This window comes from Prosopis cineraria, unplaced genomic scaffold (genome assembly GCF_029017545.1).
Source record: "Prosopis cineraria cultivar Desert tree isolate PC_DT_omini unplaced genomic scaffold, ASM2901754v1 PC7, whole genome shotgun sequence".
Lineage (NCBI taxonomy): Eukaryota > Viridiplantae > Streptophyta > Magnoliopsida > Fabales > Fabaceae > Prosopis > Prosopis cineraria.
The window spans coordinates 16,294,218-16,366,306 of NW_026555338.1; the positions used below are offsets into that span (position 1 = coordinate 16,294,218).

The 72,089-nt window shown below is 31.4% G+C and overlaps 3 protein-coding genes and 1 pseudogene across 3 annotated transcripts; 2 read left to right on the forward strand and 2 right to left on the reverse strand.

Moving 5' to 3' along the window:
* The first annotated feature begins 13,821 nt into the window (after nt 1-13,821).
* LOC129316511 (mannan endo-1,4-beta-mannosidase 5-like) lies at nt 13,822-19,009 on the forward strand. Its single transcript, XM_054960934.1, has 6 exons — nt 13,822-14,217; nt 15,071-15,265; nt 15,973-16,095; nt 16,570-16,772; nt 17,411-17,761; nt 18,982-19,009. Exons 1-6 carry the CDS (start codon nt 13,822-13,824, stop codon nt 19,007-19,009), a joined length of 1,296 nt encoding a protein of 431 aa, XP_054816909.1.
* An 8,571-nt stretch (nt 19,010-27,580) lies between these two features.
* On the forward strand, nt 27,581-32,567 carry LOC129316850 (alpha-farnesene synthase-like; annotated as a pseudogene).
* A 391-nt stretch (nt 32,568-32,958) lies between these two features.
* Nucleotides 32,959-43,386, reverse strand: LOC129315534 (mannan endo-1,4-beta-mannosidase 5-like). The gene is made up of 6 exons (XM_054959299.1): nt 43,302-43,386; nt 35,730-35,971; nt 34,789-34,983; nt 34,475-34,597; nt 33,887-34,089; nt 32,959-33,363 (listed from the first exon to the last, which is right to left on the reverse strand). Exons 1-6 carry the CDS (start codon nt 43,318-43,320, stop codon nt 32,985-32,987), a joined length of 1,161 nt encoding a protein of 386 aa, XP_054815274.1. The 5' UTR covers nt 43,321-43,386; the 3' UTR covers nt 32,959-32,984.
* Nucleotides 42,960-56,544, reverse strand: LOC129315533 (SCY1-like protein 2 A). Its single transcript, XM_054959298.1, has 14 exons — nt 55,861-56,544; nt 53,312-53,416; nt 51,849-51,959; nt 50,845-51,027; nt 49,872-49,998; nt 48,446-48,507; nt 48,227-48,313; nt 47,738-47,824; nt 46,676-46,789; nt 46,378-46,506; nt 46,009-46,071; nt 44,786-44,947; nt 44,561-44,679; nt 42,960-44,425 (listed from the first exon to the last, which is right to left on the reverse strand). Exons 1-14 carry the CDS (start codon nt 56,350-56,352, stop codon nt 43,477-43,479), a joined length of 2,790 nt encoding a protein of 929 aa, XP_054815273.1. The 5' UTR covers nt 56,353-56,544; the 3' UTR covers nt 42,960-43,476.
* Between the last annotated feature and the right edge of the window lie 15,545 nt (nt 56,545-72,089).

Sequence of the window (72,089 nt, forward strand, 5' to 3'; positions counted from 1 at the left end):
TCTCATGAGTAAGGGAACATAAGGGGTCAAAGTGAAGAGTATCTGCTGTGAAGAGGTATTGCAAGCTCATCTTTACATCTTGAATAGCATGGAAGAAGTCCAATCTTACTTAGATACTTAAGAAAATGTTCAAGGACAAAAACCTAAAAAAATGATATGCAGCTAGCTAATAAGCATAACATGATATTTTGCAAATGGTTTAAGGAAAAGGAAAAGTTGAGCAAAAGTTGATTGAAGAAGATCATAAAAAAATAGAGGAAGTAGCAAAATCAAACCCCAATGTTGTCATTCAGCCCTTAACATGGCCAACTAGTCAAAGAAAATGGAAGGCTAGGAGGATCAAGAAAGGTGAGTTTATCACTGCAGAGGCTATTGCAGTTGTTGAAAAGATTATAAGTAGGTAAATAAATTTAAATTTATAACTAATTGTTTTTTAGGATTAAGTAATAATTTAGTTCAAATATTGTAGGATTCATTCGAGGAGCAAGTTTCTCAAGGTTCCTTCCCTCTAAGTAGAAAGATGGATATTGTAATTGGAAAGCCAGAACATCTCAGTTGAGTTAGAGGCATCAGTAAAGGAGTTAGTCTCAAGCAGTACTTTAGACCAACTCCACAAAGCTTTCATAGAGGTATGTCTAGAGATGAGATCCATCAGTTGGAGGTTTGATAAGAGGTCAAGGAGGAGTTTCATGAATCATTTCAGGAAGACATGACGGCCCAACTTCATGAAGAGATAAAATCTATGATTACTGGCATGACAATTCTAGGAGTTGATCATACACCTTAGGTTTGTATTTAATTTAATAGTTATATACATTTATGTTTATTTTAATTTAACATAGATTTGCATTTCATCCAGATGTCCCTTATTATACCAAGCACAAAAGGTAGCAATAATTCATCAGGGACAATAGCATTAGCACTAATTAATCCTGATCCTCTCGTACCAGATGATAATGAAGGAACTTCTTGTTATCTTTATCTGGACGTTCCAAAAAAAGTGTATTGTTGCTAAAGGTCAAGTATACAGGTTTGGGTCACAATTCATCATCAGAAGATTAAAGCAGACCAAATTATGGTGACAATTACACATGTTCAAAAGGGTAAGAATAATGTACATGTGCCATTTCCCACTTCTGAGATTACAACAATAGGCCAAGCAAAAGGTTCTTTTATTTTATCGCTAAACATTTTGTGTCAAAAATTGATGCAATATCCCTAGAGGTAAATAGCAAGTTAATATTATCTTATTTTCTTTCAGTTAATTAATTACCTATATAACTCATTCATTTTATGTTTTAATAGGAACCTAAAAATGCTATTAAATCTTCTTACCTGGCACAACTGTATGAAATTTACAAAGATATGACGGAAGGCATTATTGTTAAAATGCCATTAGGGGTCATAGCTATGGAAATGGGATATGATTTTGGATTCAACAAGAGAGATCTTGTAATGATCCAAAATTTTAAATTAAATATTTTAAATTGATATTTTTAATTCAAATTAGTTTTATAAAAAGTGGAGAGTGGTAGTTTAGTGAAATCTACTTTAGTAACTTTTTGAAGGTCCAGAGTTTGATTTTCATTGAGCAAAAGCTTGAATTTATTTTGTTTTAAATTATAAAAAATTTTGGGCTCATTCTTGTAATTTTTCCTTGTGTCATATCTTGTAGCTTTCCCAATTTTCCTTTTTGGTCAGAATTTATATTCTTCCTACACGAAACAGAGCATTTCGTTTTACCTCAATTTCTTTCCTTTCTTCACCAACATGAGCTCCCCTGATTCTTTACTTTTGGTTTGCGTTTCTGCTCTTCACCATCGACTTGCTTCCTAGATCTTTGCCATCGGCTTCCTCTGTTCGCGTCGCTATTTCGCAGCTAGAAGTGGGAGACACAGAGACACAGAGAGAGAGAGAGAGAGAGAGAGAGAGAGAACAAAGAAACTCATTTCAGTTACAATGAAATTGTTGGAGAAGGAAGGAAGATTGGAACTAAGTAAGAGCTTGGAAAGGTTTGATGGCTGTTATATCTTACGAAATCAGTTAAAGAAAAACAGAGAGGTTTGAGAAAACTCTAATAGGTAGTGTTGGCATTTCAAAATATATAATTGTTGAATTTGAACTGAGGTGTGTTGGTGTAACGATTGGATGTTATTTTATTTTGATGCCAAGTTGTATTTAATGTAATGTATTCTTGACAAGTTTGGAAGTGTTTGAAAAGGATTATTGATAAAGGGCTAAGGAGATGTTTGCTTATATATCATCTTGAGTGCCCATAAGGTATTTGTTAAAATGCCTAAAAGAGAAATCGTAACAATGAGAAGTTTAATGTTTTGTTAAGAGGAGTTGTAGGGATAGACTATGATTTGTTAAATAGTTTAATTGACTCAAGTATACTTAAAGTTTAAATGATTATGGTACTATTTTGAATATTAGTTGAATATCTATCAAGTGTTTGGGAAATTACTTGACAAGTAAAGTTGAAGAATGTAGTGACAAATTAATACAGTAAAGATAATTTTGCTAATTGTTGGAAATTGATAGTTAAATACTTATTTACATTAAGAAAAGAGTGACAAAAATAATTTTAGGATTGTGATTTATTTGTTAGGGAGTTAATGGCATTATTGGAATTAAAGTGAGAAGTTGAAGTAAATCAAGCTTTAGAACTCTTGGAGAATTTCTCATGTGAATGGGTAATGTCCCAAATAATTTCTTGCAAAATATTTATAAAATTTTTATATTTATTCCTGTATAAGTTGTATAAATCATCATGTCAATTTTAATTTTAGGATTCATACAATTTTTTTTATTTACCTAACTTTTGTATTAAATGTCATTATGAAATCTACTTTATATTCATTAAGAATTATGCTATTGTTAAAGAATATTTGGATCCAATACATTATTAACAGAATATTTATTCTAAACATTTTTGTTGTTTAAATTTTTATAAGTTATACTACTATTATTAAAAACGGTGATTCATGTATGGAGGAAATTGGTAAGAAATTTTAATAGTTGAATATTATATTTTGAAAAGAATGGTTTTCAATGGATATTTTAACCCCATACACGCTTGATTTTAATTAGGGGGATTGACTTAGAACATTAGATGCTAATGACAGTTTCGTTAGCCCTTGGCGAGCCATGGTACACTTAGCTAGTAAGGTATTTGTAAGAGGTGCTAGCCCCGTGTGTAGGCCAACGCACGTGAAATAGAGGCATGGATATTTGTGAGCATCGTACTCACGTTTGTTTCATGGGTTTTGTGCCAGTGCTTGTTTTATGGCTTCTAGCCACATTGATTATTTCATGGATTTAAGCTATGCTTGTTGGTTATTTACCTTCATGGATTGTGTGTCCACGCTTGTTAATCATTCTGACAAAGTCTCACTAAAAATGAACTTTTAGAAATTTATGATTTTTAAATTTATTCAATTAAACAAACTGTTGTTTGATCATATATGATTTTATATGGTAAATTCTCTCCTAGATTAGTTTTAAAAAAATTATTGTTTTATATTAGTTATTCACAAACATTTTTTTATTATATCATTATTTGAATTCCTTTTATATTTCTATGAGTTGTATTCTTGATAACCTATAAAACTCAAAATTATTGGTTTATTTCATGATTATATTATCAAGTGACTTTGTCATTTATTGTTAGTAAAATATGAGTTTTAATATTTCATTGATTTGTTATAAACTAAATTTTATTAATTATTACTTTTACATGTTTTATCTATGATTTTCATTGGAATGCTACTCACCATAAAATTTCTTTGGTCTCAAATAATATAGTTGATCCTGCACCTCCTGCTAATCATTGAGAGGCTTTATTACTTTTTGGACAGTGGAAGCCTGCTTCAATCGTTTATTTTAATGTAAATAGTCATTATATTATACAATGATAGTTAGTGCTCCACGTATACCATAGTTAGATTCTGGTCCTATTTTTACTATCATGTAATCTGCTAGTGTGGAGTTAAACTCCTCTTTTGGATTTACTGACAGGTTTATTGACTATAGAAATTTTGGGATATTCTAATTACAGGAGAGACTGCCAAAATTTTTACTAAATATTTAAGACTTTATAAACTTTATAATTATATATATATTATACAATTTATTCATCAGTATACATTTCTATCACTATTGTAGTTTAATATTTGGATAATTTAGGGTTATGGAATATGAGTTTATCTCATATTTCTTTTCGGTCACACCATTAGTATTAGGGTATGACAAATCTCAAGGAGTTCCTAGATTTAAAGGAGCTGGATATATCATGAGCTAAATTGGGAATCTTGTAACTTTTTTATATACTTTCTTCATTTTTTTTCCATTTCATTTTTGGCACTGCTAACATTTTCATATCATTTCAATGATAGGTACCTCTACAATATTTGTTGTGCAATGGGAAAACAAAACACATTTGGATTTTTGTGCTCGAAAGCTGTGTAGAAAGCTCACAATATAGTATAAAGAATGATGACATATGTGATGAATCATATGTTAGATACGAAATTGCCATGTTATCTAGCACCAATTATTGATGGGCAAGTATTTGTTATTCATGTATGTGTGTGTATGTATGTATATTTATGTTATTTAATACCTATTTAAATTTTTATATGATACAGTTATCATTAGTCACTTTGTGTTCTTTGCTCGAATCAAAATGAAGTATACTGGTTTTGTTCTTTGCGGAAAAATCCAAGTAAAGAGCTCATATGGATTTTCAACAAGTAAGTTTTAGTTTGTATAAAATTTTATTTCATGAGATATTTATACTTTTGTAATGTGTTTTCATTTACAAATAATAATAGTGCACTTGAGACATATTATATGCTTACTCTTGAGGAACACAAGCCAAAATCATTGATGGAATGGATTTACCTAAATGTAAGTATATATGAACTTTTAAATTTCATATTTAATTATCCCTCATATTTAATTTTTAAATCTTCATTTATTTTAGTGCCATAGGCAGCCAGGAAGCACAGAATGCGGATACTATATTATCTGTTACATGTATGAGATATTCAAATTAGGACTACAGAAAGATTACAAGAGGTTTTTTATTTTTTTATTTTAGTTTAAATTCTGGTATTTAATTCTATAAAGTATTATTCTAATAAATTTTATTATTTAGATTTTTGAAAATATGGAGCCTTATAATGGAGAAGAGATTGACGACATTCAAGATGTATTGGCTCAACAACTTCTTCAAGAGTACTTTTCAAAGTGAAGAGAGGTTGAACAAAATTTTATAGTATTTTAATAGTTGAAAAATTATATATATAGATTAACATATTAGTTTTATGGAGAACTTATTACTTTAATTCATTTTATAAATATATAGTATAGTTGAATATTCATTGTGAATCTATTAGTAGGCTATTTGTATTTTTGTATAAATTATAAAATTTGCAGTTTTAAAATTATGAATGTCAAGAAAAACAAAATAAAATTTTAAAAAAACTTTTAACAATGGTTATATAGAAAATCGATGTTAAAAAAACTCTTAACATTGATTTTCATTAATTAACCGATGTGGGGCTTTCCACGTCGGTTAAATAACTAATGTGCCACATCGGTTAAATAACTAATGTGGAAAGTGGACTTTTCACATTGGTTAAATAACTGATGTGGAAAGTGGACTTTCCACTACCATCTTTTTAACTACCCTTTCATAATTGACATAAAAAGTCCAAACAACCATTGTAAAAAGTCCATCCTAAAAAAGAATCCACCTGAGACAGTACATGATCTATGCCCCATTAATCTTTGTAATATTATTTTTAAGACTACTACTAAGGTTACTACGAATAGAATGAAAACTTTCCTCCCAAAGATTATTGGTCCTAACCAATGCAGCTTTATTCCAAGAAGGCATATTTTAGATAATATCATTGTTGCCAAGAAGTTATCCATTCTATGCAGGGGAAGAAAGGATTTATGGTGATAAAGATAGATTTCAAGAAGGTCTATGATCCTCTAAAGTTGAATTTTTTAGTTGATTGTCTACAAGGTCTTTGATTACCTCCTAATATGACTGATGTTATATACTAGTATGTGACTTCTACTTTAATATAGTTCCTTTGGAATAGAGACAAGTCTAAATCCTTTATGCCTTCTAGAGGAGTTTGCTAAGGAGATCCTATATCTTTATATTTGTTTGTCATATGCATTGAAAGGCTTACACACCTACTTCAGTAGAAAATGAAGGATGATAAATGGAGACCCATTTGCCTGGGGAAAGCTAGCCCACCAATTTCTCACTTATTTTTTCTTATGACATTATGCTTTTTATAGAAGCTTCACTTGAACATGCAAAAATTATCAAAGACTGCTTGTCAACTTTTTGTAATAGCTCAAAAATCAAAGTCAACGCCACCAAAACTAGGATATATTTCTTCAAAAATGTTTATAATGTTTGTTAGAAGGAGTTGAGCTCAGTTTTAGGTTATTCCAAAGCTACAGACTTAGATCGATACTTGGGTGTGAAATTACACTAAAAGCCGATTGATAAAAACACATATGCTAACATTGTGGATAAAGTTAAGTCTAGGTTATCCTCTTGGAAAGCAACATCCCTTTCTCCTGTAGGCCAAATGATGCTGGTCTTTGTTGTTATTACTGCTATCCTAGGGTATACTATGCAAACTGCTTTACTACCTCCTTAAACATGCAAAGCTCTTGATGGGGCCAGTTAAAGCTTTATTTGGGGTTCAACTGAGGAGAGGAAAAAAATGCATCTTGTATCTTGGAATGCTATTGGGAAGAGTAAGAAACAGGGAGGTTTGGTTGTTAAGCATGCTAAGGTTCAAAATTGGGCACTCCTTATGAAGATTGGTTGGAAACTAATGACTCAAAAGTTGACCTTTAGGTTAGAGTTGCATGAGAAAAATATAAGTGTGGAAATGACTTTCTCCCTAAAATTAAGAAGTCAAGATCAGGTTCTAATACCTAGCCTGGAATCAAAGCTATGTGGGATAAGGTTCGTGATGGGACTAAAATTGTTAATAATAGTCAATAGGTCTAATGGAAATAGGAAAAGAATGGCGAGTTCTCAACTAAATCTCCTTGCTCTCGTCTTTACAAAGAACAGGAAAGATGTGAAAGAAACTAGGCTCTTATTTGGAAGCTGAATATACCTTAGAGATATAAGAATCAAATTACAAAAGCTCAACCAAGACATTTCTTCACACTAACTTGCCTACCAAGCATGAACACAAAGATGTTCAAGTGTGGATTAGCGTATAGTGCTATGTCTTCATTTTTGATTCTCTAATTCAAGTAAGGTCTAATTATAGTTCAAGTTTAAATAAGATTCTCCAAGTCCTATATGCATAAAAGATGATCAAACACATGTGAGACACTTACACTTTAAGCTGAAACAATGTGAATCAAAGTGCATGCAAATATATGTAAAACACGTATGGACATTTTTTTGTCCTTGCGTGGATAAAACTTTTTAACATTTAAAAGATTTATGAGCTTATAACTTTCTACATGATGCATTCTTACTTTAATTCATATTTAGGCTCTAAATTTGGTTTTCACAGTTTTATCTAAGAGAAGAATAAAACAAATATAATCTATGAAGACTTCTCTTTCTTCTCTTGATTCTCCATTTTCTTGAGGGTGAAATGGTTAATATATCTTTGATTTTCTTCTTCCTCATGCTCACTTCCATTTCTTGATATTTTGTCACTTGATTCATGATATTTAATCTACACAAATAACAAATACCTTTCTCTTAGTTTTGTTATCATCAAAACACTTGGTTCAACACTAGTGTAATTACCAATATACCATTTTACTATGTTGACTTGCACATGTGGCATGCCGATTTTGGCAACTTCAAGTCAAAACTATTTCTCTCTCCTCCAATATCATAGTCAATATCTTCCAAAATTAACCATAGGGGTTAAATTGCCATTAGTCTAATTGCTTAGAGGTTAAAACATACCGAAAATGAGTTTAGGATTCAAATCACTGTTGAATCTATAGAGCCATTTAACCCATTATTTTTTCATGCTATCCAAATTAGAGACTTTAAATACATAGATTTTAAATGTGATATTTTAAGTACAAGATTTTAAATTTTAAATTTAAATTCAAATCCATAAATCCAAACCCTTACCTAAGTGATTACATAAGTGGACTTAACTAAGCTCAGGCTAATGTTATTAAGTAGGGTTGGGAGGTATATATATTCCCATCCAACAAGTATAACAAGTTAAATATTTAGTGAACGATTACTTGATCACACGCTATTCAACTGAGGTTTAGCATAGGTTTCTCATTCCAAGGCTCTTCTCAAACACCAAAATAGGTCCTAATTAATTAGAATGTTTTAGGACAATATCAAGTACACGATTGAATTGAATCAACAACATGACATTAAAGCGAGTAAAAGTGGAAACCATCATGCACATAATTCATAATCAAGTTAGAATATTAATTCAAAGTGAAGGTTAATTTACCTATAAGGGAAAGACTCATGTACTTAGCTTTATATATTTAATATATTTTTATCCAATCAAATTGAGATAAGTGAATTTTCATGTGTTAATAATATCAATAATATATGGAATGAATACTCTATAAATGATTAACATGTCTTAATTTAATTAGAAATAAGCATCTTAAGTATATAAGGCTAAGTATATAAGTTTTGGCCTAGCTATAAATAGGAATTGAAGCCAAGCAGCCATAAAAACAAAGGATATATATACATATATAAAAAAAAAAGGAAGAGAAAGGAAATAGAAAACTTAAAATTGGTGCTGATTTTTCATTCATGCTGCTGATCTTCTACATCTCAAAGCGCCAATTTGTTTATGTGAGCCTCCAAGCAATCCTCAAGACCCAAAATGAGCAAAATAAGCAAAACCCTTGAATTACCTGAAATAAACCCTAAGAAATTGCATTTTTGTGAAGCCACGGATTTTTTGTCCCAAAACCCACTACGTGGGTCCTTCATTCATATTAATGTATTCTTCACTGACGTTCCCTGAGAAACTAATATGACACTTAATGAAAATTTAAAAAAAAACTACAAAAAATACAGTACAAATCAAAATAAAAAAAACTTTACAAGATATGATAAAAAAATTAGAAAATAAACCTAAATAATTGAAAATGGACAAAACTTACATGGATGATCTTCTTAGCTTGAAAAATGACATAATTATCAATAAAAATAGGGATTAATCACCAATCTTACAATTATTTTCAAATGATCCTCAAGGATTCACAATTGTGCTGTGTTGCCAATGGCCTAAGGTATTTCATCATTTACTCTATTTTTGTTATCATATTGTTCCTTGTCATTTCACAAATGCTTGGTCTTTCAATGTCAGTTTTTTCTCCATTGGTTTTTTTTTTCCTTCATAATTCTCCCTATAAAATATGTAATTAAAATTATTTTTCTTATTAACATTCTAATCTATGCACGAATAACTCTTATCATCATCATCATCATCACAACTTATTCTCAATAAAATATAATAACAAATTTCTTCAGGATCACATCGAGTCTTTAGAAAAATTTTATTCACTTGTGTTGTGAAAGAGCATTTTTAAAAACAATTGAAAGATTGAGATTAAGATTTGACGTCATTGCAACACCAACACGCAGCAATACACGCAACGTTTCCTACTGGTTGTTATTCAACGTACTTTTAAAGTGTAATATGTGTGTGTGTGTGTCTATATATATATATATATATTCTTGTTCCTATCACATGGGGAAGCCACCACAATTCAGTTTTATGGTGATGTAATATTGATCTCCCAGTTCTTCGGCTTTGTTCTCGTCATATCGATCATTATCCATTTCAGTTATGAAAGAATGTGCTTTTGATCATAAGGTTAAATCAAATTGGTCTTTTCTGGTTTGATTTCTCATTTAAAATTTTTTTTTTCAATACAAATTAAATTGATTTCTTTATTAGCTTGTCTAGGTATAGGACAAAATTCATCAGATCACATAAGTTCTCATATTTTTAAAACCTCATTTCAAAGTATTATACATGATTAAAATGAGATAATCAATATTTATATCCATATATCAATGTAAAACATAAAATCTGCAATGAATTGCATTGTTTGCAAATTCTTAATAGTATGACTTATTTCTCAAAATTTTAATGGTTAAATGACATTTTTGCCTAGTAAGTATTTGCTCAAGAGTGTCTGGTATGCAAAACTATTTTAAGGTGTAATGTCCTCTTTCAACATTTAAAAATGATGTAATTTTTTTCTTACCATTAAATATATTAAATTTGATTATTAGTTGACTAAAAATTATAAAAAAATATCTCAAAAATACATTATCACTATTAATTTTTTACAAGGTAATGATGTTATAATTTTTGGGGTCATTTTTTGCAGGGAAAATCGCTCCAAGGTCCCTCATAGATATTCTAATTACTAAGAGGTCCCCTGAAATGTTCAAAATAGCCCCAATCCAAAATATATTATTTTAAATAAATTTAGTATTAAATTATCAAAATATCCTTATTTTACCTTATTAAAAAAAACTATCCATCGCCAGTTGCCAAACAATCCCAATCACCACCGGGTTAGCCCTCGGAGCGCCTGCTAGTTGCCGGGGTTGGCAATGAAATAATTTTAGGAAAGGTGGTCTTGGGCGGATGAGAACCCAAGCGGCCAAGACCACATGGTTCCCAAAAATTCCATGCTCCACTAGGCTAGCTATTGAAGCCTTTTGATATATATATATATATATATATGAAAAAAATTATAGATATATATATATATTATAAATGGAAAAATTATAGAGATATATATATATATATATATATTAGCCTAGCCATATACATTTTATTAACCATATGGACTTGGGTTTTGATCCCCCCAGACCACCCTTCCCAAGATTATTTCATTGTTCATCATCGGAGTTCCAGTTGTTGGCAAGCCTCTGTTGGCTAGCTTGCCAGGGACGGGGACTGTTTGGAGCTCTAACGGCTAGTGGTGGATTTTTTTTTAAAAAAAATAAAGGTAAAACAAGGGTATTTTAGTAATTTAACATAAAATATATTTAAAATAATAGATGTTGGACTTGACGTATTTTGTGTATTTTATGGGACTACTTAATAATTGGAATCCCTATGAGGGACCTTGGCGTGATTGTCCCTCTAATTTTTAGATCTATTTCTATAATTCTTTGAAACAGATAATAGTCATAGTTAACAATTTGTTAATGGTTTGAAAAATGCTACACTCTTTAATCCTTGAAGAAAAATATTGCACTATAAAAAAATTTAGAATACTAGACTCCCCGACATGATTAATTAAAGGGCCATTTATCCCAAATTTTAAACAATACAAGAAGGACCCACCTATCATTGTTGAAATAAAATAATTCTCCTGATAAAAGACGCCTACGTCATTAGAAAACTGTCCAATTGCATTACAAGCAGCCATATTTTGCCCATCATTATATTCCATCACTGAAACCTTCTTTTTCTCTTTCAAATCGTCATCCTCTTGGGAGCTTCAGGTTCAGCCCTCGACCACTGTATGATCTCACCAGCAAACACATTCTATATTCCGGCCTTTTCAATATTATAACAATTCTATTTTTTTTTAATTCAACGTCACAATAAAACCATGCAAGAAAACAAGACTAAGTTAGGTCAGTAGTCAATAGGTCTCTACAATCCATAGGTAGATCATTGAGAATATTGACATCAAATCTTCATAATTAAATTGCCTAGAAGGCAAGCTTGAAGGCACATTTGTTAGTTTTTCTGAAAGCATGGTTAAAAGTGACAATTCAATTTTTGGGATTAATTGTCTGTCCGATGAATAAGAGTAAACATTATTGATTTTGGAGACTTTCTAGCAAAGAATGGGGCCTTCGAAGATGCCTAGGAGTTATAGGATCATAGCAGTGGTACTGGGATGAAAACTTCGGTATTTTTATAACAATGATCATTTGATATAATGTTTAATTATTTAAAGATAAAGTTCATGGAAATTATGTTTAATTTAACCTTGGTATATATAATGATATTCAAATTTAGTTTTAATTTACATTCTAACAATGTAATTTTTCATACATATCAATTTTGCCATGACATTGGTTTTCCACAAATTGATTGGTTTGAATGTGAATATTAAGGAAAAGAACGAAGCTAAAAGAATTTTTTATAAATAATCTCACCAAAATTAGTTTTACCTAGATAATTCAGAATAGCTATTTATAGTATAATTTTTAAAAATTTAGTTGCATTAATGCATATCTCTTATCAAGTGGTTGGCTTAGGTACAGTTATTTTTTTAAATTTATATCTATTTATTTCCATTCACAAATATTTTTATTAATATTTGAAAACGATTATAATTATCAACATTAAATTTTCCTTTAGTTCATTAAAATATTTGGGCTGCAATACGTAATTTCATTTTTTTTTATGATTTCGTTCTAAATCCATTGCTCTATTGGAATTTTTCGTTTAATTCCCATGTGGAGATGAATTAAAACATTTCGTTACCACATCCTTTAAAAAAAAAAAGAAAGAAAGAAAGAAAGAAATCGCTGCCACATATGATCTTTATGTTGATTAAGGGGCGAAAAAACTGTGTGCAGGATACAAAGACAATTATAAATAATTCATAATATTGCACTATCTTATTTTATAGGGAAAATAATAATAAAATTCTCTTGAATTATATAAATGACAATTAAATTTCTTAAAATGCCATAGTTTCACTGAAGTCTTGAGGGACTTCTGTGTCGATAAATTTTAAATTAAAAATTTCATTTCACCCTCGTTGGCAAGTTGTGATTCTTATTTAATTTTTGTAATTCTTTAAATAAAAATTATTATTTTTTAAATAAAAGTTGTGATTGAAATTTGTTATTTTGAAAACTCATTTTTCAATAACAAAAATGTTTAACTTTTGTGATTTACGTAACAAAAGTTGTTATTCTTTAAGCAAAAGTTGTGAGTGAGTAAGGGTAAAATAATTTTTTTCACTTTAAAATTTACTGATACAAAAGTCCATAAAAACTTTAGTGAAATTATAGCATTTTAAAAAATTAGATTGTCATTTATATAATTCAAAGAGATTTTATTATTATTTTTCCTCTTTTATATATGTGCCCACAATAGATAATTAGATATCTTTGTGCATATAAAATAGAGGGCATGTATGTTAATTTTTTTTTTAATTATACTTTACATATTAAAAAGTTGTAAGATTTTTTTTCAAACTAAATAAACTCGGACATAAATTCATGCTAAATACCATAGCTGCGCGCATATGAATGTGTGTGTGTGTATCATATCTTTAAAAGCTCATTTCAAAATAGCATGCATATATGGTTAGAATAGATAATCGATATAACGGTCGTGACTTATTTCTCGAACTCTGTAATGCATGACAACAGGACTTTCAACTAACATGTTTGAAATCAAATAATTTTCGTTGGCCGGAAAAAAAAAATATACTTTTCATGAGAAAAGAAGCCAAATTTAAAAAAAAAAGCAAAAATAAAATAAAACTTCCCTCATGACCGTTAGGCCATTTCATCACTAAAATTTTGTTTCTTCTTTCCAAAGATCATCCTCTCAGTTGCATCAGCCACATCTTTTAACTTATTCATATAACGCTATGATCTCGCCAACAAACACAACATAGTTTGTTTCAATACAATATTATAACAATTCTTTTCTTCTATAAATCCCCACTAAAGCCACACCAATTTTCTTCATTCCCATTCACTTGATTCTTTTTTCTGGCATTAATTAACATTATTCATAGAAAACAATGAAGTTCACTAGGAACTTCGTTGCTATCATTGTTCTTGTTCTTGTTCTTGTTCTTTCAGAAGCGTTTTGCGAAGCTAGGGTTCTGCAATCAGCTCCCTCTCCCTCTCCCTCACCTTCACCTTCTCCTTCTCCTTCTTCATCACCATCTGGTGGGTTTGTTCAAGCCAACGGTACAGAGTTTGTGCTGAATGGTTCTACATTTTTCTTCAATGGCTTCAATTCTTATTGGATGATGAATGTCGCTGTTGATCCAAATCAAAGATACAAAATCTCAAATGTCTTTAGAAAGGCTTCTTCTATCGGTCTCTCAGTGTGTCGAACTTGGGCGTTTAGTGATGGTGGTTATCAACCTCTTCAAATATCACCTGGTGTATACAACGAGAACGTCTTCCAGGTCTGATATTATTTGCTTTTGATTTACAGGCCAAAATGGGTATTTGATCTTTTAATTTTATATAAAATTTTGGTTTGGACCCTTAATTTTATAAAATATAATTTCTGTCACCATCCAAAACCTGAATTGTGATCAGCACATAGGTTAAGTAAGTTTACCTCTAGTTAGCCTACGGAGCCTAAAAATACTACCCATTTCACACCAATTGACTAAAACAGATACATTTTTTCCTTATCTTTTTAGAGGAGGCTGCTGGTAGTAGTACCTGTGGTTTGCTATACTAAAACTTTTTTTTCTTTGCTTTCTAAATAATTTTTTTTGTGTACCAATTATTATTATTTAAAAAATTAAATTTTATATATCATTATTTGAAAATATTTTTTCAATATTTAAATGTTCAATATCAGCATTTTTGTTAATGGAACTAACAATACAAGAGTTAGATAAAGTATTTTTCTTCAATCGTTTTACCTTAACATTATTAATCTCAAATGTTAATATTTTTAACAATCATTGTTATTTAAAAAAATTATTGAACTTAATATCTCAACATTTGATAATTTTTTTAAATATTTAAAAGTTCAATGTTGATATATTTTGTTAATAAAACTAACAATGTTAGAGTTAGAAAAATAAAAAGACACCTTATAAAATTAATGACTCAAAATGAAACCTTGTATAAAGTTGAATGATCAAAAGTGCACTTTTACACCCAATGTATATATTCATGTTCAAATAAGATAATTCAAGTTTAATTTATCCATATCATTAAAAACACTAGAAATAGTATCTTTTTATATTGATTCTCATTTAATACTTAATTCCTAATTTGTTGGCTATGAATGAATGGCAGGCACTAGATTATGTGGTAGCAGAAGCAAGAAAGTACAACGTGATGTTGATTTTAAGTTTAGTGAATAATTATCATGATTTTGGAGGAAGACCTCAATATGTTCAATGGGCTAATAGTTCTGGGGTTCTTGTTACTAATGATGACGATTTTTATACCAATCCAGTCATCAAGGATTATTACAAAAATCATGTCACGGTACGTTTATAGCCAATAATGATTAATAACATATAATCACATGTTATTGAAGTTAGATTAAATTATTGCATAAATTAAACGATAAAGTTTTATTATATGTTGATAGAAAATATACGTCCTGCATTATCCATATGCCATTTATTATTTTATTAGCATAGCATGATATGATATATATATATATATATCCATTTTTTTGGGCAAAAAATGAAAACCCCTTAAACTTTTGGGTTTTGAATTCCTTCCTCTTCTTGGTGAGAAGATGGTTCATTATGAGTTCATTTTATATAGCTATCTAACATTCTCTTTGAACTGTCTAAAATTAAAATATATATATATATATATATATACTTTGAAAAAATTTGGATCATTCTGTGAATATGAATGATCAAAATTTCACTAAAAATTACTTGTATTATATTTCTGCCATAACATGAGAGAATCCAAATTATAAATTTTGGGCTATATATACAGATAATTATCACATATAGGTAAATTATCTCATATCATCTCCTATTAGTGAAATGTAGCAAACAAATTAGCAGCAAGAGTTTTATTAAATTGCATAAATTTCAGCTTTAATTTGAAGACTCATTCAAGAGAACAATTAGATTATTTGCAAATAACTTGCTCCTCCAAGAGACTTTAAGCCTTATTATTTATATGTTAAATGTTAATGTGGATTCAATATTATTATTTCATTGGCACAGAAAGTGCTAACGAGGATGAACACAATCAGTAAAATAGCTTACAAGGATGATCCCACCATTATGGCTTGGGAACTTATCAATGAACCACGATGCAATGTTGATTATTCTGGAAATACAACCAATGTGAGTTATTAGCTTAATTAATTTCCTCAAATTATATTATAATTTCCCGTTATGCTTATTATTGTGCTTATAATAAACAATAGGATTAAAGGATAACTTGTACTTAAATTATAGGTCTAAGAATGTCTGGAATCCTAAACTTATTTTAGGAGAAATGTTTCCTTTTAACATTTTAAAATAGTGCAATACTGCTTCTACTATTAACAAATATTAACTTTGACTATTAGTTGACAAAAAAAATTATAGAAAAGGACCTTAGTCATATTAGTTTTCATATCATGTCCTTTGCTATAATTATCTTGGTTCTTTTTTTGTAATATTTAATGAGAAAACATTGCACAAAAAATGAGTTTAAGGTTTCAAATGCTTTTGCACCTATAATTTAGGGACAAATGGGTCATTTAACCCTAAACAATATAATATAATGATGAATTAATTGTCTTGTAATTGCAATTGTCTTCTAATTGCAATTAGGGTTGGGTTCAAGAGATGGCTAGTTTTGTGAAATCAATTGACAATAATCACATGTTGGAGGTTGGAATGGAAGGCTTTTATGGAGACGCAATACCAGACAGGAAGCAATACAATCCTGGCTATCAAGTTGGAACAGATTTCATCAAAACCAATCTCATTAACCAGATTGACTTTGCCACAATCCATGCATACCCTGATAATTGGTAATTCTAAATAGTTTTAGCAATCTCAATTAGTTCAATAGTAATTAAAATTCTATCTCTATCTCTCTCACACACACACATGTAATCATTAATTGCAACAATTAAAATTCCGAGAGTTTTTATTTTATTATTATTTGTTGTTTAGAAAACTATATATTTGTTTTTTCATGGATGGTTCATAAAATACAGATGCGTGCACAAAACCATATTTAAAGCCAAAATATAATCCAAAAAACCTTCAAAGATAATTTTTTTAATTAGAACTTGAATTTATTAGAGAATATACTTCCAAAGGTTTTAAATATTATTTAATTAATTGAAATGCAGATATTTAATTCACAATTCAAATGTTTCTCAGCGTTGTCAATCAGTGCAATACAAAGCTGTATATACATTGATTCATTATTTAAATCTTTCATTGCGCGCGCGCGCAAAATCCTTACTTGAAGCCAAAACATAATCCACCTCCTTCTTCGATGACACTTTTTAAAAAAAAAATTGAAAATAGAACTTATTTGAAGATATGTATACTTCTCAAGCTGTTTTATATAATATTTATTAGAATTTGTTTTATATAATATTTATTAGAATTTGTAAGAGTTAGACTTGATAACAGAATTTTGAAACCCTAATGACAGGTTATCAGGTCAAAACGATACAGATCAAATGGCATTCATGCAAAGATACATAACGAGTCATTGGAACGACTCAACAACAATCTTGAAGAAGCCATTGGTGATGACAGAATTCGGAAAGTCTAAGAAAGATCCAGGCTACAACATCAGTGTTCGAGATTCATTCATGAACAATGTTTACTCAAGAATCTATGATTTGGCCAGAAATAATGGAACTTTTGCTGGAGGGTTGGTTTGGCAACTTGTGGATGAAGACATGGATTCATATTATGATGGGTATGAGATTGTTTTATCCCAAAACAATTCCACTAGCAGTGTGATAAGTCAACAATGCTCTAAAATGATTGCGCTTGATAGCATTCATTATTGATTTATAAATTCGTACGTACTAGATAGTGAAAGTGAATCGTCTTTAGTGAAGTCGTAGAGAGATATAAACTGTTCCCTGCCAGAAACCACAGCATTCGAATAATTTTGAGTTTGATGGAAGATATAATATTTGTGAGACTTCCATCACAAATATAATTGGTTCCCCTTGATTTAGCAATATGTTGTAATATCTTGGTCTTCTGTGAGAAAGGATATGTAATGGCAGGTATTTTTTACAAAATTAAAATCACATAGAAATATAATTAAATTTATTTTTGGTATTTGGCCCTATTTAAAAGTATATATCCTTTAGTTTTGCAAGCGTTTTTTGAGTTTAGAAGCATACACTAACTTTAATGAGCTCTTGAGACCCAAACTAAGCTCAACTTTTATTGTTACAAAAAAAAAAGTATATATCATTTTATTTTCTCTTTTCATTTTGATTGCTCACAGTTTAATTCATTATTAAAGAAAAGGCCTCACTTGAAAGTTACTTTTAGCTTTTATTTGCTGATTTTTAACCATCAAGTAAAATGATGTCATATATTGAAGGCTCCCTTATTTGATAGTTATTGTGAGAAAACCTTCAATTAAGAGTTTCCATTTTTGTCCTTTGAGTTTTGAAAGACAATACTTGATAGTTATTTTAAAATAACAATCAAATATGTTTGCATAAATAAATATGGTTAAAAAAAGGCCCAAATCTGGTAAAAATATACCATAACTATTTGACAGTTATTATGGAATAATTGTCTAGAAGACATATTTGACTGTTATTTTAAAATAATCATCAAATATTCAAATACTTGATGGTTTCTTTTTAAAATAATCATTAAGTAATTATCTTTTTTTATAAAAGTAATTATCTTTTTTTTTTTAAGATAGCAGCTGCTTTTAAAGAAGCCCCCCACGCATTTGGTTAAAAAAAAAAAAACAGTCTAATACAGCCCATAATACATCACAGCAAGAGGAATAGACTAAATTTCAAATTATTCCTAAACATGTTTGCAAAACACATACAGTATCTAAATAATCCAAAATCTTAGCTAATTTGTAAATAAAATTCCTAAACTAAGTGGCTAACACCTCAAAATTGGCCAAAGTTATGTACTAATTAAATTTCTAAATTAATAGGCCTTGACGCTGTCCACTACTAGAACAACGTCATGGACAACTCTTCAAAGACTTCTTTTATACGACCAGTCACATACTGTACACAATAAACATCTTTGAAGTATTGTATGCAAAAACAACAACAATGAAATCAAGTTATTAGTTAACCAAAGTTGGTCATAATTTATTATTTAATTAATCTAATTAAGGTTTAGATGCTTTGTCAAGGATTCTCTTAGGGGCATAAGTGATGGTGTCCTTCATAAATTTCATGACGCAATAGCTGCTCCTTACTTTGATATGGCTTTAGTGGACGCTATAAAAAACCAAAAATCAATGAAATAATATAATAATTCACAGTTCCTTTATTTAAAATTTAGCCAATTAAATGAATACATTTACTTCATTCCATATGAATTATAGTGTCTTGTGTCTTCAACGGGCTTGGGAGGGGAGACCACATATGGTACATTACCACAGCTCTAACAAGAAGTATATTAAGTATGAAAGGGTAAAGGAATTTATTATTCACATGAAAGCATTTAAAATACACTGAAGTCTCATGAATTCATCAAATAGCTGCCAGATCTCTGGGGACTTAAGGGTGAATAAGTTTAAAAATGAAATTACTAATTTGTCCTCTACCATTAAAAAGGAAATTTTGCTTGAACGCATATCTCACGAAACCCATGATCAGAGATATTGAAGATTGATGTATATCCATGATTGTTGATCACGGTAGGGTAATGTTCACTTCCTCATATCTATGATTACTGCCCTTGTCTTCATCTAAGCGAGGTGAGAGTGTTCATCCGTGACTGCAATATTTTGTCAACAGAAAACAATATAGTGACTATTGAGCGAGTAAATGATTTCTTATACATTAATGATTTTATTATTGTTTAAGGGTAGGATAATGCTTTCTGGGTATACCTGCAGTCATTTGATTTGCATAGCTAATAGGTATGGATTTATCTGGTGCAATATTGATACGTTGAAAAATATCTGATATGAATAACTCTACATGTTGTCAATAGTGTATTTTTGTGTTGTCAATATGCCATGGATAGTTGTCGATATATTATATTGTGCAGGATGACTTGTAAGAATGCTTATACTATTAGAAAATATGTATTATGTTATTTTTTTTCATATAGGGGACATTTTATATATTATTCTCAAGCATTTGATACAAAATTGTTTTGTTGAAAAATTTTCGTTATATCTTATAAGACTGATTTGTAGTGTAGGATGACCTCTATAAGAAGAAGATAGAATTCCTGTGGTGGCTATTGAGTAATTTTAATAATGTGAAGAAGCACGAAGCCATGCCCTTGTTAGATAGATACTAAGAAAGGAAGAAGAGAAAATAGAAGATTATTGATAGAACTTTAGGATATAACTTTATTGATAATCATGTCCTTTTATATAGTTAGCCCATTTCGTGTAGTCAACTTAAACAATGTTATTATGAATGATGATTACAAGTTTGTAAATGTGGCAAATAATTTGTTTTATTAATTAAATGTTGACAAGTGGCCACTTGTGATTGACAAATGGTTTTCACTTCATCAATAAGCTATGTATTCGCTATTAACTAGTGTTGATATATTAGGTTTTGTTATTCCCTTTAAAAGTCAACAAACTACAAGAACCTGTTGATTACTTGCCGTTGGCAATTGATAAGTGGTTATCACTATATTGATAAGCTATGCATTTACCATTGACAATTGCTGATACATTAGTTGCTATTATTCCCTTTAAAAATTAACAAGTTACAAGGACATATTAATTATTTACTATTAGTAATTGAGAAGTGGTGATTACTATATTAACAAGCTACGCATTCACCATCAACAAGTGCTGATACATTAAGTCCTATTATTCCTTTTAACAATCAACCAGTTAGAAGAACCTGTTGACCACTTGCCATTGGCTATTGACTGCAAGTTATCACTATATTGACAAGCTATGCATTTGCCATTGACAAGTGTTAATATATTAGGTTTTGTTATTCTCTTTAAAAATCAACTATTTACAAGAACCTGTTGACTACTTGCCATTGGCAATTGACTACAAGTTATCATTATATTGACAAGCTATGCATTTTTCATTGATAAGTACTGATATATTAGGTGCAATAATTCCCTTTAAAAATCAACCAGTTACAAGAACCTGTTAACTACTTGCCGTTGGCCATTGACTACAAGTTACCATGATATTGACAAGCCATGCATTTTTCATTGACAAGTGATGATACATTAGGTGCAATAATTCCCTTTAAAAATCAACCAATTACAAGAACCAATTGACTGCTTGTCATTGGCCATTGATTACAAGTTATCACTTCATTGACAAGCTATGCATTCTTCATTAACAAGTGCTAAAACATTAGATGTAATAAATAAAAAATAAATTCTAGATACATAAATAAAAAAGTACACTTGTCTCTGATATCTTCTAGCATGGATTAGGATTTTTGCAAATCTTGGAGGTATGACCAGTCTCATGGCATCTTGCATAATGATAAACCCTTTTGTTTTGGATTTGAGATTCTCTTCTTTTATGCTTTGGCCTACCTGAAAGCCTTATAGTCATTGGTAGTTTCAAGCAAGTTTGGGCTAATAAATTTATCATCGTCAATGCTTATGGACATGGATAGTCATATGTGGCTACCGGCCTTATGTTGCTGGCATATATCTTCTGTTGAGCAGTAAGCTTGTAACATTTATCCACAAAATTGTACACATCGCCATAAACTAGCTTAATTGCTGCACATGCATGTACATGAGGTATTCCACTCATTTTTCATACTAAACAAGAGCAAGCATGTGCTACTTATTTGATGATATCATTTTTTTCAACTATTCATACGTTGTATGTTCCTTTATTGTTCTTGTTCTAACACTCCCCCTAACATATTGCATACTTCCTTGGACATAATTTTGAAAATGTCCCCTATATGAAAAAAATATAAGATATGTTCTCCAAAATAACTTTTCATTTTACAGGGCAACCTATACCACACATAGTATATTGACAACCACACACAGTATAATGACAACACATTCATCCACTATTAATAAGATGCAGTGTTGTTTCATAACAGAGATTTTTTAACAAAATAAGCTTGCATCACATGCTTGAGAATAATATATAAAATATCCCCTACATGGAAAAAAAATATAACATAATACATGTTTTCAATAGTATAAGCATTCTTATAAGTCATCCTGCATAATACAGTGTATCGACAACTATTCATAGCATATTGACAACATAAGAATACACTATTGACAACATGTAGAGTTATTCGTATCAGATATTTTTCAATGTATCAATGTTACACCAGATAAATCCATATCCATTAGCTATACAAATCAAATGATCGCAGGTATATCCAGAAAGTATTATACTACCCTTAAACAATAATGAAACCATTAATGCATAAGAAATCATTTACTCACTCAACAATTACTGTATTGTTTTCTGTCGATGAAATATTGTAGTCACGAATGAACACTCCCACCTCGCTTAGATGAAGACAAGGGCGGTAATCATAGATATAAGGAAGTGAAAATTACCCTACCATAATCAACAATCATGGATATGCATCAATCTTCAGAATCGCTAATCATGGGTTTCGTGAGATATGTATTCAAGCAAAATTTCCTTTTTAATGGTAAAGGACAAATTAATAATTTTACTTTCAAACTTATTCACCCTTAAGTTCCTAGAGATCTGGCAGCTATTTGATGAATTCATGGGACTTCAGCATATTTTGAATGCTTCCATGGGACCTTAGAATGATTTTTCCTTATTTAAAAGGAACCACTTAACACCTACAGTCTATTTCGACCAATGGACGTTAGTTGAAAACTATGGGCCCACATTCATTTACATCTTCTCTCTCCTCTCTCTCTAAAACTCAATTTCTCTCCTTATTTCTCTTAGTTCTCTACCATGGAAGATGACAATGGACTATGCAACATAGGGCTATGTCTTGGATTGGGGATGGGAGTGTATAAGTCAAAGAAGAGGAAGAATCAGATCGAAGAGAGTAATCAAGAAGTAGATAAGGATTTTTGTTTGTTTGCATATGGTAAGTCTTGCAGGCATTTCCCAAGTTCTTGTTTTGTTTTCATCTGATGGCTTGATTAGTCGGTGATTTGGTAGAATTCAAAATGTAGCAAGTTTGATTCTTCCAATAGTTTTCAATATCTTTAGGGTTTAATCAGACCATCCAGTGTTATAAATTTTGTAGGGCTGTGTAGGTTAGTATTGAATCTTTCACACCATATCCTTAATTGGTTTTATACATTGCTGAATTGGGTGTCACTCTAAACTCACCTTTTTACTTGTGTATTCTACTAGTGCCTCTATAAGCTCCTTCTCTCTCTCCTCTACCCTGCACACTAGGACTATGCAAAAGTCCTGTGGTTCGGTCCAACCCAGTTTGACTCATAACAACCTAGTCTGATCTGATCCTAAAAAATGCTAGTTCTAGAGGACCAAAAAGACTAGACTATTTTTTAGAGTAAGACCAGATTAGAGACCAAGCATCTATACTAAGTGGTCTGATCTGATCCTATATATTTATTTAATATGACTCAAATTAATTTATGAATTATTACTTACATGATGAGATAGCCAGATAGATCCCTCAAGTCACTCCCATTGCTGTGCTCAAGTAACTCTCATTCTGGCAAAGACACAAATGAAGCCCTAGTCCCTAACCTCCATCACCCTTGACCTCTAATTCACAATCAAGCACGTCACACTATCAAGCATGCCAGGTATGTTCATTTCTAATTCTTGCTTCCTAATTGTTTTGGTGAGAAAATTTTAGTTTAGTCTTTAGTGTCTCTTTTTTGATTCTGGTTTTTGATTCTCATCACTTTTTAATTCACTGTATTTCCTAATTGTTTTTTATTCTTGTTTCTACATTTAGTTTTTAACTCAGCAATTGGCAAAGCAACAAATCATCCAGAAGGTTTTGATTTGTTTAGATACATCCCCATCTTCCACATGGAGTGCTTATTATTGTTGTTGTTATAGACTAGGATTAATTAGTCGAACTTGGACATGCCTGCCTTTACTCGATTGGTTTTTGAATTTATTCTTGGAATGGGGAGAATTCGTAACCACTGTTTCTTAAAATCAGGCATTTAACTTTTAAAACTTTGACCACAAATATGTGAATTAACGTAATTAATCCATTGTAAGAAAGATTGGGTTCTTCCTATGTGTGAAGCTTTAAAGTATTAAAGTGTTCTTCAATAAGATCAACTTGAAAGGGTGACTATGGATTTCTACACTGGAATGTTGGTTAAATGTTGTTGTTGTTGAAGTTATGCTTGTAATGAAGATTGGTTGAATGTTGTTGAAGTTATGAGTTTGTATCATTAAGATTGTGTGTGTGTGTGTGTATGAAGTTATGAGTTATGATCCCTTTTTGATAGTTCATAATTTATTTTCAAACCAACTCATAATATAGGCTACCACATGTTCCTTAAAAAATAATTGATAATTAAATTTGCACCTTTGTCCTTTTGAAAAAACTAAAGGGTGAACATGCCCCATGTGTCAGAACATACATATTAATTAAAACAACTTTCATTTAAAAAAAACATGTTTTTTATTTCTTCTGGAATGATTACTTATATAAATTGTGTGTGAAAATTTGTAAATAATAATAATAATATTTATAAATATATTTGTGAGCTGTCTAGGAAGTTTAATTATTACATGAAATATTCAGCTCCCGTGTTGTATGAAAACTAGTCATCTAAAAACCAATTGGGTGATATGATCCAGACCCCCCAGGACACCAAAGAAGAAAGTGAACTAAAAGCCACATCATGTCAAAACGCCATCACAGGGATGGAGGAGAAGAATGGTGATTCCTCCAAGAAGATCAGTTCCAAGCATGCATATTATTATATGAAAATAATAATAATAATAATATACAAATCTTCACACACAATTTACAAGTCATCTATAATTGTTTGTAAAACTAAAAATAATTTATAAATTTTGGATGAATATTTATAAATAATAATAATATTTAAATTATTAGATATTAAAATATTTAATATTTTAATAATATTATTTATTAAATTTTATTTTAACAAGACTTTAGGGTATCCAACATTCCAAAAAAAAGAGTTAAAGGGTAAATTATTAGGGTCCTACCTGTCACTACACGTGGGCTCCAAGCATATGTCACGCCAAAAGAAAATAACAAAGTTAAAAGGTGATGAATGAAAGGGGTATTTTGCTCCCTAGAAAAATTGTTCTGGAAAAAATTTCCTTACTTATCAATATAAGATGCTCACTGCTCATTGAAAAAAAAAGTTCAATGTTAAAACCTTAACCCTCAATCTTATGATTTAGATTTTAGACATTTACAAAGTTTTGAGACTAACATATCATACTAATAAACCAAAAACAGAAAAAGAAAAACATTAAGTTAAAACTAAAGGATGAACATGCCACTATAAACACGATCAGCAAACATATTTAAAACAACTTTCACATTCAGCAAACATGTTTTTGTTTCTTCTGGAATGATTGCCATTATAAACACTGGCCTGTAAGCTTTGCCTTAAACTCAAGAGGGCCATCACCAAGAAAGAACATAAGAGAGAGAAATCAGTTACAAGAACAAATTAGTCGATATGGATTATTAGTATATGAAGCAGCAATCAGAAGCAGCAAAGCAAGACAAAGCACCGCGTGAGGTTGTCCATGGATCAGTGTTGCATCACAACGCCATGGAGAACAGAAGATCTGCAAATTACAAACCTAACATTTGGAAATATGGCTTCCTTCAATCCCTAACCAGCCAACATGATGTGAGATTACTTTCATAATTATTTTTGTTATTTCAATTTTACTTTGAACACACTATGTATGTTGCTTATATAAAGGGAAAACATAACTATTGATTTCCATGGTTTTAACATGTCTTGATTTAAGCCCCTGTAGCTTTTTCTCATTACTTAATGTTCCTATAGTTTATCCCATGTGCAAATTAATTTCTCTATTTTTAATATGCCCAAAAGAATGATGAGATGAGCTAGCGAAGTTAATATGCTGACATGTGACTAACATAATTAATCTTTGTGTTGAAGTAGAATTATGCTTCAACAGATTAACATGAAACAAAATGGGATGGACAATGCTTTTAATTTGCTAAATTATAATTTCACCTCAACACAGAATTTTTTCAAAATAAAAGTGGCATCTTCCCTTTTACCCAGAAAAAAATGTTAATCTTTGTGTTGAAGTAGAATTATGCTTCAACAGATTAACATGAAACAAAATGGGATGGACAATGCTTTTAATTTGCTAAATTATAATTTCACCTCAACACAGAATTTTTTCAAAATAAAAGTGGCATCTTCCCTTTTACCCAGAAAAAAATGTTAAAAGTATAAGAACGCTAATAATTATGTTTTCCCTTGTATAAATGATAGAGGTGGTTAAACCTTCTTGATTGAATCACATTAATTGTGGTGTAAATGTACACAGAATGAAGATTTTGGGATGAGGTTGGAGAAGATGATTAAAAAAGCAAAGTGTCTTTTTGTGGAAGAGATTGATCCATTGCTCAAATTGGAGTTGATATCTACCATTCAAAATCTTGGTCTGGCAAATCATTTTCAGGAAGAAATAAAGGAGGCTATAGAAACCCTAATCTCTGTTAAGAATAATAATACTCGGGTTCATGAACATGTTTATTTCAATGCACAATGCTTCGGGATTCTAATCAAGGCAGAACGGACATAAAGTTTCACCTGGTAAATCTCTTTTCAGAGTAATATATACCATTCTGCGGATCCCACAAAGATCGGTCGTGCTTAATAAATATTCTACTTAACCTTAGTTAAAGGTTCACATGAAATGATTTAGGAGGCGGATAGGTACAACATATAATACTGAACTTATATATTCTATTACAAAAATAGAAAAATCACATTCAAATTAAACAACAATACTACCATTAAAATAGAATATTAAATATTTTTGCCAAAATATAAAAAAACTACTACTTTTTTACATGATTTTGGTAAAACCTTTTTTGGCTCAAATTAATAAAAATTTATGGCAATTCCAATCAAACTTTTAAATCAATCATAATCCAGCCCCCCACACACGCTCAAAGACACAGATATAAGTACACATCTAATTAATTAGTTAATTAAATTATGAGGAAATAATGGAAACTGTCCCAACTCTTGAATATGTAACAACTTAATTGAAAATGCAAAACCTAATTTATAATTTATATAATCCCAACTAAAATAATCTGCGATGTGCGTGGTGGAAACACAGATGAACTTGGTACGGCATTCTTATTAGCAAAGGAGAATGAGGGGAAGAAGTATTCAACTTCTAGTCATATCAAAGGCTTAATTGAGCTTCTTGAGGCCTCACATTTGGGTTTGGAATGTGAAAATATCTTAGAAGAGGTCAGAACATTTGCTATCAATTCTCTCAAGGATGCTTCCACCAAGCTACACCATTCAAACCAAGTGGTCCATCTTATAATTTAGACATTTGCAAACTGTTGAGACTAACATATATCATAGTAATAAACCAACAACAGAAAAAGAAAAACACTTTAAAAACTAAAGGCTGAGCATGCCCCATACTTCTGAACAAACATATTTAAACAACTTCAACGTGATCAGCAAACCTGTTTTTTTGTATCCTCTGGAATGATTGCCTATATAAACACTGGCCAGTAGCCTTTGCCTCAAACTCAAAATGGTGATCAACCAAGAAAGAACACGAGAGAGAGAAATCAGTTACAAGAACAAAACGACATGGATTTTAGTATGAAGCACCAATCAGAAGCAGCAAAGCAAGACAAAGTACTGTGTGAGACTGGCCATGGATCTGTGTTTTATCACAACGCAATGGAGAACAGAAGATCTGCAAATTACAAACCCAACATTTGGAAATATGACTTTCTTCAATCCCTCACCGGCCAATATGATGTGAGATTACTTCTATAAATATTTTTATTATTTCAATTTTTTTTACTTCAATTCTATAAATATTTGTTTATTTCAATTTTTTTTTACTTCAATTTTACTTTGAATATAGTATGTTGCCTATATAAAAAGGTTAAACACAACTACTGGTTAGACCTATACGAAAACACAGAACTAATAGTTATGTTTTTCCCTTATGTAAATGATAGAGGCGGCTAGACCTTCTTGATTGAATCACAATAATTTATACCCACTCACTTAATTTATTGCTGTGTAAATGTACACAGAATGAAGAATTTGGCATGAGGTTAGAGACGAAGACTAAAGAAGCAAAAAGTCTGCTTGTGGAAGAGATTGCACCATTGCCCAAGTTGGAGTTGATATCTACCATTCAAAGTCTTGGTCTGGCCAATCATTTCCAGGAAGAAATAAAGTAGGCTATAGAAACCCTAATCTCGGTTAAGAATAATAACAATATCAGGGTTCATGAACATGTTTATTTCAAAGCACAATGCTTCAGGATTCTAAGGCAGAACGGATATGAAGTTGCACCTGGTAAGTCTCTTTGCACACTGTCTGTGGATCCCACAAAGATTGGTCATGCTTTATAAATATTCTACTCAATTAAAGATTCACATGAAATGATTTAAGGGGGTACGTACGACATAATACCAAACTTATATATTCTATTGCAAAAATAGGAAAAAAAACACACTCAAATTAAAGAACAATGCTAGTATTAAAATAGCATATTAAATATTTTTTTCAAAATCTAAACTACTACTTTTTTACATGATTTTAGTAAAACAGTTTTTGGTTCAAATTAAAAAAAAATTGTGGCAATTCCAATCAATCATAATCTAGCCCCGCACAAACACACACATACAAATACACAGGTACAAGTTCACGTTTGATTAGTCAATTAAATTATGTGTAACAGCTTAATTGAAAATGCAAAAACTAATTTTTAATTTATATAACCCCTATCAAAATAACCTGTGATGTGTGTGGTGAAAACACAGATGAACTCGGTACAATATTTTTATCTGGAAAGGAGAATGAGGTGAAGAAATCATCATTTTCAAGGCATATCAAAGGCTTAATTGAGCTTCTTGAGGCCTCACATTTGGGTTTGGAAAGAGAAAATATCTTAGAAGAGGTCAGAACATTTGCTGTCAATTCTCTCAAGGATGCTTCCACTAAGCTACACGATTCAAACCAAGTGGTCCATCATGCCTTGGAGCTTCCTTCTCATTGGAGAGTTCAGTGGTTTCAAGTAAAATGATGCATCAAAGAATTTGAGAAAAACCATATGAATCATGTCTTGCTTGAACTAGCAAAATTAAACTTCAACATTATCCAGGCCAATCTTCAGAAGGAAATGAAGGAATTATCAAGGTAGCTGGCTAGTCTTGATTATAAATAGTTAATTAATTAACTCATATCTCTATTTTCTGATTGTTTGATTTTATGATGCTTTAATTTATAGGTGGTGGAAGAATCTTGGCTTATAAAAAGAGTTGAGGTTTGCAAGGAATAGATTGGTTGAGAGCTTCATGTGTGCAGCATGCGTGTCTTCCGAACCAAAGTTCAAATATTTGAGAAAATGGCTCACCAAAGTCATCAATTTTGTGTTGGTCATCGATGATATCTATGATGTGTATGCCTCATTTGAAGAATTGAAGCAGTTCATACTCGCAGTTGATAGGTTTGTTTTTGTTTAATTATCAAATATTACTATGTTTTCATTATTTAAGGAGTTAAAAAAAAAGGACCTTTTCGTACAATTAACAAGTCTATATCTAGTTGCAAAAAAAAAAATCACATGCAGATAATTAATCCAAAATAAGTGTACTGTATTTTTGAGAATCATACAAGTGAAAAAAAAAAAAAGAAGAGGCCATTAAACAGTTATTTGGCTAATGATGAGTGGTCATCTAGTTGCTAGAAGGTGTACGCATGTCAGATGTGACGTCAAGTGGGCAAATGCTAATTGTCTTACCAAAATCCCAAAAACAAAAACATAGGCTTTCATGAAACAAAAACAAAGGTTATTATCAAATATTATCATGTTTTCATTCTTTAAGGAGTTAAAAAAAAAAAGAACCTTTTGGCACACTCAACAAGTCTATATCTAGTTGGAAAAAAAAAATCACATGCAGATAATTAATCTAAAAAAAGTGTACTCTTTTTATTAAAAAATATAAAATATTTTTTAAAGAGTTAAATATTTAAAAATATAAGACATTTTTAAATTTTTTGAGGTGTAATTATTATTTTTTTTAAAAGATACCTCTAGTAATAATAATTTTATATTTATTATAAAGTGTTTAATAGAGATAAATATAAAAAATTAAGATTAATTTAAAAATAAATAATTATTTTATTAAAAATAAAATTTAATTAAAAATATTTCATATTTTTTAATAAATAAAATATTATATTAGTGAGAATCATACAAGTGGGAAAAAAAAAAAAAAAAAGGGCCAGTAAACAGTTGTTTAGCTAATAATGAGTGGTCATCTGATTGCCAGAAGGGGCGCGCACGTCAGATGTGACGTGTGGGCATATGCTCATTGTCGAACCAAAATCCCAAAAAAAATCAATTTACAGTTTTTAACCGGCCTTGGCAACCTAAAATTTGCGTTACAGGTTTCTTTCGTATATATATTAATTATTGTCGTGTTTTTATTATTTATTAATCGAAAAGTCTCGACAAAAAATTATTTAAATTTATTCCCCATGACACCTTCTAAAGCAAATTTTTGGTCTAAAGTGTATTTACGAAAGAATATCTTGTAATATTTAAACAATTTTTTTAATTTTATTCTTTTTTGATTAATATAAGATAAATTATGTGTTGTTTATGAGAAAATATTTAAGACATAATTCCTCCATTCAAAAATATAATACATTTTTGAAGAATTAGATGTTTAAAAATGTAAGACATTTTTAATCTTTCGAGGTGTAATTATCGCTTTTTTTAAAAAGTGTCATTATTGATAATCACTTTATATTTATTACAGCATATTTAATAGATGTAAATATAAAAAGATGAGGTTAGTTAGAAAGTAAGTAACTACTTTATTAGGGATTAAATTTGATTAAAAATGCTTTATATTTTTTAACATAAGGAGTATCTTATCTTTTTAATGATATTAAGAAAAAATTGAATTTTTTAAAAATGTATGAAATCTAGTTAAAAAAACAAAATCACAAGCACATAAACCACTAGCAGTGATAAAAAAGTATGGCCATTGAACGGTTATCCATATGTAAACATTAATAAGAAGCAGTGAGTGGTCGGTGTCAAGGTTATCTGAACCATTGGAACCAGATTACATGAGAACCACTCAAAATATTAAAAAAAAAAAATAAAAAAGAAAAAGTGGTCAATATAACAACTGAAGAAGAGCATGATTAAAACGAATGAGAGAAAATACACACTTTATTGTATGACGTCTCACATTTAGGGTGTCGTCGGTTCATGGGTCTTGATTTAATCTAAGCTATCTTTTGCACAATTCATCCGTGGCTTTGTACTAAAAAAAAAATGAATGAGTTGAGAGTTGTCTGATAGTCAAAGTCAAGTCAAACATTTTTGTTTTTAAAATTATATTTTTTTCACGTGCTTGTCATTTTATTTTCAGGTGGGATGCTAAAGAACTTGAAAATCTACCAGACTACATGGGGATTTGCTTCCAAGCACTCAATGATGTGACCACGGAAACTGCTCATGAAATTGCTGCACGAAACAGCGTTGACAAAGTCTTACCTTACATCAAGCAAGCAGTAACAACTCTAACCTTTTTGTCTTCTTAATTTTAAACTTTCTGAACCGAACTTTAAACTGATCAATTGAGAGAAATCATATAATTTCCGTTTATTTTCTTTTCTCTTATCTAATTTTGAATGACAAATTCATGGTTCTGTTTTGTTTTTTAATTTTTTTGTAGTGGAAAGACTTTTGCAAATCTTCATACGTGGAAGCAAAGTGGTACAAAGAGAGTTACATACCATATTTGGAAGAATATCTCAACAACGCTTGGATTTCATCTTCAGGACCAATGATTCTATTGCATGCATATTTTGCTACTTTGTATCAACCAACACATCATATCAACAATTTTCTGCTCAGAAATCACGACTTGATCTTCAATGTTTCTCTCATAATTCGTCTCTGCAATGATCTCGGAACTACAGTGGTAAGGTTTAATTTGCTTCTTCAAAGATTTTATCAATATGTGTTCTTATGAAATTAGACATTTTTTTATGACAGGCCGAAAGAGAGAGAGGTGATGCAGAGAGAGGTGATGCAGCGTCATCAATATTGTGTTATATGAATCAAATGGATGTGTCAGAGGAAGCAGCAAGAAAGCACATTGAAGCAATGATAAAGAGAACATGGAAGATAAATGAACAGTGCTTCAGTACTCTAGATGCTTCACAACAAGCATTTGTATACCAAGCCATGAGTGCTGCTTGTGTGGCACATACTCTTTACCAGAATGGTGATGGTTTTGGAATTCAAGATGGAGACATTAAGAGGCAAATATTGTCATTAGTTGTTGAACCCTTTCTTGAAGTATGACTTTGTTAATTACTTGGACCTAATTATTAGCAATATAATGGTCACCAGCGGTAGCTTGATGTGTCTCTAGCACAATATTTTATGTGGGCGTGTACTTTTCCTTTGTATAATCACCTTTTTATATAATAAAGTGAATACTTGTTACTGTATGTATGATCATGATTTTGCTAAATGTGTGATTGATCCTAATTAAGTACAGCAAATTTTTAAATATTTAGTGAACATAATCTTTGATATAAGTAAGCCTTGGAATGATCTTATCATTATCATTAACGAAATGAAACAATGTTTTATTCAATAGTTTCATCACAACACATGTATTGAAGACCAGCAATACAATTTGACAGACCATTTCCATTCCAAATGCTTCATCTGTTTATGAGAAAGCTTGGAATGATCTTATTAAATTTATCAATAAAACCAAACAATTAATACTTTATTCAATAATTCACTATGACGCAATCAAACCAACGCTAGTAACTTAAGAGAATTCCTTTTGTTATTCTTGGGAGAGGTTCAAGGAGTGCTCGAGAGCTGTCATTTTATCAGACTGCTGACTTATAATGCTGCGTGTAGAAGCATCTTTAGACAAAACAATCCCATAGCCATCATCATATGAGTCCATGCCTTCATCTAGAAGTTGCCAAACCAAGCCTCCACCAAAAGTTCCTCCCTTTTGTGCCAAATTGTAAATGCTTGAATACACAGAATTCATGAATGAGTCTCTAGCAGTGATACGATATCCTGGGTCCTTTCTTGACTTGCCAAATTCACCAAACACTATTGGCTTCTTCAAGATTGTTGCTGAGTCATCCCAATGACTAGTCATCCATCTCTGCATAAATTCCATTTGTGCATCATTACTTTGCCCTGCAAGCCTGTTCAGATATGGTTCCATATATATTAATCCTTCAATCATTCTTCATAACATGAAACCAACTTTTTTTAAAGGGTTATCAAATGGCAAATTTACCCCTAAATTATAAGTTTAAAAGTGTCTAAGGCCTTGAATTCATTTTTAGTGCAATGTTACTTTCCCTTCAATTTTTGAAAATAGTATAATATTGCTTTTACCGGTAACAAATATGAACTTTAATTTAACTGTTCATTGCCACAAAATCACAGAAAATGTCCTCAGAACTTTAAAAAAAAAAGGATCAAGAAAATTTTTTTTATCCCTTTCTATAATTTTCTAATCAACTAACAATCATGATTAACTTTATTAATATGGGCAACAATGCACTATATTTTAAAATGGAAGGAAACATCGCATTAAAAGTGAGATTAGAGTCTTAGATGCTCCTAGACTTATTACCCTTTAACCCTTTTTTAAAATAAGAAACTTGATTTCTAATTAATGGTGGTTGTGTATATGGATCAACACAAGTTTAATTAAATTACCAACTATCAGGATAAGCATGAATGGTGGTAAAGTCAATTTCATTGATTTGATTGTTAGTAATGAAGTCAGTTCCAACTTGGTAACCAGGATTGTATTGTTTCCTTTCTGCAATTGAGTCTCCATAGAAACCCTCCATCCCTACCCCCAACAAGTGACTGCTGTCAATGGATTTCACAAACGGAGCCATCTCCCGAACCCACGTCTATTCAAAAAAGAACATTGATGATTATTAGTGTATAAATAAGTCCAAAAACAATAAATTTATGACAGTTAGGTACTCAACAAATTTTTCTGAAAAATCAGCAATAAATTTTTGATTCAGATATAGTCATAAGTTCAGAAGTTCTTACTGCAAACCAAACATTTAAATTTTAAATATAACTCTCAATTTGCAATTACGATTCTTGTTTGCAACTATTTGAATCAATATTTGTAAATTATTTTTTTAGAAAATTTTTTTTGGGGACTTAATTTTCATAAATTCCAAGTTTTGGAATTTTATTGTCATTCTTACTATAAATAAGTTACACACATATATTAATTATTTAATTTCCAAAATTAAGCAAAACACTTGAATTTTAACTCACAGTGATGGTGTTGCCGGAGTAATCAACTTGACAGCGTGGCTCATTCATCAATTCCCAAGCCATGATGGCTGCTTCATCCTTGTAAGCTATTCCAGTGATTGTGTTGATCCTCGTTAACACACTCTGATAAAATTATCATCAGTAGTTAATAGTTAGCAATTTGGCATAACATTTATATATACAATTCTCATTGTATGAATGCAAAACTACTGGCAAAATATATTAAAAAAACAAGTCTGACTTTGAAATGTTGATAATTGACAGAATTTTACAAACGAGTAGAAGTTAATTAAGAAGATTTTTAAAGTACGTACTTTGACATGATTTTTGTAGTAATCCTTAATAATAGGGTTAGTGTAAAAATCATCATCATTGTTGACAGGAGCTCCAGCATCTCTAGCCCATTGCACATATTGAGGTCTTCCTCCATAGTCATTGTAATTGTTGACCAAGCTTAGTATCAATTTCACTCCATATTTTTTCGCTTCTCCAACCACAAAATCAAGTGTCTGTCACCAATATCCAAATAAGAAAAAAGGCAAAAATGTATGTGTGTATATATATATATATATAACTTTTGGTCTTTGAATTTTTCCTTAATTATCAATCCAATCCCTGAATTTTTGCTCGTATAATAACTCACCGGTCCCTATAGTTTCTTAACTTGGATCAATTTAATCCTTATATATAGTTTCTTGACTTAGAACTAGGTCCCCATATTCCTTAACTCAATAAACCACAACAATTGAATTGGGCGGAATCAAAGTTCAGAAACAAAATCAAAAATTGAAAATATTTAAGAACTAAAAGTCATATCGTTTTTAAAAAAAAAATTATAAACCATAACATTTTTTATTATATACTCCCTTCAATCCTTATTATAAGACACATTTTAGAAGAATTCTCTAGTCTTTAATATAAGACAGTTGATAGGGTATTAATTACATTTTTCTAACGTTACCCCTACTTAAAGTCATTAATTATAAAAGAAAATATGAAGCAAATTAATCAAAAAAATTTCATTTTAATAGGAGTAAAATTGAAAGTTCATTTTATTTTCACACAAAGTTAATAACCTAACCATCTCTCATTGATTCCCATAAAGTAGTTAGAAATGCCTTATCTATAATAGGGACTTTATAAAGTATATGACAAGACATATATATATATATATATATAGATATATATATATATATATATGCTTATGAATGATTTTAACATACATAAATTTCTTGCATAATGAATGTAATAAAACCTTGAAGATGTTCTCATTGTATACACCAGGCGATATTTGAAGAGCTTGATATCCACCATCACTAAATGCCCATGTACGACATACAACAAGACCTGAAGCTGAAGCCTCACGAAATACATTTGAAACTTTGTATCTTTCGTTTGGATCAGAAGCCACACTCAGCATCCAATAAGAGTTGAAGCCATTGAACAAGAATGGGGACCCATTCAGCTCAAACTTTGAGCCATTTGTTTCCACAAATCCTGGTGTCATTTTCAAAAGGAATAATAATGAATCAGTGATATATAGTAAGTACGTTTGAAAGAATATTAATTAATGGATGAATTTTGGATATGATGAATTGTGAGAGTGATTGCTAGGTATTTATAGGGGACAAAATGAGTTGGATATGATCTTGTAGAGTCCAAAGATATTGTTATTATAATAGGTAGGAAAGTACCTTTGATTTCTTTAATTAACTTCACAAAGGGTTTTATCTTGATTTCTTAATTTTATAAATAGTATCATTTTAGTTTTTTAACCCTGACAAAATTAATTTCATTAACTAAAAAATGTCAACATTGAACTTTTAAATGTTGATATATTAAGCTTAATTTTCTTAAAATATGAATAATGATTAACACAAAAAATAATCATTATTTGAGACTAATGACATTAGAGTTACAGGACTGAAAAAAAAAATACTTCATAAAATTAAAAAAATAAATTTAAATTTTATATAAAATTAATTAGAAGATTAAAAATATATTTTTTCCGTTATATAATATAATATTGTTCGGACAAAAAAGAGTAGCAGACATCGTTTGAGGAATATGTCATTGAGGATTCAAAAGATGGTATGGGTGTTAGATATGATGATGCAAGAGAAGCATTTTTAGAAGCACATACATACATACATACATACATACATACATACATACATACATAATGTGGGTGCATGCAGTTAGTTGAAAACGTACGTCACAAGGTTCTTCAATTGGTTCTGTCTAGTTTGATTGGCTTAGAAAATTGGTTCAAAAAATCTGTTGGATATAACGGTTTTTAAAATTTTGATTTTTTTTTTTAACAAATATTGCTTGATATCTTAACGCAAGGCGACTCGTTTTAGCAAGTCTTTTTTCATTATTTTATTTTAGTTTCTATATTCTTCATATGATATCAGATTTTTAGTTATAAACTAAGCAGTCCCTTTCAACTGACTTGCATGCACTGCATGGACAATACAAGGACACCATACCTTCTTGATAACTACTATAATCTTTTTTTAATGGAAAAATATAATTATAAATATAATCACTCATAAAATTTTGAACAAAAAAGTGTAAAACTCTCTTGAGAAGAAAATTGTAAAACACTCCACATATAATTTTGTGCAAAAAGTAGTTATAAAAATATCTCCTCACAAATATAACTACAACTCGGTGTTGGATTGCACAATTGATGGATTGGGCCAAGTAAGTGGAAGTCCAAGTTAGGTTAAATAATTATTTGGGAGAATGACAATTAAGAATCTTATAAAAATATTAATGTTAAATTAAGATTTTTTTTAACTTTGACATTCCCAAATTTAAGTACTCATTCTACTAATTTCAGTACTAAAGTTCCTAATTTAGCATTAGTGTTTTTACAAGATTCTTACTTGTGATTCTCCCTTATTTTTATGATGGTTACCAAAATATTTGGACGAAGTAGTTATTTTGTTTTTAAATAAACAAAATAACCACCCAATATCAATGTGTGATATTGGGTGATTTGATATGATTTGAATTTGGTAACTGTATTTAGTTTAGTTATTGAATACTTATAACATCTGAACTATTAAAATTCATATCATTATTTTTGAATTCATACTTCACTTGAATTTTGACAAATGATTGAGTTAATTTGAACATCTTTCTCTCTCAAAAGAAATGGTGTATCTACTGTGAAGATATATCTAAAATTTGAAAGTGTGACCCAGATTCTGTGTGAAAGGAAACTCGAGAGAAATTATATCGTCAGTGAAGGTATATTTTCTAGTCTTCATAAACTTGCATTTGGTAAACTCGTCATCAGGCTAGTTAGATTTTAAAAACATTGCGTAAAATTAAAGTCTATTTATATAAAACTTTTGGTAAATTTGGAGTTGATATGAATAAACTAAACATGCCAGAGATGTAAATCCTCAATGAAAATGGCCGTGGATTTTCAAGATGTCATTTACCATAATTCTCTCATATTGCTAGAGTTAGTGCCTGTTTGGATTGTCTAGAAAATCAATTATGAAACAAAAAGAAAAAAGAAAAACAGATATCTTGATTTCCTCTGTATTTGTTTTTTATGCATGACATAGCTTGTGAAAAAAGGCAATTCATCACGTCGAAAAAGGATTCTTGGATTTGTAACCCCAATATTTTTGGAAAATTATTCCAAAATCTCATGAAAGCATTTAAAAAAACCTAAAATTTCATAAAATTATCAAATAGCTGTCAAGCCCCACGGATTTAAGGGTAAATAAGTTTTGAACACAAATTTACCCCTACGTTTGGAAAAAAGAATACAATGACAAATTTGCCCCAGGAATTTAAGGGGGCATACATGACATTGATGATAGTTATGAGTTGTAATCTAAGTTCATTGAGTTGAATTATTATTGTAAAGAGAATACTTATTATATTTATATTATTTATTACTTATGATAATATTTGCCGTTATGAAACTAATAGAAATATAAAAAGCTCCATCTCAGAAAGATTTTTTTTTTTTTTAAGAAAGAAATATAAGCAATGCTTCCCATCCACGAATATATGATTTTTGATTTATATTTCTTCAACTGTTAACATCACATAAAGAGAAAAACTTGTAAGATGAGAAATCCTTGGAGACTATTTCTTGATTTGTCTATGTCACCATATAGCTAATTCTTTGTTTCGTTGCAATTTCATTGGATGACTCTTAAGAATTTATAACAGAACATACCAAGCTTCATGAGATCTATGGGGTTAAAGACAGAAGAAATCCCAAAAGGTCATATCTGAGAAGTTATGTTTCTCATGATCTTTCTCTTTTTTATTTTATTTTTGGAAGATATAAAATTGTTTCCAACACAGATTGCCAAACAAGTTCTATGTTTCTTATGATCTTTCTCTTTTCCTACCTCCTTGTCCTCTGACCTTATTTTTTTTTTCTGTTTTTTTTTTCTTGACTTCATCACATCTTCACCTTTGAATATTAGGAGATTTAAAGGAAACTTTACATCCAAGTCCCACATAAGTAAATACTAAAAAGTTTCATAAAATTTATAAAATATTCTCAAGTCTCAAATCATGCACATTTACAACTTAACTAAAGGTATTTACAACTGGACAATGGCCATTCATAACTTGTATTTGTAATTCTTTAACCTTAACATTGTTAATTTTAAATGATTATTTTTTATATCAATTATTATTATTTTAAAAAAATTAAACTTAATATGCCAACATTTAAAAATGTTTTATCAATATTAAAAGTTCAACGTAAAAATTTACTGAGATAAAACTAACAGTGTTAAAGTTAAATGATTAAAAGAATACTTTATAATGTTAAGGGACAAAAACAAAATGTTGTGTTAAATTAAAGAACTAAATATATATTTTAGCCTTTTATTTATTTGTATTTTATTATAATAGTTTTATAAAAAAAAATTAAATATCAATTCTCTCTAATTTCTCGATGGCGCCGCCACAACGCGAAAGGTAGACCAAGCGCCTTTTTTTCACACCATTTGTGGTTGCCGTTTGAGTTGTGGTGGGGGCTGTCCCTTATGCGCACCGTTCTGTTTTGGTTTTTTTTTTAATTTATTTACTAAGCACAAATATTTTTGGCTTGGGGAAGAATTTTTTTTCAGAACATTAAATTATAAAATAACATTAATATTTTTTGTTTTTATGCTCTTCTAACATTTTATTAAGTATAGTTCAAAACAATATTGAATAACACACTTGATACTTTACTAATGAAATAAGACATTAACCATTATAATTTCATAAACACATGTAATCAGTTTGGTCAGAGCCAAATAAATTTGCACACAAAAGGCCTAAAAAATACTAATCTATGACAAAAGTATTAAGGCATCTTCAAGAACAACTAATTTTGTATTTCAAGAGATATTTGAAAATATTGAAAATGGATTTTTTTTTTTTGTGTTATACCTTACACAAAATTAATTACAATTATGCTACTCACATTTATCATTTGTTCAATTGGTTGCAAATTAATGCAATTCAACTAAAGACCGCGCTTAATTAAAAAAAAATACTAAATAACACATTAACGTTTTTGATTTCAAATACATATAATATGTAACAACAATGATGCTCTACAATATAGTTTATCCTACAAGAAAATAACTTTGAAGACATACGTATGCTAATCTAATTATATGATATCTCGCCCATGTATCAGGACATTAGTTAGCTGTTAAATTTTTAATCCAAGATTAGGAATGAGACAAGGGGAAAAAGAGGAGAGAAAAAAAAAATAAAAAAGGGATAAGGAGAAGATCCAGATTCTAAGTCACAAGCAAAGAATATGAATATGTCATAATATAAAAACTTGATTCCAACATGTTTAACAATTTACAATATTATATGCTATATCTTCTAATTCCGTCATATGATCTCACCAACGAACAAACTTTAACTTCCTCAATATTATAACTTTTTTTTTTTTCATTTCACAATTTATCTTAGAAAAGTAAAAAAAAAAAGGAAAAAAAATAATAGGAACGAAAAACTTTTCTTCTCTTGGAAGGAGAGGAAATATACCAGTAATTTCACAATGACGACAATCCTCTTATTCCCGATTAAACCATCCCCAAAGCCACCAAGCCCAATCTTAAACACTAGATAGATTTTCGAGCTATAAAATTAGTTTAATCTTCATTTACCAAAAATAATAATAATAATAATAATTAATTTTCTCAATATGTAATTACTTTAGGATTAATATAGAAAAAAACTTGTATACTTAATCTTATAAACTTAAAGTGTTTATTTCATCTTTTTATAAAGTATTTATTATATAATAATCTATTGTTACTAAAATTATTAATATATTAAAATTTATTTATCTTAATGTAATTAAATAAAAATATATTAAATATATAAAGCTACTCATCTATTAAAATATAATCCCTGACAAAATAAAGAGAGAAAAAAGAATGATCGCAACTATTAGTATGAGATTACTTCAAGGAAAAGTATATTATAACATTTAAATCACAACGAAATTATAAAATTGATACATTGATTTTAGTACATAATGCACCCATAAAATTAAAACACTAATTTTATTGGGTTATATGTATTTGAATACATGATAATTTAAACTTGAATCAAATTCTATAATTTGAATACATAAAAGTTTATGAAATTAAATTATGAATTTGCACTTGATTCAAATTTAAATCCATATTTTCTTATAATTTTTTTTTAATTTTAAATTCCCTCCAAGCCATTATCAACCTCTCAATTTTCTCCTCTTATATTTTATTACCATCTCTCATCAATTGAAATCAAAATCTATAATTTAAATATATAAAAGTATATGAATTTAAATTATGAATTTAGACTTGATTCAAATTTAAATCCATATTTTATTAAAATTTTTTTACAATTTCCCTCCAAGCCACAATGATCAACCTCTTCAATTTTCTTCTCTTATATTTTATCATCATATCTTATCAATTAAAAAATAAAGATAAACTCATTATTCCTAATAATTTATTTTCACTTTGAGATTCAAATTCAAATCTACCTATACAAATACTATATATATATATATATACACACATATATCTCCCTTATAGAGCCAACAAACACTAATCCCATTGTTTAACATAAATCAAGACTACTTATCTCCATAATAACCCCTTTCTCAATAGTTTGTATCTTCCTCCAATCTTTGTACGAGAAGCTTTCTCAAAGGATATCACGAGAATATTACTTGCTCCAGCCTTTAGTACAAGCCATCCACAAACTACCCTAATAGTCACGATTGAATTTTGATGTTTCTCCTCTTTGTGCCCCCATATCCTATATTTACTACTCATATATATCGTAAACCCTTATTTCTTAATGTTGTTATTGATTTTTTACCAGAGACCCAAAAAAAAAAAAAAGGTCATTGGCGGGAGTTAACCCGTATCCCTTGGCATGAGTTCAAATCTTACCACGCTTCTGAAAGACTAATTAATTACCAATCTATAAGCACCCTTTAAAAAATTCTTGGAAACTAAGTCACCTAACCTCTCTTCTTAAAAAATCACATCTCTTCTATCAACAAAAACAAAGCACCACAATAATGTGTTTTGTCATGTTATAAAAGCTGAGATATTTTCCGTTTCGAATCAAATATAATCTATTTTTGTTTATTAGACCATAGTTTTATAAGGGGAAAATTTGATTCGCCCTAATTGAACGAATAACTCATGCTAATACTATATTCAATCAAAACTGAAATTAACTAATTTGAACTAATTACATATATATATATATATATATATGAGAAATGATGAATGCAGATTCCCCGATTATTGCTGAATTGAGATTTCCTGCATGACAACTCCTCTCCCCTCCCCCCAACCAAAAAAAAAAAAAAGTCAAATGCTACCAAAACCTAATTCTTCTTACAGAATACCAACACCTAGAAACTCAACCTAAAGAATACTCTAGCTGATCTGTAGAGAAACAACATCTGCAAATATTCTATAAACATTTTACAGTGAAAATTAGGATATTTTTAATATGGGGAAATCGATCCTTACTTTATCATAAAAATACATCTAAAAGTAAGGGTCAAACAAATGAGAAATTCTTGCATGAAACCAGAATGTAATCTTATCCATACTCTATCCAATAAAATTACACCAATTCAACAAAAAAATCTTATATATGTCATTATTTTTAATTACTTCACTTTCAGAATAGAATATCTCTTTAATTTTTTTAACCTTCTCCCTCAGCCATCATCAATGATGGAATCAATTTCTATTTACAATCATCTAACATGACATTTTTTTCATCGGACAGCATACAAATAATGTGGTATACGGGGTCCATGCAAGAATTTCTCCAAATAAATAGCCCCCCTCTCCCATGTCTCATCAACCTAGCCTGGTTATTTTCTTTCCAAACTTCACAGAATTCAACATCAAATCCTTGCCACGAGATTTTATTCCAGATATTAAAAAAAATTAAACAAATAAAAATCCCCAAAGTCAAGTATTATACATGACAGTGAGTATATTGTAGAGAGCTGAAAATGAATCCCAAATGCCAAAATTGCGAAAACAGATTCATTTTGACAGTTCACAAGACATATGGACATTCGTGCTATGGTTACATTCTGGCAGGTGGAACTATATTGACTGCCTCTATTATTTCAACCCAGGCCACGTTAACTGGACTTTTCTGAATAATACAAAAATGATATTATCTACCAAGGGGAAAAAATGAAAAAATAATTCAAACTGTTGCTAGATCACTATAGATTATAATCCAAAAACAGAGAGAAGGAAAGAAAAGAAACGAAAGGAAAAACTCAAACCTTTACAGAACGAGGCCATATCCTTTGCCTTGCATGATCTTTTGCAACGCCTCACTTCAGAATTAACATGTTCCAATCCAAGCGCTCCAGCATTGAGAAGCGATCACATGAAATACAATACAATCTCAACCGTAATTCATTGCCCCGACGCTACTAATTCAGTCAAAGAAGTGATCTACCCCAATAAATCCATAAGGGGCGGCTCCTCAGACCTGGCATGAGTGGACCTGATGCTTGAACCAGCTCCCCTCCCTCTTCCTCTTCCTCGACCTCTACCCACTGAGGTTGACGGCGGTGGTGCAAGCTTAGGCGCAATCGGGTCATTCTGATCAGAAGCAAAGATGGATCCAAGATCTGTTGATTTGTTCTCTGTGCGTGGAACATTGGGTGCCGGAAATCCCTGACTCTGCTTTAAGAATGCAAGAGAATTCTGAGAATTTACACCACTGTGAAGACTACCAGTGGTCAAACTAGAATTCCCGAGGCTCAAGCGGCCGATTGAATCTGCTGAACTTGGGGGATTAAAAGGCCAACTATTGTTGGTTTGATTATTCATAGCATTTGAAGTGTTTGACATTAAACTAGGTCCGTTTTTGTTCAGTGGCGGTCCAAAAGTACCATTGCTGGAAATTCCAGATCCACCTAATGAGCCACTAGAACGTGGAGGCCAATTAGTGAAAGGATCAATGTCATCAAGACCAGACATAGATGATGTTCCTGTTGACCTCACATGACTTTCAGAATCACCAAAATATTGGTTACCAGCCGGAGAAGCATGAGGCGGCCACTCTAAATCCACTGTGGGGCAAGACATGGTTGGCTGCTGATTAGATACAGCAGATGAGGATGAGTTATGCTGAGAGGATGTTATTTGAACCATTGGAATTCCCGGCACCAATGGACTTGACTTGGCAATAGAGCTTTGGGCAGAAGTGGTAGTTCCTTTCGTAGTGCTACCCCAATCTTCATCCCAAGAAGAGCTGCTCTTGGTGGTGGAAGAAGCAACAGTGCTGTTTGTTTTAGTGGTGACTTCATTGTGAAGACCATTAACTGAAGGAAATGGTTTAGTAACCTCTGGGATTCCAGATTCTGTCACGACCACTCCTCGCTTCTCCTCTATCATCCTGTACCAAAAGCAAAACTTAAAGAAATGAAGTTCAGAGAATCTCTTAATTTGTAAATGAACCCTAACAAATGGGAACCAAATAGACTGAGAAACAGGTGGTCTGTTTAAATAAATAAAATAAAATAAAATAAACCTAAGCATATCCTTGACAAAGAGCATATATTTGGCAAACTGTTGAACATTCAGTTGTTGAGTTATCAGGAGTGGCATAATCAATGGAAGAACATGCTCCGCAACAAACTCTACTCCATACTGGAACAAGAAAATATCAAACAAAACTTAGCTAAAATCTTTGGATAAAGCTGTCAATAAATTATAAAACTTCTTCAGTTGACAGGCTCATCATTGAAACCATTACCCGCTTATAAATAGCATTTGCAACCCCAAGAGTACACATAAGGGTAGGAGGAGAATGGTCAACAGCAGTACAGCGCTGAATAGTCTGCATGACGTCTAGGACAGCAGGTTTATCAAGTCGGCTAACCATGTCTCCTAAGCACAGCAAGGCATTGACTCTAACCTGTCAAGCCCATAAATAAATCATTAATAAATTTAAGGTTTGAATACATAAGTTAAACAACCAGCAAAACACCTATATAATGTCAGCTACGGGCAAGCCTGTAGGGGCTCATTGACTCAACAAACTCTTTTCTTTTTTGTTTTTTTTTTCGGAGGGGGTTGTTGGCCAAGGCAGGGAGAATTCTGAAGGTCTTAGATATTATATGCCAAAAAAATAAAAAAGAGGAGGGCAACTTAATACAAACATGAGGATTCAAATGTAATTCTTTGACATGAATGTACAACAGACCATAGAAAAAACAAACATCCAAGTTTACATAAATAAATTACATTCTGAGAGATTCGAGTTGAGGAAGATAAAGCCGGGGGGAAGTATTATACAAAGATCACCATAAACGTTCAAATCAGTAAGCAGATAACATAAAAACTTGAAAACCATAAAGTTCAGTGAATCTTGCAGTGAGACTAAGGATTAACGCAACATCTGTTTTGTACAGATGCAGAACCAAACTGCAAGTTTCAGCATATTAAAAAACCTAAATAAATAAGAATCAAAATGTTCATCAGCATGGATCATTTTGATGATACAAACTGCTTACTAAGTATGTAAGAACTAAGTAGCCTAAACAATTAAGATGGTAAAAGTACTTGGGTCACTTTATAAATGGCATGGATTCAACTGCTCTGAATGCTTAGTCCATGAGAGCACAACGTCAATGCCAGTTTTCCTTCAATTTTTTAGGGCTCACTTCAACTCCAATGAGAAGGTTCAAAGGGAAACGACATTTTCCAATCCAAAATAAAGTGCAATTCTTAGCAATAGATATTACATTACGCTGTGTCTCAAGTCTCAAAATCTGAAATGTCAAATGGTATAATCAGAAGCTTGGCCAGCAAGGAAAAGAGTCAACAAAGGTTTAAGAATTTACATAAAAGGACATGCTAATAACTGCCATGTGGCATTCTATGATAGCACTCAGGAATGAATCCAAAACGAACTCAGATTGAGGAATGCAAATTAGAATTATAAAAGGATAAAAGTCAGGACAAAATAGCACATACCGCAGCAATTGTTGTTTTAAGCGCCAAGCCATGCACACGGGGCAAAACCACTTGTTTGACCAGCTGAACGAATGAAAATATAATAATGATTACTACTTTGATCCTGAAATACCATTATATCATAAATGTGATAATAAAATTTATAGGAAGGTACACTAGAAGTTATGAACAGTAAAGCTCATTCCTTAAACTTCATGCCATGTATAGGAAAATGTCTAATTCAAATCAAAATAACCAAAAAAGCATCAATTATCTTCAAAAACTGATATAGCCATCACCTGGGAGTACGAAATTAAAACATCTGCCAAATCCAAAAACATCTCAATCCTTCTAATTATCTATAACTTCCATTCAGGATATAGCCATCACCTGGGAGTCAAGTTGCTTAGCAAGGGATATAGATTTCTTCAGAACCTCTTCTTGGACACGAGCATCATTGTCATCGAAAGCCCGAACAACCATAGGCAGAACATGTGAAACTAGATGCTCCTGGCTAGTCTAAATGAAGAAAAATGACCTTATTACTATTGGTTTATAAATATCATTGATAACTTCAACAATAATCCCAAACAATAAAAGAGAAATTGTAAAGCTTCAAGACAACTTGACCCTTGATGTAAGAAATTTTTAATCATCAAATAAATGAACTGAATAATAATTAAATTACCTTGTTTATTAAAAGTTCTGCATGCTTCACAAGTAGCAACAGTGTCTCACCTGCAGCGGCACTCAGGACAGGAACGAGTGCTGGAAGAGTTGTGATCTCAAAATCACTTTTATCCTGGAAAACATAATAACAAATAAATTCATTATTGTCCCGAATAAAATTTGCATTTAGCCATACTCTTATTATCAAACAAACCAAAACAAAAGTTTCATCATTCCGGCTATAGCACTAACTCTTAATGACAATCCGTTATATAGAGACCACAATTTTCATTTCTTTAAAGCATTATAATGAGTAAAACAAGGTATACTGATCATCATCTTTTCTTTTCTTTTTTTTTTCTTTCTTTTTTTTTTTTTTTTTGAGGTGGGGAACACAAGGAAGCATTAATCTTGATAGGATCAGATTCCAGAAGATAGGCTAACAATATAAAAGTGAGGCACAATAAATATAAGGCTTCTAATACAGAAAATAAAAGACATAATTTCGCGCGTGTGTGTGTGTGTGTGTGAATATAAAAAGGAAAATACAAATAAAGTTCTCCAAGTAATAGACAGTTTTCCACTTGCACAGCACATCTGGCAGAAAAGTATTCGTGCATGGATGGAAGGGTTTCAAACTTGGAAGGAAATCAAAATCGAAGTCACAAGTTATGAGAGATTTTTCAGATTAAAGGGTTAAAGGAAGAGGGCCAGTTGCCATTTGAACAGAATCTATAAGTCAGACAACACCATTTCTTCTTAGCAAATATAAAGACCACATGTCATTGGAACTGAATCAATAACTCATACAACACCATTTTTTCTTAGAAAATAAAAAGACCAAACTTGCATCAAATGTTGATGCCAATCTCATCATAAAAATTTAAATGAAAAAAGACATTCTAATATGAAGGCAACAAAGAAATTATCAGGATAAATGATCTCTCTCTAGCTAACCTCATTAAATCAAACAGCATGCAGAGGTTTCAATGCAAAAAGAGGAGATAACAAGCATTTTAGGAATTCGATCATAGTGAAGGAGGCGTGGATATGAAAGAACGGGAGGAAGAGTTATCAGCACCTGAGACTCTGCAATGGTAAGAACCATAGGAAGAATCATTGGTTGCATTACAACATTCCTAAGTTCAGCACAGAGCGGTGGAAGGACCTGAAAGACAAGTTATGTCTGTAAATTATGTACAACATGGAAAATAAAGAATAATCCCAAATTCATTAGATTTCAAAGTATACAAGCAACATCAGCAAGACACATAATATTAAATAGGAACAAGAGAACCAACTCTGCGATAATGCAAAAGAAAAGGAATGAAAAATAAGAGTAATTTAATATGAAAAATTATTTTGACATGCACAAAAGATAGCATAACCTTATTTTTCCACTCAATATAAAATCCATGATCATAAAAAGTGATTAGACATGCTTTATTTGAATTCCCATCCTTGAAGACTAGGTAATTGATAGAGCAAGTTAATTTAATTATGTAGTGGAACAAAAAGCTGATAAATTGATTTGTATAAGCATATAAATGAACATAGCCTTAGAGCAAACCTTGTACCGCAACACACGGCTGTCAAAATCTTTCCACATATCTGACAAAGCTTTTAAGAATTCTGATTTCTGCATGTTATCTCTTTCCTGCAAGAACAGAAAGACACATCATCAAGAACTTGAATTTTTGAAATGCTTTTTGTTTGTCTCAGTCAAATTGCGCTTCTAGTTGTACGGTCACACAAGCAACTGCTAACAAGTGAAGCTGCAAATTCTTACAAGCATGTGGTCAAGGAAGCGCAGAGCACGCAACCTAGTGTCATTCCGAAAAAAAGGGGAACCTGCAAAAATGAAGGACAAGTACATTGCCATAAAATTTTTAGAACCATTATTATAAGATAAGAAATTCAGCAATTGAGACAAAGCAGATAATATAGATTTATTCTAATTTTCTGGATTCAATTACATAGTTGATCATCATTTAATATTCTGTTTACTCAGAACTCCCTACATCATGCTTATGGACCATATGTTGCCTCCAGAAAACAGAGACACCATATTGTTCAATTCTAAATGGTTAATTATTAACTTGAGCCTCGCATACATAGTAATTGGATTCTTACTAGTTGTTGGTAGAACTTCAAAACCCAATGAACTCTTCTGGTATTTTACGATTATCATGTGACATCCCAGGTTTTAGAAAATCAAACTAAAGCTACAATGGAATTTTGAATAGCCTGTTTAGGTACCAAAAAGCTTCCAATCAATTGAAATTTGAAGAGTTTTATCCATAGGGAATTGATCTTGTGAACTTTTTGAACAATTCGATATGAATGCCGCAGCTGCAATTGTTAGGTAGACCATCACTCATCTCAAGAATGTTAGCTTATGAATCTAGCCAGGATTGATTTTCGGTCAAGCCAATGTTTTAACCAGCTTCTTGAAGAAAAAGAGGTGTGAACAAAACTAAACCACAATGTTCTTTAGTTTAATATCTTCCATCATTTCCTTTTAGTTGATATTAAGATTAGGACCTATATGCCTGCTTTCCACAGGAGCCTTCAGTCAAACAATGTAGATTGGTAGCTCACTATTCTAGAATAACCGAGTCAGGTGAGCCCAGTGCTAAAGTGGGTCAAGTTTATACTAGCAGAAATGTAAAGGGACCAGCTGGAGGGAAATGGCTACAGGAACCACTTCAGAAGCGGCACTGAAGGCAGAAAATAGACCCAGGCAAAGGCGACTAACTTTTGTTTGTTTTCTTAAAGCGATAGAATGTGGGGGGCAGGGAAGAGGCTTGAGGGATCAGTAGCAGTGGTAGACAGGTTATGTGAGGTTTTGGCCCTTTGTGTTGCTAGGGACAGGGTCCAGACTCTTTGAAGGGAGGAGTCTTGTTTTGAATTCTCTTCATTTTTCCTTCCCATTTTCAGTGCGTAATCTCAGCTGTAACAGAGGGGAGTGGTTTTGTAATCTGTTTTTCTCTTCAAACTCTTTTCCCAATATCTATTAATACATTCCAAGTTTTCATCACCTTCCAAGACATTTTTAATCAGACTATTTAACAAAGTAGGCAACCAACGAATCTCATAAGCAATCTTCACTTTCTGTTTTCAGTTATGATTTGATACCATTTTAGTTTATCAATTATCAATCAACGAATGGGTATAGAATGAAATTTCAACATCCAACAAGAAGCTACCTTTACCTGTAAAATCCATTGCAGTTGGTCTTGAAGACTCATTTGAAGATAGCATCCTCTGCAAATCAGGAACCAACTCCGGTGGAATAGATGAGAATGTGTCGCTGGATAAGTAAGTCAAGGTATTCATGTACTGCAGAAGTAAAATTCCAGAATTTCTCATTACTTACAGATGGTTAAGAAAAAACAGAAATGTTATTTTCGTCAATGGGAAAAATTTGAATCTATCATGGCATTTTGATAGTAATCTAAACGAATATGTAATTGTATGCAATATTTGATACTATAGCCAATTCATTTTACATGGTGTCCTCGAATTTCATGTTTAGTGCAGTCAGCATTTTTTCTTTCTTTCTATTTATTATTTTTCTTTTGATAAAACAAGAATAATTGCATGTTTAGTGAAGTCAGCAATCGCTTCAAAAATATCCTTACACATATAACATTTTAAGGGAAATCGTTATCTAAGATCAGAGCTGTGACATGTCAATGATACTTAATCCTTTTAATACTACTGTCCAAACAACAGATTTGACCTCACAAAAATGTTTCAGATTTCAGAATGGGCTGGTAATAATCGAGGATGAACATAAATAAAAGCATTAATTATCTCTAAATTTGGACTTCTGATCAATGTAACCACCAAGAGATCGACTTTACGCTTCGGGCAATCAATTGATAGGGGACCAAGGGTAAGGGATGCTTAAGTCCCAAGTTGAGACATGGCTGAACAGTAGGGTAATTAAAGTGGCTCTCTCTCCTAAATAGCTACCTTTACCAAAAACAAAGGTTACACAACATGCTTGGATGCCAATGAAGTACAAATCCAACTAAGTACCACTAGCATGCACTAGCACAATAGCACAATTATTCCTTCATTAACTATACAAGACTTTAGTTTTAGAAAACTTTTAGGACAGCACAAAGCTAAATATAAGCTCAAGTCTATGAAATGGGTAGACCATGGATTCATATATACCATCTTCACATTGTTGTGGCAGTCAAACAAAGGCTTGCGAGCAATTAAATGGTAAGCAACGCAACCAAAACTGAAAATATCAGAAGCCCACCCAGCTGAAGAAACAGTGCTCTTCACCAGCTCAGGAGCAGTATAATTAAGTGACGGTTGAAGTGGAAGAATAGAATCCTCAACATCATATTCCTGTGCAGCAATCAAATGAAATAAGATACTGTTTCAAATGATAAGAGCAAGATTAAACAGAATTATTGGTGAAGATGATAGAAATTATCAAAAAAAAAATCATAATTGTCACAACAAAGCTGACTCAACAATTCCTGAAAAGAATGGTCATGCTTAACAGGTACAAAATGCCAAGAGTTGGTGGGGAGCAAAGGGAGACTAGGGAAAGCAAGAAGGGGAAAGAAGGAGAACGAGAGATAGAGCAAGAAAAGAGAGTGGGAGAGAATGCTGGCAGCAAAAAACTCTAGATAGCATTTCACTAATGAGGTCTAAAAGAAATAACCTTAAGGCTATTTATAGAGCCCTATGAAGAGAAAGAACAAGAGAGAAATGAGAAAGAATGAATATAATGGAAATTGTAGTAAGTGATGATCTACATAAGCTTCTTATTTATAATGAGAATAGAAAGACAACATATTGATGACTAATAATTACAGCATAATCTCCCCAGCCATTTACAATCAATAACATGCAGTACTAATCATTTATAATCAATCATAAAAAAGAGGTGGATGAATAAAAGAAAATAAGATGAAGATGATGAAATGAACAACGTGAATTGCTCCAATAAATCTCACTGGCGAATTATATTATACAAACTTAGATCTTATCCAAGTTCTCTAGAGTGACCATAATAATGATACCAACAATCCATGGAACAAAAAACTATTGAAGCCAAACGGTTTATCCCATGATCAACAATAAAATTACAGGGTATCTTGTGCAATAAAGAAGCGGACAAAAAAGTGATAAACCATAATTATATAAAATGTTTCACGCACAGCATAATGAAAAGCTTGCAGATTAGTCGAGTCACCGGAGGCCTGAGCTGCTGAAACAGCAAAACCAAATCCGCCAAGTTTCCAAGCTCCACTTGAGGTGATAAGAATATTCTGTGGAAAAATATAATGAAATTTGCATTTAATAATCTCATCCAGTATTTTGTGATAGAACACAAAAGATCAAGTATTCACACTAGAATACATGTCACTTAAGCAATGATGCCAAGGTCACCAAGTAGTCAAATGAGAAAGGCATGCTTGAGGCGCAAAACCTCTGAAGGCTAAAACACCCATATTACAAAATATTATTTAGTTTACTAACATTTTGTGAACAAACAAAAAATGACACAAGAGACCACACATATTACAAATGGATAGATAGATAGAGAGATCGAGAGAGTGAGAGTGCTCGAGAAGAAGATCCCTCACTGACTGGAACCTCTAAATCAAGATTCAACAACCTCTTTGACCATCAGGGATCCGAAACTGATGGTCCAGATGACTATACTAACAGGGCTCTAAGACCTTTTCAATTTCTCATATCAATATTATTGGACGTGACTGCAATTTACCTACATTTACCATGGCTAGCATTGCTGTCTTTTAGGTTGTAACATTAACTGCTTAACTTTATATCTGATAAATGACTTGATTATTTTATAAGTCCATTTAAAAAATAACAAAAGTTATGACTTAACAGTTATTATGTTTGAAAGCGATATTACTAAAATAGTTTACGTTGCTACAGCTTACACTGATTTTTATTTTAGTTTATATGGCATATTTTTAGAATTCTTTCCTATTTTAGCATCTTGCTTTACTCAACTCTTTTTTCCTGTGACTACTTTGAAAAATCCACCAAAAAAAGAAAATCATGCAAAGTGATTACAATCAAGTCACAATAGGCCACATAAGGGATCTGCAACCATGGGGTGGGTCATAAAAAATCCTAGTATCTAAACTATCATGAGAAGCATGGCGAGCCAACCAATCTGGATTTGTCCTTATGTTTTAAAATAAATATAATCCATATGTCAAAGACTTAAAAAAAATTGTTTTTCATGTTCAAAAAAAAATCAAAGATATGATTCCATATTTTAATGAATAATTTCACCAAGAGAGAGGAATGAAGAATCAATGAGCAATAAATTTAGATGAAAAGAAATTTTAAAAGCATCAATCTCTTCAACATATAGATTCTCATAATGACATCATAATCTTGATGAAAAAAAGTAACTACGCTGATTTGATCATGCTAACCCATGAATAAGCGGCAACTGCTAAAACAGAAATCATGCACATCAAATGTAAAAGGAAAACTCTAAAATATTCCATTGCAATATATCACTTCTCGTTCGAGGCCACTGGCTGGACTATTTCTTTGGAACATGACAAAAATTACCAGCAAACCAACCTATACCAAACTAATGAAAAAGATTCATGAATAGAGAAAAAGCTGTCACCTCAGGTGATATCGCTCGATGAATAAGATGAGCATGGTTGTGCAGAAAGTCCAGCGATTCTGCTAGCTGAAGTAAGCCATGCTTCACTTCCAACAGTCCCATTTCCTGCAAATAAATCCTTTTTAGTAGCAAAGAGATCCCCATAAAATTGCAATTGTGAATGTAGTAATTTTAATTGTAAGTGCAGAAAACAATAAATGAATGCGTTAGATATTTTAAGATATACCCATCTCAACGTTAAAATAGAAGTTAAGGACATTAATAAGGTACAAGGTATACAGAGTTCATGCTTTAACCACTTTTGCAGCCTAACAGGCTTTTGGGTTGAAATGGTCTTTAATATTAATAATAATAGGAACCTAAAATATGATATTTCTCCATGATAGCAGATTTTTTAACAAATTTCATAAGCAAACACAAATGTGTGTTCAGACAGAGTGGAAGCAAAATAAGTGGGGACCACAAAGAAAGAAACATACAAGCATGCACCTAACAGAACCAAATGCATGAGAAACATCAGCATGTAATCAGTACATAGGCACCCATAAAAGACTGCACTTTAAGTTCATGATCAAAATGAAAGTCCACAACTAAATTAAGCAAGAATGAAAGCCATTTTAATCAATTGTTCTAGCTTCTAAGTGCCTTACTTTTTGGTAAGGACATAACTAAAGAACAAGAAAATTTAAGAAAATTGAATTTTTCAATTAAAAACTGCATCTTTTTAGTTTAATTTACATATGATATTTAGTATATTTTGACAAGTAATGTAAAAAGGAAAAGAAAACATGTGCAAGCGCATATGCATAATCTTTCCTTTATACTGTAATTCTATAACACACTACAAGACTCTGACGCATGGATTGAATATGCAGGTCCATCTTTTGGACAAAACGCCAAAATTTTAGTCACCAATCAAATAACTCTGCCCAATCCTTAAATCACACCAATACAAGTAGTGTAAGTTAAGCTATCTAGTAATGCAATAGGCCGGCTAAATAGTGATGAGCTAGAATCCTACTTGTGAAGCACATGTGGAAACAAAAAAACTTCTTCCAAAGTCAAATCTTTCATTTAGCAAGAGGTACTCAACAACAACAACAAGCCTTATTCCACTTGGCGGAATCAACTACAAAGATTGCATAATGCCATTCTACTCTATCAACAACCAAGCCTTTAGATATATTGTTAACCAAAATGTATCATTGAACAACTTTCCCAAATGTTTCCTTTGGTTTTCATTTACCCCTCCTCATAAGATGAGATTACCTATTCCACTCTTTTCACAAGTGCCTCCCATTGCCTTCTCCATGCATGCCCATCTCAAATGATTTTCTATCATCTTCTTCTCAATAAATGTCACACTCATTTTTTCTTATATATGTTCATTACCAATTTTTTCTTTTCATGCATGCCTATACATCCATCTCAACATCCTCATCTCTGCTACTCCAACTTTATACTCTTGTTCTCCTTTTAAATCCCAACATTCACTATCATATAACATGAATGGTCTTATAGCAATTAGATAAACTCCCCTTTAAGCTTTTTAAGTACATTTTGATAACAAATAACTCCTGTAGTCATTCTCCATTTGAACCACCTACTTTCCATCCTATGTACAATATCCCCATCATTTTGAATAATTGCTCCCAAATATGTAAATGTTTCCACTTGTGGTACGATCTAACATCCTAATCTCAATTTCAAATTACTATTAACTAATCTCTTATCAAAATTTTAATGCATATATTTCAACTTACTCCTACTTAGGCGAAAATCCTTTCACTCCAAGGTCCTTCTCCATAACTCAAAATTAGGGTTAATCTCTTCCTTTGATTTTACAATAAGAATTATATCATCTACAAAAACCATATAATTCAAAATTTCACTTGAATATGCCTAGTCAGAACATTTAAAACTAGGTCAAACAAGTAAAGGCTCTAAAATAATCTCAGATGCAGGCCAATCCAATTTTGCACCAAGGATTGATAATCCTATGCATAAATTTAAAATAAGGGAATCAAACTAGTTTGATGGGCATCATTGTAATTTTCTGCTGGTTTTGAAAAGGACGAAAGAAACAACTTGAAGAAAAAGGACTCCATAATTTGCCCCCTATTGACCAACTACTACAAACCACACACTAATTGAAACATTAAAACAATTAAACAACATGAAAATATGAAATCATGGCACAAAATTCAAATTCAAAACCAAAAGCCAGTCAATAAGAGTAGCACTACGTTTAGTTGCAAAACCAAACATGTTATTTCGACCTAGCGAGTAGAAACACTATGGAATTCGAGCATAAGATGACAGACGATGAGCACCAGGACGGTAGAATAATTCAGCCTATCTTAAAACCAAATGTTCGATTTGGCGAGCATTCAACGGTATAGCGTTTTGCAAACATAAAATATAAAACACCATATCATGAACCAACATATTGCAATCCCAACATTCAGTCACTAGATCACACAAAACAACCAAAAGTTCAAACGTTCATTCACTAAAATAGAAAATTCAACTGAGTTACTGCTACCTACCATTCCCCTGAGCTCCTTAGGAACATTGGTCACATTCTCCAAATTCCCAAGAGTATTAGCCACCGACGCAAACAAAGGTTCAGTCACCATTGCCATCGCATTCTTGCTCTCGTCCAACGCTTGTACCACATGCACCACCCCCGGATGCCTCAATCGCACAAGTTTACCCGCATCGGCCCGAATCAAATCCAAAAACGAATCTTCAGCTGCCTTGGTCAGCCCAGCACGCATTCTCGCTTCGGACAGTACCCGTTTGTCCAGTACCCAAACACAAACAAGGGGATACTGTTGCTGCCGCGATGGCTCCTTAGGCCTCGCCGAGTAAAGCCTCCATGCGAGACCAGGCCCGGCGGATGCGATCTGATCAAGCAGGTCGTAGTCCTGGAGAGCCTTGGGTCCGGTGACCTCTTGCACGGTGGTCTGAACCTTCTTCTCGATGACCGCCGCGGTTTTCGCCAAGGCTTGCGTTAGGGTTTTCATGTTCAGAGACATATTTGAGAATTGACTAAAGAATTACGGATTCTGAAGAAGAAGAAGGGGAAGGAGAAGGAGAAGACCGACGATTTGGATTTGTGAGATCAGACAGAGTATAACATCTCTCTCTCGCTTTCTCTCTCTGTCCTCGCTTTCTCTTTCTCCTTCTCCGTGTTTCAGGTCTATTAGTGCAGGTAGCTTCGGTCATTGGCTGTACTGTCTCTATGGCAGCTTCCTAATTAATTTGCACATTTAACGTTTTATTTTTTTATTTGCCAGAATACAAACTTTAGAACGAAGCAATTGTCAAAATATATTATTTAAAAACTTAAACGCTATTTGTCAGGAATATAAAAACTTAAAAATTATTTGTCAGGAATATAATTACATTCTGATTCGAAATATAAATATTTTTAACTAATTTTTATTTAAAATATAAGCCATTGTAAAAAAAATTCTATTTTATCATTTATATTTATTAACTTATATCATTATATATATTTATTTCTCATTTTATGAATACATCAATAATTATGATTAAAATAAAAATAATGTATATATTTATAAAAATAAATATTTTATTGATATGTAAGTTTTTCCTAAAATCTATTTATATTTTGAAATTGAAAGAATATATTTCACTCCCTCCGTTAAAAAATATAATACATTTTTTAAAAAGTTAAATATTTAAAAATATAAAATATTTTTATCTTTTTAAGATATAATTATTATCTTTTTCCATAAGTACTTATATTAAATAAATAACTTTTAATTATTTTAAGGTAAAACATCATATTAAATAAGGATAAATATGAAAAGATATGATTAGTTTAAAGATAAATAATTATTTTATTGATAGTAAAATTTAATTAAAAATATCTTATATTTTTTAAATGTGAAAATAAGCTGTCATTACTTCTTTTTTTTTTTGTAAAAGCTATTATTACTCAGTAAACTTTTTGGACCAGGCAACCATATTCATTACTTTTTGATATAAAATAATTAAATTTTAGAATATTGTAATGTAATTTGCATGTGGATCTCATTGGACCATAATTGGAATAAAATTTATGATTAACATCCCAGAAAAAATATAAATTCAAAGAAATTAATAGAATTAAATGATAAATCATAAACCTAATTAAATAAAAAATCTTAAATTAAAAAAAATACAAGTTTAAAGAAATTCCAATTTTAAATATGTGACAATTTGCTATGACTCTTGTAACACTTGCCCCGAGTGTTATCCAAAAATCACACAATTCAAATAAACTAAGTGTGGTTAAGGAGTTAATCCTAAAACCAACTTAGGAAACAAACCATTTAAATCACTAAGCAAATATACGATTGCAAAGTAAACATTTAAAACCTTAAAAAAAATTATAGGTTCTAACTATAGCGTACGGAAGCAAGTTAGACGAAAGAGAAATAAAAAGATACTGTCATGACAGCATTTAAATTGCTGTCATGACAACCCTCCCGAGTCAACTTCTGGGAGGCGTCGTTCCGCCATCCGACCTCCGATCAAAGTGATTTTAAAGCTCACACGTCACATTCAAAGGGTACTATAAGTATACCAAATTTCAAAAAGATCCAACGGTCGGATTTAAAATTAGACATGTTAAAAATTTGATTATTTTTGCTGTCATGACAGCTAAAAAGCTGTCATGACAGCACTTCCGGACCAACTTCCGGAGTGCACCATTTCATCATCTGACCTCCGATCGGAGTGATTCCAAAGCCCACATGTCACTTTTAAAGAATACTATTAGCATACTAAATTTTGAAAAGATCCAACGGACGGATTGAATTTTGTGCAGGTTATAAAATTAATACTGTAGCTGTCATGACAGCAATTTAATGCTGTCATGACAGCACCTCCAGACCAAATTCCGGAGTGCGTCGTTTCTCCGTCCGATATCCGATCGACGTGATTTCAAAGCCCACACGAAGCTTATAAAAGGTTTTACTTGTGACCCAAAGTTTAGAGAAATCCAACGGTCGGATTAAGATTTGGACATCCGGATGTAAAAGTGCAGCTTTTTGGTAAAAACCATTTTCAAAATTGTCCAAATCCCATTCTAATGGTCACAAACCTGTGAAAACACTTTGGACACGTCAAATAAGATTAAAAACACCTGATAGAACATTCAAATGATGGAAAACCCCCATACACCAAAATTTGACCACCTAGGTGCCATTTCCCAAAATGGATCCTAAACCCCCAAAATGCACAAATCATACAAGAGTGGTCACAAATCAATCCAAATACCATGTATTTATATAAATACATATGCTAAACATTTTCATTTGACTCGGAGCTCCTTGTGGGGCCCACGCACCCACTCTCTCTATCCAAGCTGTATGTTTTCCCATAGCACACCATTTGCAATGCAACCACTTTGCATTTGCTTATAAAATCACATATATATCAAAATAAAGATCTGCTTGTAATAGAAACTTGGTCTACTAAATAAATCCATCAAAACCACGCACCATAACCAAGTTTCCTAGCCATAAGTCTGCAAACAGACAAAAATTCATACACAAGTACACAATCCACACACATATTCACACACACACACACATAATCATATCCTACTGGCACCCTAATCTTAAATACATTACAATATATTTGCTCAAAAGAAAGGGGTTGCAGTTCTTTACAAATCACAAGCAAACCCCTAGCTTTGCTCCTTTCCCCGTCCACCACTGGATCCTTCGCCTGGACCTAGAATATTGAAAAGAAAGGGGTGAGACAACCACAGTCTCAGTAACAGCAAAATTTACATTGATTATTACAAAGTAAGCCATAATCAAATAAACGAATAATAAATTCAACATAGTATATAATTTAGCCATTTAAAATGCATGAATGCATGACCTAGGCCGGTATGGCCTTTCATGACCAACAGAATGCCCCTTGGCACTCTTTAACTCGCAGGTAAACCTTATACCTACTTGTACCTCCACAGGCACAAAACATAATCTAAGGCATAATCTAATCCACCGAACCGCTTATGCCCCTTCGACGTGAATCCTGAGCAGTCAAAGCTAACTCCCTCCCAGAGCCAGCCTGACTTACTCTCCATGTGAGGGCTACCTTGGCCTAGGCACTCAACCTCACACTTCATATGTCGGATTCCCTCCCCCACTGAGAGGTGTCGAACACTCAATATATTAACCACTTTAGTGCACTGAGCCCACAATACGTAAGACAACACTGAGTACTGATAGTGTGCCATAGAATATCAAAAATCCACACCTTCTCATTGGAGAACTCCCACCGAGATCATGCCTTTTACTCTTGTCTACCTTTCCTGAGTATTGACCATTCAACACTCTAAAGTAGTATAATATTTATAAATCTCATTTCCATTAAAACATTGTTATTAAACAATTAGAAAACATATTTGCACTATAATCAAAGTAGTATCCCATAACCCCTTATAAAGCACATTTAATCTTTTAAAACATGTAATGCATGATAACTAGTAATATTTATTCAAAAATAACTAAAACAAAGTAATAAGAAATATAAATTCCCCTGTTACCTCAACCCTTTGGTACCAAAAGGGTTCCCTTTGTACAAAATAGGGCTCGGCTTGTTCCTTACTTCTCAATAAGTTCCACCAACAATTTTCTACAACATATAAGTGATCCACATCACTTATCATGACAAATAGCATTAATGAAGACTATAACTCATACCACACAACTTGGCTCTATGAGTCATAATCCACCCTAATGGTCCATATATTAAACCAACCATTCACATAGTATCACTTAACCACCAAAACCATTTATTAGCCATCACTAGGCTAATTTTCAATTTATATAATTTTTTAATCAATTAAAAACCTTTACTTAGTGCCACCAACTTTCACCATTAGCCCTTATAATGAAAACCAAACCTTAATTTAAATCTTATTGGGCTCAAATAGCAAAATTATAACTAAATCAATAGGCTTAAACCATTGAGGAGCAAAAACCCAATTTCTCAAGGTTTATTTTGTGCCCAAAACACCTCTTTTCATCCAATTATCCACTCAAAATATTAGATCACTATATAGAAACTCAAAACATGCTCTCTAGGATCCAAAGAAACAAAAGCTTACAAGAATAAAGCCTTTGGGATCAAAATCCAAAAATTTTCTCTTCCAAAAATTGAAGAAAATCAAGAGAAAGAGAAGAGGATTGAAGTAGGGAGTTTACCTATCGTGTAGCCGAGCTCGCAACGGTCGCAAAGACTCCTAGATCCAAGCCTAACTCCCTCCCTTTCTCTTCTCTTCTTCTCTCTCTCTCTCTCTCCCGTTTGTGCGTTTCTTTCCTTTCTCATTTTCTCTACGTTTCTGCATCAGTTTTGGCCTTTAAAATGCTGGTCAAAAAGTTTGGGGAAAATTACAAGAAAGGGCCCAACATTTTTTATTATTGCACAAAAGCCCAGGTCAACTTTGGTAATTTTTCCCATAGTTAAAAATCAAATAAAACCAAACTTTTGCTTAGTAAAATTCAAACTCTAGGCCTCCATTAAATTATTCTAAATTTTAATTTAATTATAGATATTTTATTTTATTTTTATTTATTTTTTTTAAATAAATTTGAGTCTTAAAATTTTTAGGATGTTACAACTCTCTTGTAAGTTAGATAAATTTAATCAAAGTTGGAATCATATCAACTCATATAAATAATAAAAAAGGATAAAGGGATAAAAATACTCATAAAGTAATCAGCCACAGGCACCTAGTATCTTAAAGTGACAAAAAGGGCAAAAATACCTATAACGTTACATGAATGGGCGCAAAAGTAACTAGACCGTTAACTTTAACTATTAAATGCTGACTATACATGCCACCTGTCAGTCTTTACTGACGTGGACTAAAAAAGAGACAAAAATATCTATGAAGTCATTGACCAGGAGCAAAAATACCCATAACGTTATCAGAGTTAATGTAAAAGTGACTAATACATCCAATCTCTTAAATATTGACCTTTTAGTTGACACCTAAATAAAAATTGACTATTTTTTTACTGATGTAACAAAATATATTTCAAGATGAATTTTTACAGATGTTGATCGATCATTGTATGGTGCATGGTGCAACATGCCGCAACACATGGCACAAACAGAGAGCCCTTACCTCTGTGTCACATGCCGCAGTACATATGGTACACGCTGTGGTGCAAAGCCTCTTTTCTTGTGTTATTTCTTTTATTTTGCCTTATATATTCGGAGTGATGAATGCAAAGAATTATCTTTTGCTGTGTACTATCTGATATGTGATTGTTTTCAAATGATTTTAACAAAGAAGTCTTGGGTTCCCAAGTTTTTTAAACTAATTGTTTCTTTATTTGTGCATTGTATGGCGTGATGATTTTGTTAACCTTTTCTCATACTAGATTAATAGTGAGACTATAGTTTGGTATGGTGAAATTTTACACACATGGTTGTCTATATTGTGACCCTTATGATGAAAACATGTGATTAGTGTAATAACAATGTAAAAATGAGATATTGTGTTGTCATTTCATGATTACATGCTCTCAATGATGTAAAGTTCAAATGTGTGTTTTGAACATGCTAAATGGACTTGTAAATGACATTAATTATCACTTACATTTAAATTGATTAACATGCATTAGTATAAGTTAGATGAACCTTTATTACTAAATGGTTGTAATCACTCTTTTCTCTTCAATATTACATGAACTAGCTCATTAGGACACGATGAAGGGAAACAGACTGAGGCTTAGGATTTCAATCCCAAAATTGTAGGCCTCTTTATTTTAAGTATTTTATGTGTATAATTATTAATGATATAGCCAACTAGGAGTTTACATGTGCACCTACTTGCATTATGTGTTATTTTTGATAAGCTATGTATTTTGGGTCTTGGGTTGAATACATATGTAAATTGTGAAATCTAAAAAGAATCAAAATACTAGTGCAAAGAAGAAGTGGGTAAAAATGTGACTATTGGTGAATGACTATGATGTTTATTACATTGAGGCTCTCCCTTCTATTTTTGTAATTTAAGGGTTGAGCATTGAAAATATGTTATATAAATTGTTGTAAAATGTGGTGTATTACATAGGTTTATTTTGGTCATTTGAAGTATGGTCTAGATTGTATTTAAGGCTTTTAGCACTTGGTATGAAATTAAGACACCTAATATGTGATCAAATTGTAAAAAGGAGTGAATTGTGAAATGGATGTTCAATTTTTGATTGAAAAATTATTTGTTGTGAAATTAGTGTTATTAGCCAGGGTTAGAAGAAAGCTCTTTGTAGATATATAGATTACCTGAATCGAATGTCGAATAAAAAATAAGGAGGATCAAAAGTTTGTCCCTGCTATTGTCAAATGATAGCAATAAAGTTGTTAAAAACATGCAATGCATTGCAATGCATAATGCCTAAGTTGTTATGTATGGCATAAAGAGCAACTTGCCATAGCGCATGTATAACAAGCCATAGCACATGTCTATTTCACTATCTTCAATTCTTATGCAAATGATTTGACTTTTTTGTGGATTCCCTTGCTTTTGTAAACTATTTACACTTTGATTTATACTTGGAAAGATGTTTGTCATGTTGGAAAACTTTGAAAACTTAGTAATCTTATTTAGGGTTAATCTTTTAATTACCTTAAATTTGAAGTTAATTGAAGAATAGTAAGGGAGACATTACATTACACCTTGAGACCTCGAAGGCTCCAAGAGCACCATCAAGTCTCTTTTAAAGTGATACTTAATGGTGTTCTTGGCATCCTCAATGATGATGTCCTTATAGAACTCTAACCCTATAAAGTACTTGCTCAAAGAATTAGGAGAAGGGGTCTAGCTTGCATAAAATAAAGCAAAGGGTAAGACCATTAAAGCAACAAAATAAAAAGGTCCAATACCAAAGCAAAAGAAGTCACCTCTATGATTATAGGAGCCTTGTATAGGGATTGTGTTGACATTAACCTACTGCATAGGATGCTGCGAGACGCTGACATCTTGTGAAAGGATTGAGGTTGTAGACTTTGTTCTTGGGTAGCTAAAGCTACTCCAGGATCTATAAATGAAGTTTCCTTAACAGCCCTAGATGGAGTATCCTTAGGATAAACCAGAGATAGGTCTAAAGTAGCTAATTGAGGATACTTTACTAAAGGAATGTTTGCCATGGCCACCTTTGCTAGTTAGAAGACTTGAGGAAGATGGAGGGGGCAAGATAGGTAGGGTGATATCCTGTCCCCCCTCCTCATTAGCGTCGTCCAATAGAAGATGATGACAGTAATGGACTAGTAGGATAAGCTTCTTAAGGCTAGCCTTAGTAATGCTAGGGCAAGACTTAGCACTAATCAAGGAGATTGTTTTCTTCTTCTTCTTCTTAACCCCAAGCACAACATCCTTTTGGATTGTGCTTTCTTTAGCTTACCACCTTTCGTAGCCTTAAAGGAAACTTCCTCAGCTTCTTCTTAAGTAGCCACTACATTAGTGAAAGTGACTATAGGAGTGGTAGAAGGGTCGAGGCATCTAGATTACCCATCAAGGATAGCAGCTGAGGCATCTACACTTAATCTCACTCTAACGGAACAAAACATAAGTCAAGATCATCTCTATAGGTATAAAACAGTAAAGAATAGGTTAAAGAAACTCACCAATATAGGTCTTCAAGATATGAATGAAATGTTGAGGCCACTACTTATTAAAGCAAAGACAGGCATCCTTAGTCACTAGCACTACTTTGCACTACAATTTAACATTATGAGGAAGAGCCAAGTTAAGAATGCCACCCTTCTCCAATGTCTCTAGCCTAAACCTTTGGGTCACACCATGAAAGATGTATTGGCTCAACCTAAATTGACCATCCACCAATTGAGTATAATAATACTCAAGAAAGGTCTTAATAGACTTTATGGAAGAAATGGTTAGGGGCAATTACATTTTCTTTGTGAAAGTGGCTAAAATAAAAACTCTGTCTCACAACTTGGTTTGAGACTTACACCATGCATGGAATTTAAACCACTAAGGGAGATAGTGGTCTAGGATAGATAGCACCCTTAGTAGCCAGACTAAAGAATACCTCTACTGGTAGAAGAATTTGAAGTTAATGATTTGCCATGATAGATTGTGGGTAACCAAGAGTAAGGTGAAAGGGGCCTCAGCAACATCATCTACAGGGAGTTTAGTTTGGCAAAGATCAGGGAAGTAGGCTATGGCCTAAAACCATAGAAACCACACGGCCCTGTGGAAGTTGTCAAAGGGCTCCCTCTAAATGGACTCTCTTACCTCATCATATAGATGGCACAAGAATTTGGTACTTAGGGTTACGGGTCACTTGCAGTTCAAGTGCTTCACTAAGGGTAGGTGGTGTGACATAGGCTTTCCCTCGCTCGGGGCAAAGAGCCATTTACTTAATAGCACCCATGAAAAGACTATATGCTCCTTATTCTTGTTGGGCACATCAATATGTTGGTTTGCATACTTTGCAATGATGAAAAAAGTATGAGCCCGTAGCCTTGACCTTGGCCTCAACATTTGCTTTAATAAAGAAGTAGGAGGGATCACTAATGGCCATCTTGAATAAGTCTTCTAACCTAATGATAGGAAGCCCTATAAAAATGAAGACCTCTAAGAGGGAGATGGTCATGGGGCTGAGATCAACTAGGAAGGTGTTGCACCTAGGTTGTTAAACCCTGGTTTTAATGATTACAAAATGAGGTAAGTTTGTGTATTCAAGGAATAATGATTAAGATTAATGACTTGTAAGGGAAATGGTCATTTTGGTTTGAATCTGACACTTAGGTCATATTCCTAAATAAGTGCTCTAATTCCTAAATAGCCAAGAAACTCTTAAACTATTCTCATATTTATTCCAATAGAGTTTCACTCAAAATATTAAGTATATGACTTGATCTTGATTCCATAAGGACCCTTCATATTGCTTGAAAGGTATCTTAGTTGATCTTAGAATGAAAAATCCAAAATCTAAGAGCTTTTGTAATTAGTTAAGGTCCTTATTTTGGAATAGCTTTTTTATTTTGAAATAGCTTATTCGTGTTTACTTATCCCCATTCTGAAATAACCACTCTTTTTCACCTTTAGGAATATCTTATTCGGGAATAACACTCTTTATTTAAGAATAGTGGTTGCTTTCTAAAAAGCTATTTCTCAATACATTGTTTTGTAACAAAATTACTTATTCAAAAATAACTTATTTAGAAATAGCTTCTTTATTCCTAAATAAAGCTCTTTAGATCATCGTATATGTAAACTTCTTTCAATATAAGAGAGATATTCCAAAAGAGCCAATCTTATGCTTCTAATTTGTTTAGTTCTTTATTTGGAATAAGCTCAATTATTTCAAAATAAGCATGGAGATTCATTCTCTATTTTTTGATTGGTTTTGTCTCTCTTTGTATCTCTCTCTAAGCATGCCTTCACTACAAAAAAATAATAAAATAAAGACGAAAATTAGAGATGGTTAAATTTTTGTCTCTAATATTTTAAAATATAGAGATATATTTAGAGACAACTTATATACATTTCTTAAAAAAGTGTCATAAAATCCATCTTGACTTCTATCATTGTTAATTAAAAATTTAATTTTTAAAAAATTAAAACGTTAGAGACAAGTTTAGAGACAAATAATTTCATCTCTACAGTAGCCGTTTCTAAATTCGTCTCTAATATTATTTTTACATTTTTTTAAATTTAGTGACTGAATTTGAGACATGTTTTTTTAATGAATTTAGAGACAAAAATTTAATCATTTTTAATTCCCTCTCTATATTTCTTTAAAATTCATAATTTTATTTTTATTAATTTAGAGATGGAATTAGAAATGACTGAAATAAATATATTAGAGATAAAATTATTTTTATTTCTCAATGTGTCTCTAATTCAAAGTAGAGATGGAGTCATTTTTAGTTTTTTTAATTTTTGGATTATCAATTGTTTTAATACATATTTAAAATATATTAAAATGCAAATTAATTTTAAAAGATGTAGAAAAAATTTCATCATTGTTTAGTAAGCTTTCCATTCAATGCAAACAACAAAAATTTGATGTTTGTGTTCAAAAACTTTTATCTTTAGAATTTATACAATATATGAAAATGTTTTGCATATTAATTAAATATTTATCTTTTTCTTTTCTTCTTTCTCTAAGTTTAACCATTCTCATTTTTAAATTTTTATTTAGTATTCATTAATTTATTTTATAATTATAATTAATTGAATGTTTTGTCTCTTTTATGTTATTCATATTTTTCTTTAGTACCTTTTTTATTTATTAATAAATTTTTACCAAATAACAAAATTTTCTTGAAAGAAGTCACTAACAATATTTTATAACAACACATTAAAATAAGAAAACAAAATCAAAACTCCAAAACATCTATAAAATTGAATATTAATCTTTTTTAATAAAAAGATATTTGAAAGGACCATAAATAATATTTATACGACTAGAATTAAAAATTTTAATGCAAAATATATTCTTTATGCTAATTATATATATATATATATATGAGTAATATTCATTTTCAGTAAAGGAAGGAAAAAAGTAAAATAAATTTTTTGTATAAGAAAATAAATTATTTTATTAATATATATAAATAACTTAAAAATATATAATAAATAATATTTAATTAAAAATAAATATAATTATGTATTAATATATTTATAAATATATAAAACATATTTATAATATTTTAAATTTAAATTTGTTCCATATTAAATAATTGTGATGAAAAATATTTTTTTAAAATATTTTTAAATAAAAAATTCATGTAAATACAAAATATTTTGCATTTTAAAATTTATTATTATTTATTAAAAAATTAAAATTTTTTCAAAATGATAATTAAAAAATTCATATGGTCATAACTATTTTTTATTAAAATAATTTTAAAAAATAATTGAAAAATTGTCAATAAAATTTAATTTGGAGAAAATGAAAATTTAATTATTTATTTATTAGTTTTTGAGAATAATATGTAGGAGATAAAATTATAAAATATTTAATATAAACTAAAATACTACATATTTTTAAATAAATTATATACTTAATTATTTTCATTTAAAAAATAATATTTTATATTAAAAGTTTGTTTCTTTTTAAGTGCATTTTCATAAAAAATATTTTATTAAAATTATAATATAAATAGTCATATAAATAATTTATCATAGTAATAATTGAAAATAAAATATAATATATATATATATATATTAATAATATTTTTTATATATGTGTATGTAGTTAAGTAACATATATTTAATTTTACGTATAATAACTATAAGTGTATTTCAGTTTAATTGACAAAGAAAGAGGACCTAAAGTTTGGAAGGTGGGAGGTCATGGGATCAAATTTTGGCCTTGGTATATTTTATAATAAATATGTGATATGTGATGTGATAGATGATGGCAACTAATATGGCATAAGGTGGTGATATGATGTGTGATATCGTATTGATTGACCCATACATGAGCAGGTGAGTTGGCATGTGTAGATACACATGCGGCTGGTGAGGTGTCAAGTGACGTGGTACTAACATGGCAATGGAGACATAAGGAATTTAGTTTTTATTTTCTAGAGACGGATTAAGAGACTATTTTATTCTATCTCTATCATTTTATATAATTTTTAGAGCATTTTATAGCAATGGATTTTCATAAAAATTAGATATGGAAAAATTCATCTCTAATTAGCGATGGCTTAAAAAAATCCATCTTTAATTATTTAGTGATGTCCCCTTTTTGAGACACTACTATATTTGTCTTTAAATCCATTTCTAGTTGTTTGGAGATAGATTTTTCACTAGTTAGAGATGGATTATTATACATCTCTAAATAATATTTTTTTTACAGTGCTTTCACTTTCTATGAGTTTTATTAGCTCTTTCATCATCCTAGAAACCTTTTCAACACAAGTTCAGGTTGGATTAAATACTTCTTAATTATTCTTGAATAGCCTTTGTTCTTTTGAAATAACCTCTCACCTATTTTGTCAGAACATTTATTGCAAAAAGCTGTTACTTTACTTATTTACTGTGTGAGAGAAACTCCTTCATAAAGCATTGTGCCATTGCCTCTTTTCTAGAGAAAGCTCAAAAGAGATAAAACGATGACTCTAACAACTATATTCATCAGTCTAACAGATCATTCTCAAAGAACATTATATAAAGGTGCATTAATGAAGAGTGGTAGTTAGTAATGAATTGTGATTAGTTTAGGGATGAATGATAGATGTAACATCCTGGATTTCTTAATCTTATAATTAGCTGTTAATTAGGGATAAAGTGGTAGTTAGTAATGGATTATAGATTTGGATGATTAGTTGATGATTTATGTCTTTGAGATGTTAAATGAACAGATATGGGTAAGAGTGTTGCGTTTCGAGTTGAAGCAAGTGCGCGTGGTGAGAATTCTTCTCACTGAGCCACACGCTATAGCTAGTGCTATATACGCCGCAATGCATGGACTAGAAAATGACCCCATAAGTCATGAATTTTAGAGAGAGAATTTAGTAAACATGAAAGAAAAAGAGGAGAAGGGCTGGTGTACTAAGGTAAGCCATCTTAGATCATTGGAAGGTGCTTCTGATTAGTAACTTATCGAGTAAGTTACATATAACTTGCCTTCTATTCTATCCAAATTTCTCTGAATATGAGTTATAGAGAAATTGAATCGGTGAAATTTAAGGGGTTTGATCCTTACCCAATAATAATAAAAAGGTTATTGGGAGTTAAATTAAAGCTTTGCGACTGGTTTAAAGTTGAATGATAGAGCTTTGAACCCGTAAGCTTAATTTGGCCCTAAATTAAGAGGAAATTAGAGTGAAAATCATGTTTGGACAAAATGAGACTAGTTGAGGTGATGTAAAATAGTAATTAAGTAGTAATGGACCTAGTACAGATAAATGGAAAAGAATAGATGGCTAAATATAGCCATAAGTAGTAATTATGTACTTTTAGTCAAATTAGACCAATTGACTAAATTATGCCAATTGTGTTTAGATTGGCAAATTGAGCTTGTGAGTTGAGAAAGGAAGCTTATGACAAGATATAATGGTAGTTGAAATCCATGGGTAACTTTTCTAGTGATAGAAGAGTTGAGGTAATTGAATAACTTTCTCTATTTGACTATTTAGTGTAACTGTGTGTGAGTATACTATGTAGTGTATAAAATGGTTTTTAACTAAGTAAGATTTATGGCATTTTTTAAACATTACATGAAATGGCTTTTGATCAAATATAATTATTAAAACATGTGATTTGATATATTATGTGCATATATATATGTTATGTATTGAAACATGTAAAGTGATGATTAAGAACCTTTGATTAGTTCGAAAAGCATGATCATAGAGGTGGGAGTTCACCTGTGAGTATGGTGATGAGACCTTATGGTATATTCTCCTTAGTGCTCAATGGGGTGCGATGTTGGAGAATTATACCTCAGTGTCTTTTAAGGTACGGTGTTAGAGATGATCTCTCTAGTGCCTATTGAGGTGCTATGTTAGAGGATTAGACTCTTTAGTGTCTGTGTGATATGGTGTTAGAATCAATGATACCCCATTGTCTATATTAAGGAAAACCATAGTCCGAAAGTGAGATAGAACACCTTTGGCCTAATGATTCTACTATTGAAGGTGAGTTTAGGGTAAATAAGAGTGTATATTGGACCAAGGCATGTAATGTTTGCCTTGTCATTACCAGGACACTACTCACATCGTTATGATAACTAGGATTAAATAAAATCCTCTAAAGGAATTACCGCAACTCAAGGGTTTAAAGATAATTAGTTTAAAACATTGAGATCCTAAGAAAATTCTTTTTAAAATATTGTTTGAGCTCAAACCATGGTTAAAAATTGATTAAAAGCAAATACGGAAGCAGGGAAATCAATTCACTTCAAAACAGACTAAAATAAGCCTTTTAGCCCTAATCTGGTCCGTCCGCCATGGCGGATGGCATAAAGGGACGAATCCCTTGTAGGCCTCTTACGCCGAGGCACAACAATCATGTGTCGCAGTGTGCACCTGCTGTCATGACAGTAGAGGCTTCTTTCTAAACTTCAAGAGCATGCTGTTTCGCTATTCAATATCTGATTTGAGCGGTTCAAGTGTCTACACGAAGCTCTTTGAGCCTTTTAACTAATGGCACTAGTTTCATGTTCAAACGATCATCCATTTAAAAGATGGACACCTAAACCTAAAATGGTTTGTTTTCACAACAAAACACATATTGTAGTGTCCAACTCACAATATATAATGCCATTAGCCCTAGAGACACCTTGACCATCTCAAATGGACCACACCCCACATAACAATTCATTCATACCACACAATTAAATAATCACGCTTAAAATGACCACTAAACCCCCATTGGACAATAACATAACGGGGTGAATAAAATTCAACACGCAAGTCAATTGGTCATTTTGGCACTCAAAACAATTGACATATATATCACATATAAGTGTAAATTGGCCAAGCACACACTTAATCCATAACAACAATCTTGGACCAAGATTTACACACTTATCACGAGATTCACACAAGAAATATCTAAATAATGTCATATTTCTAAGTTGGCAATATATAGTGGTAATATTTGTTACAAAATCAAAAAGGAGAAAAGGAAGAGATATACTACAACACTCTTCACTCTTCAGATGCTCCTTCCTTCCCCTTGCCCCTACCGAAGTCCTCACCTATAAAATTTAACCATGGGAGTGAGATAAACATTTCAGTAACCAATATAGTTCATCAAATGTTTATCACGACAAATAACCATGAAAAAGTATCAAAACTATAGTAATAACAAGTATACCATAATTGTGAGATAAGTGTATCTTTTCACCATAAAACATATAATTTCATACTAGTATGATCATCTAATCACTAAACCTCCAATGCTCCCCAAATGAAACCATAGACTCTCTTAGATCAACCACTTGTTAACCCGAGCACACTTTTGGTGGTAGAAATACCCAACTAAAGGCAATCTAACCTGCCTGCGGATTGTGGTTTTTCCCTCTTTACACACTTATGATAGAGGCATTATTGACTCCTAACTACACCCTAACAGGTACTAGAGAGTTGCCAGATTGTCCGGATGTCTCATGATAATAGTCCCATAAAATGTTGCATCGGATGTCCTATGATGTCAACCTAACCATATGGATTTTTCACTCACATATCTCCACACAAACATATCCCCATATATCTTGAGTGAACTCCCACCCCTTATGATCATGTTCTTTCACAATTTTCACTACTTTTCATCACATTTCCACATCACAAATATATGCATAGTATATACATTTCAATTAAAATCAATAACCATTTACAAATTAATTTTTCATGTTAAAATCATTTATAATGTCAAATTATGCACAAAAGTTCTTCAAAACCACAATTTTATCATTAGTAATTACTTCTACACAGTTATAATAGCTAATAAACATAATAAACTATATAGTTACCTTAACCCTTTGTCACACAAAAAGGATTACCGTGGCTCAATATTAGCTCTATACATTTTATATGCACGATAAGGCTTGAATAACACTCAATCTACACAATCAAGTGACAATCATCAATTATTACTCTGGATAACTCTGAATTCTCTAGGTTCTAAGTGTCTAAAATACTTAAGTTCCTTTTCTAACAACATCAACCATTCCCAGATACTCTAACCAAACCATCTTGTTAAACATTCCAACACACCAAATTCGCTAATCAATGTCCCACATTGTCT

Bases quoted from the DNA above. Each gene is read 5' to 3' on its own strand.
- LOC129316511 (XM_054960934.1), top strand. From the start codon at position 13,822: ATGAAGTTCACTAGGAACTTCGTTGCTATCATTGTTCTTGTTCTTGTT. The intron at 15,266-15,972 runs GTACGTTTATAG...TCATTGGCACAG, and splicing joins ATTACAAAAATCATGTCACG to AAAGTGCTAACGAGGATGAA. The intron at 16,096-16,569 runs GTGAGTTATTAG...AATTGCAATTAG, and splicing joins ATTCTGGAAATACAACCAAT to GGTTGGGTTCAAGAGATGGC.
- LOC129315533 (XM_054959298.1), bottom strand. From the start codon at position 56,352: ATGTCTCTGAACATGAAAACCCTAACGCAAGCCTTGGCGAAAACCGCG. The intron at 44,948-46,008 runs GTATGTGCTATT...TGGGCTTGACAG, and splicing joins TTAAAACAACAATTGCTGCG to GTTAGAGTCAATGCCTTGCT. The intron at 44,426-44,560 runs GTTTATTTTATT...CTTTTGGTACAG, and splicing joins TTTGTCAAGGATATGCTTAG to GATGATAGAGGAGAAGCGAG.
- LOC129315534 (XM_054959299.1), bottom strand. The intron at 34,090-34,474 runs GTGAGTTAAAAT...TTTTTTGAATAG, and splicing joins ACTCCGGCAACACCATCACT to ACGTGGGTTCGGGAGATGGC. The intron at 33,364-33,886 runs GTAATTTAATTA...ATATCTGAACAG, and splicing joins CATGCTTATCCTGATAGTTG to GCTTGCAGGGCAAAGTAATG.